General features: G+C 60.2%; 1 protein-coding gene across 2 annotated transcripts; it reads right to left on the bottom strand.

The window, feature by feature from the left end:
- Window positions 1–29208: 29208 nt before the first annotated feature.
- Window positions 29209–66948, bottom strand: OLFM1 (olfactomedin 1). 2 transcript variants are annotated; one of them, XM_043470145.1, is made up of 6 exons: window positions 66500–66948; window positions 52749–52898; window positions 47879–48034; window positions 45411–45630; window positions 38426–38532; window positions 29209–30918 (listed from the first exon to the last, which is right to left on the bottom strand). In XM_043470145.1, exons 1-6 carry the CDS (start codon window positions 66563–66565, stop codon window positions 30244–30246), a joined length of 1374 nt encoding a protein of 457 aa, XP_043326080.1. In that variant the 5' UTR covers window positions 66566–66948; the 3' UTR covers window positions 29209–30243. The 2 variants fall into 2 exon arrangements, with proteins under 2 accessions (XP_043326080.1, XP_043326079.1); XM_043470144.1 differs by lacking the exon at window positions 66500–66948 and adding an exon at window positions 54761–55063.
- Between the last annotated feature and the right edge of the window lie 2218 nt (window positions 66949–69166).

The raw sequence follows: 69166 nt of genomic DNA, 5'->3' as shown, positions 1-69166 counted from the left end.
CCTCAGCCCTCCCCCTCAGCCCTCTCCCCCTCAGTCCCCCTCAGTCCTTTCCCCTCAGCCCTCCTCGTCGCTACCGAATGGTGAATTGCGGGCGGCTGGGGCCGATAGTCAAAGATCGAGAGGAAGTAACTCTTGTCCCAGTCCTCCCCCTCAAGCCCTCGCCCCTCAGCCTCCCCCTCAGTCATCCCCCTCAGCCCTCCCCTCAGCCCCTCCCCTCAGTCCCCCCCTCAGTCCTCCCCCTCATCCCCCCTCCAGGTCCTTCCCCTCACGGCCTCCCCCTCACCCTCCCCGCTCAGCCCCTCCCACTCAGCCTTCCCCCTCAGGCCTGCCCCCTCCAGTCCCCCCTCAGTCCTCCCCTCACGGCGCTCTCCTCAGCCTCCCCTCAGCCCTCCCTCAGCCTTCCCCTCAGCCCTCCCCTCAGTCCTCCCCCTCAGCCTCCCCCTCAGATCGCCCGCCTCAGCCCTCCCACTCAGTCCTCCCCCTTCAGCCCCTCCCCTCACCTCCCTCAGTCCTCTCCCTCAGTCCTCCCCCTCACCCCCCCCTCAGTCCCCCCCTCAGTCCTCCCCCCAGTCCTCCCCTCAGTCCCCCCTCAGTCCTCGCCCCTCAAGCGCTCTCCCTCAGCCCCCCCTCAGCCCTCCCCTCAGCGCTCTCTCAGCCTCCCCTCAGCCCTCTCCCTCAGTCCTCCCCCTCAGCGCTCTCCTCAGCCCTCCCCCTCCGTCCTCCCCCTCAGCCACTCTCCCTCAGCCCTCCCCCTCAGCCCTCTCCCTCAGTGCTCTCCCTCAGTGCTCTCCCTTAGTCCTACCCCTCAGCCCTCCCCCTCAGCCCTCTCCGTCTCTTTTAAAAAAATATCTGTTTGGCTGTGCTGGGTCTTAGTTGCAGCATGTGGGACCTAGTTCCCTGACCAGGGATTGAACCCAGGCCCCTGCACTGGGAGAGCGGAGTCAGCACCACTGGACCACAGGGAAGTCCCTCCCCAGCCCTCTCGCAGGCTCAAGGCCCGAAGCCCTCAGAGGAGCTCTGTCTGAGGACAGGACACAGCCAGCCTAGGGGCCGTAGTCTTCTGCCCCAAGGCTCCGGTCTCCTGGGCCGGACGAGCAGCAGGAAGTGGCATTCCCAGACCTCGGGAGGCTCCACCCCTCCTCACACCTGCTTCTTACACGGCTCTGAGCACACGTGGCGTGGGGAGGACGACACGGCTCTGTGCACACGCGGCCTGGGGAGGGAGGACACGGCTCTGTGCACACGCGGCCTGGGGAGGATGACACGGCTCTGTGCACATGAGGCCTGGGGAGGGAGCACACGGCTCTGTGCTCAGGCGGCCTGGGGAGGATGACACGGCTCTGTGCACACGTGGCCTGGGGAGGATGACATGGCTCTGTGCTCAGGCGGCCTGGGGAGGGAGGACACGGCTCTGTGCTCACGTGGCCTGGGGAGGGAGGACACGGCTCTGTGCTCACGCGGCCTGGTGCTGGAGGGGCCGCTCAGCCTCCGGTTTCCCCACTTCTGTCCCTTGCTTCCACACAGGCAGGTCACAGACCTCCGTCATATTGCCCAGCTCAGGGACACCCTCCTCTTGAGGGGGACCATTTCCCCATTCCACATGTCAGCCTGGGTTTCAGAGTCAGAAACGATGGCCACGCCCCTCCTTTCAGGCTTGGCAGGTGGCTCTCAGATGGCCTCGGGGGCCAGCAAAGAAGCTGTCCTGCCCTGGCCCCAGGCAACCTCGTCTGCCCCACCAGCCTGCCCTGCCCGTCAAGCTGTGCTCCAGATGCACCAGAACACTGTTGGGAGAGTCGCGTTTCTAGTTAAGTTGTGAGATCTGTGTGTGTGTGTGTGTGTGTGTGTGTGTGTATGAAAGAGCCTGGTTAGTTTGGGGTTGGTTTCTTTTTTCGCACTTTCCGATTACCACCTTGGAAAACAAAATCAGAAACTGCTACAAGCCTATTATAGCAACACGGGTGTGATTTCAATGCATCAGCTATGAGTTCTGTGTTTGCATCCTGGCTCTGCTGCCCATTGACTCTGCAGCCTGGAGCTGGGGCTTATGCTTCCTGAGCCTCAGCCTTCTGATCTGTGAAATGGGGACGTGGTAATAGTGACTTCAGGGCAGTTGTGACAACTACACGGGATGAAGCATGGGGGTGTTCAGCACGGCCCTGGCACGGGTTTGTGCTTCTGAAGCAGCTGTTACTTGTGCTATTTTCATGAGGCATCTTGTTAGACAAAGAGAGAAAGAGGGAGGGGGTGGGAGGGAGGGAGGTAACACATCTCCAGCTTGGTGGCTCAGTGGTAAAGAACCCGCCTGCCAATGTAGGAGACTGGCTCGATCCCTGGGTCGGGGAAGTCCCCTGCAGGAAGAAATGGCTATCCGCTCCAGTATTCTTGCCTGGAGAATCCCATGGACAGAGGACCTGGGGGCTACAGTCCAAGGGGTCGCATAGAGTCAGACAACTGGGCACACGCGCAAGGAAGAGCCAAGCCCCCACCCTCCGTCTCAAGTCCAAGACTGGGCTTTAAGCAGGAGCTGAGCTCTGATCCTCTCAGGGAGTCAGTCTTGAAGGTTGCTTCCCTGAAGGTGGGAGCTGAGATCAGACGCCACAGGAGATTCTAGCACTTGCTTCGAGAGGCCTGAGGCGACTCTATGCCAGTGCTCCCCCAGGAGGCAAATTCCGGGCTTTGTCTGGGGTCTGGGGCTGTAGGAGCCGTGCCACTGATGGCCAGGCCGCCAGAGGGAGGTGTGGAGGCAGGCGGGCCGGGCAGATGCTGGGCTGCCCAGGGAGCGCCCGGCCCGAGATGGACGCCACGCTTCTCAGGGCTCCTGCCCGCCTCTCAAAGCCAGCATCCCCTCCTCCCAGGCACCTGCTGGCACCTGGCAAATTTCAAGGGATGAAGAGACCGATGCTTTCCCAGACAGACAGGGAAAGCCCCATCCGGGGAGGGGGTGGGAGACGCATGGCGTCTTGTGGGGTCTTGGCCAACAGGTAAAGAAGCACCGGCTGTGATGTGGGCAGGATGATGCAGCCACAACTGCGTGCAGGACCTCGTCCCCAAGGGCCTGTCCAGAGACCACCAGGACCTCCTACGACAGCCAGCAAGGGACGGAGCTGCCCAGAGTTGGGATTCCTTAACAACTCCACGGTGCGTGCTCCGTGCCCCGAACCACTTCACCAGGGTTAGACGCCTCCCTGCCAGCCCTCCTGGCTCATGTCCAGTTCTGTCTCGTGAGGGTGGAGCCAGCACTGCAGCTGGCCTCCTCAGCACCCCCCTCCCCTCCCTCCTTAGAAACCGTTTGTTTGGCACAACGGCATGCTTAGCTGTAGATGTTCCCAGCCGCACGTCCCAGAGGCCAGGGTGGCCCTTGAGACCCGCTACCCGTGTAAACTCAAGTCTGGCAGGTGGGGCTCCTGGAACTCTCCCTGTTTTCTTGATTGTAGGAGGCTGATTCAGACACATCCCTTTTGCCTTTACCCTTCTCCTTTCTTCCAGCCTAAAATGTGAATGAGGTCTGGGGCTGTGGCAGTCATTTTGTGACCAAGAGGCTGAGTGGGTCCCTGACGTCACCGTGGGGTACGGATGGCAGACCTCAGGTGGCGCTAGGGGAAAGAACCTTCCTGCAATGTAGGAGACACATGAGATGGGGGTTCGATCCCTGGGTCAGGAAGATTCCCTGGAGGAGGAAATGGCACCCCACTCCAGCATTCTTGCCTGGAAAATCCCATGGACATAAGAGCCTGGCGGGATATAGTCTATGGGGCTGCAAAGACTCGGGCATGACCGAGGGACTGAACACACACACGTGGGAGAGACGAAGAATCTGGATTTGGAGAAGTCGCTGCAGTCAGCCTTCTGTGATGTAGCTCAGTGTCAGCGTCTGGTCCCCACCTCACTGAACCTTTAGTGAAGGATCTATTGCTGCAAGCTTTCTTGGTCGGTGTGTTATGAAGCCTTGGGAAATGAGTTAAGACTGAACTGTTCCTCCTTCCGGTTACTTGGGCCGGTTCTTCTCGTAGATGGAAGAGTGAGACAGCCAATTTAGCTCTGGGCGGTGGAGTTGAGTATAGCCTGCAAGGGAACCCAGTCCCCTTCATGGAAACAGCAGATTCGATGTTTGGCCTGGACACTGAAGAGAAATCTCCGTATGTTCAGCTGGGAGCTGCCTGCATCAGGATCTCCTGGGGAGGCTGTTGGGGTTCTGGGCCCCCCAGACTCTCCTAGTCGGGACCCCTGGGGGCTGGAGGAGGGGGAGGAAGCACCTGCTTTTGGAACAAGCCCATCCCCTCCCCAGCTGAGTCCTTGCCCTTCCGCAGAGTTAGAGACCTTGAGCTGGTCCGATCTCTTCACTCATTTGGGAAACGCTGCTCTGGGGTCCCTCTGAGCCTCCCCTCTGTAGACAGGACCCCTCCCATCCCAGGGTGTCTCCTGTCTCAAGATTTCTCCAACCATCAAGGAAAGTACAAGCTCGGCCTGGAAGAAGCTGTCATTAACGACACTGAAGTACGGCCATTGCAGTCCTGGCCACTTGCAGCCGTCCACCTTCCCTCCCCTGGCCAGCTGCCGGTCCACACAGCCTTCCACCCTCCGTCCCCCGGCCAGCCACCGGCCCCCAGACCTCACTCGAAGCCCTGCTCCCTGTACCCTCCACTCTGCATGTGCATGTCTGTGTCCGTGTGAGCCAGCACACTGGCCCCTCCCTGGGCCCTCCTCACGGGCATGTGCACACATGTGTGTGTGGGGGGGGCACCCACATGTATGAGACCGCCCCCACCCCAGCCTTCCCCGGGCCCTCCTCACGGGCATGTGCACACGTGTGTATGAGACCCCCCCCAGCCTTCCCCGGGCCCTCCTCATGGGCATGTGCACACGTGTGTGCGTGTGTGTGTGTGGGCACACACATGTATGAGACCGCCCCCACCCCAGCCTTCCCCGGGCCCTCCTCATGGGCCCAGGCATGTGCACACGGGCATGTGCACACGTGTGTGTGTGTGTGTGTGCGCACGTGTACGAGAGCCCCCCAGCCCAGCCTTCCCCGGCCTGCGCACCTAAGCAGCGTGCTAGACGTGAAGTCGATTCAGGACACGCTTTCCTGGGCAGTTAGAGAGTCGTCCCGTGAATGTCACTGCTTCTCTTCCAGGTGTTTAGCCGGGAGCTGGAAACGTCACATCCCTTGTGCCTCAGGAGCCGCTCAGCAGCGCCGGGAGGCAGGGCCTTGCTGTCCCGCAGTCAGAGGCTGAGAAGAGGCTCGGGCTGCGGGTGGGCCTGCCTGCCTCCAGCTGGTGGGGGAGGGGCTGGGATTGAGCCGGGGGTCTCCTGACATCCCCCCCACGGTGGCGCTCCCCTGGGGCTGCACCCTCCAGCAGCCCCGCGCGGAGGGATTGGCTAAATGAGCAAACGCTGAGCCCCCAGCCTGGTGCTCGCAGGGGAGGGGTCGCTGCCCTCGGGGTCCCAGCTCCGGGGCTGCAGGCCTGGGGGGCAGAGGCGGTCGTGGGGACGTTCCTGCTGGCCGCCGTGGTGTCATCACCGCGGCTCCCCACGTCCCCACTCCCCTGGCTCCGCGGTTGGCACTTCCTGGGTCCCTGTGGGTGGCGGGGCCACGTGACAGCTTCCGACCGTGAGCTCCGAGCAGGAGGGGTGTGGCCCTTTCTGGCTGAGCATTCAGTCCCGGAGCAGGACCTTCCGGGGCCAGCCTGTGCCCACGGGGCGGCTTGGCCAGCCTGCCTCGTGTGTGGCCAGGGCCTGGGGCTGACCGCATGGGCCACGCAAGCCTGAGGGCCCTACACCTTCCTTTCTTCAGTGACAGAGGCTGTCCAGCTCTCCTGGTCGATCCAGGCGCTGGGGCCTCGACCCGTGGTCCCTCGTGAGGCTGCGGGTTGGACAAGTCTCGGAGGATGGGTTTGGGAACCCCAAACCTGCCATCTGAGGGAGAGGGTGCTGAACGCGGGGGTCTGGGGGGTCCCCCCACCTCTGCCCACTCATGGGCGTCTGCTGGTGCCGGGTGACTCCTGAGATGCGGGCTCTCCCCATGACCCATCCCCCTTCCGCCTGCCCCTCCCAGGCCTGCCCTGGATGCCAGGCCCCTCCCCACTGGCAGAGCTGCTCCGTGCCCGGTCCGGGGCCAGGTGGCAGGTGCACACGGGAGACATGAGGCCGGCCCAGCCAGCCCGGGCGGCTGTCACGTGGCCAGAGGACCAGCTGGCGTGGGGCCCAGGAGGCGGGGGGAGTTCATAGCTCTGATTCATGGCCCCGTCCATCCCAGGCCCCGGGCAGGTCTCAGGCCTGGAGGTGCAGCTGGCCTGGAGAGCGGTGTGGATGGGCTCCTCTCACCCCCAGAGCCGGCGTCTCCTTCTCCCCGACGGAGGCAGAGGTGAAGGTGTCTGCTCCGCATGGATCTTCGTGAGAGAGTGCCCTGGGCTGATGTAATTAAGCCCGTGCATCTGGTTGCCATAGCGTTTCTGCCAGCGCTGTGCCCATCAGCCGCAGAAGTGGGTCACACGTTCACCTCCTCCTCATTTGTGAACTTCTGTAAAATAAAGATAAATCCGATCCAAGCGTGCGCCCCGCTCGCGGCTGTGAACTCACCCCCCGGCTGCTTCCCGCGCCGCCTTAATGAGCCGCCGGCCTGGGCTGGGGGCCCTGCCCGCCCGCGTCACCTCTGGGCGCTGGGTCATCTCTGCTCCGAGGTCTGCGGGTGATTTCCGCAGTGGGGGCCCAGGCAGCAGCCACGGGCTGTCCTGGAGGGCCCAGGGAGATAGCGTCCAGCCGCCCAAGTGGTCTGCAGGCTGCCTTGCAATGAGTGGGCACTGCGGTGGGGAGACGCATCCTGCCTATAAACATCCACGCTGGACTTTCGCCAGCCTGGGGCGGGGGGCCCAGAAGGGTCCCCTGCTCTGTCGTCACACCTGGCCTGGGCTGGCCCGGAGCACAGCGCCCGTGTTTACAGGAAGCCTGCCTGCGCCAGACCCAGAGGACGCAGGGACGACCGGGCAGGGCGAGGGGCCTGGCGGAGGCACTAAAAATGGGGAGGAGAAGCACACTGTGCTGGGGGGATGCAGCCCCGAAGCTGTGCCCGCCCCGCCCGGGCCCCGTCCGTGGCCTCACTCACAGGGTCTGCAGCCGTCACTGAGTGAAGGGCCTCCAGCTGAGGTCCGGCCATCAGGTGGGACCAAACCCCGTGACAAGCGCCCTTGGAAGAGGAGGCCGGGGGACAGGAGGGCGTGTGAGGACGGAGCCTCCAGCCAGGGGACCCAGGGCGCCTGCGGCTGGAAGGATCCTTCTGGGGAGCCCCCAGGGAAGCATGGCCCTGCCCGCCGTGGTCCTGGACTCGGGAGCCCTGCCTGCCATAGTCCTGGACTCGGGGGCCCCGCCTGCCATGGTCCTGGACTCGGGGACCCCGCCTGCCATGGTCCTGGACTCGGGGACCTCGGGCCGGAGAGGACACAGCACTGCGGTCTTCAGTCGCCCACTGTGGGGACGGGTCCTGGCAGCCCAGGACAGTCACCCGCCCCGACACACATCGGGTGTGCCTCCCAGGAGCTGGCCTGGTGCCCGGGGCATCTCAGTGGGTCAGGAAGGGGCTGCCCAGAGCTGGGGCCAGGGTCTGGGAGGCCCACCGTTAAACTTCTTTTGTGTGTTTCTAGCACCTCTGACCCCTGAGGGAGCAAAGTGCCGGCCTGGGATTCACGAGACGGACGCAGAGTGTGAATCCGGGGAGCAGGCGATGGTGTGGCCTGCCCGCCGGGGGCCCTGGGTGTGCGGAGTCTGCAGCAGGAGGCCCCGGGGAAGCCCAGGCTCGGCCCTCTCCCGGGTGTCCCGGGCGAGATTCAGTGACAACATGGGGTGGCTGGGGGCCTGGCGGGGAGGCAGTGAGCGAGACCCCCCACCACGCTCCTGGGGGGTGATAAAGCTTATCATCCGAAGTGTGGGGTTGGGGGTGAATAAACAGATGAAGAATCGGGGAAGATCATGGTAGGAGCCTCTGGTGGAGAAGCAGACGGTCAGAGTGTATGATAGGGTGGGGGCGGGTGGTGTGTGGCCTCCCAGGAGGGACGTCAGCCTGGGATCTGATGACAGGAGACGGCCCCTCTGAATCTGGGGACTGAGATCCACCAGGGGAGGGCATTCCAGGAGGAGGAGTCCCCCCCCACCCACCGCCCCCAGGAGGGCGCTCTGATGGACAGAGCCGGCGGGCAGGAGGGAGCCGGGCAGGGCCGAGGGGCATCGGGGTGCCGGGCAGGGCCGGGGTGCATCGGGTGTGCTAAAGAAGGTGGGGGCGGGTGCAGCCTACTGTCGGGAGTGGAGGGCAGGGAGCAGAGGGAGGCAGTGGGGGACCCCCGGCTGCATCAGCTCAGGTCCAGGTGTGTAGGTGGAATTAGGGGGGACCCGCATGGATTTGGAGACTGCTTTGGGAACCGAGTGGACACCACTTCACATTGGCTGGAATCAGTGACCGGGAGAGGAGTCTCCACCCAGCACCTCCTGGGATGGTGGTCCGAGCAGCGGGGCGAGTGTGCTGGCTGGGGGGCTTTGGGAATGGAGACCCTGCGAAGCGCAGACAGCAGTGGGCAGCTGAGGTGAGGGTCTGCACTGAGGGGGAAAGCTGGGCTGGATGGGGTGGGCGCCCAGCAGACCTTAGCTGGTCCACCTCCCGACTCCCCACAGCTGGAGGGGGTGTAGCAGGAGGGGAGGTAGGCATGGAGCAACGCTCAGCCTGGAACCAGGGAGGCTCCAGAGAGGACAGAGGCCTCTGGGCCAGCCTATGGCTCGGGGACATGCTGGCTGGTCATGGGGGCCCAGCGGGAGGCAGAGACCCCTGCCCAGCGCCTCCAGGACCGCCCTCTGGGCCCCGGTTGGAGCCTGGGGACCTGAGGTGGATGAGCCACACTGCCAGCCCTCCGTGGCCCTGGAAACCGCCCTGCCCCTGGGATAGGAAGCTGCATCAGCCCGGGGTCCAGCTCCCGTCCACCCTTGCTCCCTGAGGCCCCAGCACTCTGCCTACTGCAGGCATGTTTTTGCCGCTGGCTGCCTCCCAGCCTGGTAGCAGGAAGGCTGGATTCCCTGTGAGTGACCTTGGGGAGCCATGGAGCTGATGTGGCAATTTGGGCTGGAAACACAAGTGAGTTTGTTTCCAGGGAGACACCCAGCACACCTCGTCTCGGGGCTCCTTGTGTGGGCGGGGCTGGGGGGCTCCTGAGAGACCCAGTCCAGGGTGAACTGTCTGCTGTCAGCACGCCTCCAGGCCGGCTCACTGGGGCCCGCCTGGCAGTGGGAGGCAAGGGCAACCACCTCCCCACCTCAAGTTGTGGGCCTCCCTGGACTCCTTGATCACCAGACAGGGTCTTCCCCTTGGTTGGACTGAAGAGGCTTTGTAGCAGCTCGGGCTGGATCTGGTGGAGTGAAAAATGCCCCTGCACCTGCCAGTCCATTCATGAGCTTCATCTGATGCCCTCTGGGTGCATAAGGCTGTGCCCAAAGGCGGGTGGGTGCTGAGGGGCGAGATGGACCCTGAGCACCTTCGTGGGAGGCCAGGGAGTGTCCATGGGGTAGCTGGGGGGTGGTTTGGGATGGACGGAGCAGGAGGCATGGGTGTGAGGTGGGGCCCAGGACAGGAGGCTGCTTGGCAGGGGTTGGGTCACGTCCCCCAGCTCCCTATGTGGCGTCCTTACCCTGGGACCAGACCGTGACCTCATCTGGAAACAGGGCCTTTGCAGCTGTAACTGCCTGTGGCATCTCCCTTCGTCCCCTTCCAGATTCCGGGCTCTGTGTGTGGGGCCTTGGCTGAGGCCAGATGCCAGTCCCAGCGGAGCTCAGCTTTACAGACTTGGAGGGGCGTCTGCAGGACAGCACAGTCCTCAGAGCTCCTGGTGAGGAGAGGCTGTGCTCCAGACGAGACCTGGGACCTAAACTCAACATCGCCAAGGACCAGCAGAGGGACAGCAAGCAAGACATGGCTCTTTGGTCCACCGTTTTCTCTTCTGCTAAAGACTGCCTTTCCTCCAGGAGACGATGGAGTCTAACACACCGATGAGAGTGAAAACACAGCTGCAAAATGATATGTGTGCGTGTGTGTGTGTGTATGTATTCAGTTGTGTCTGACTCTTTACAGCCCATGGACTATAGCCCGCCAGGTTCCTCTGTCCATGGGATTCTCCAAGCAAGAATAATGGAAAGGGTGGCCAGACCCTCCTCCAGGGGATCTTCCCAACCCAGGGATCAAACCCACGTCTCTTGTGTCTCCTGCATTGGAAGGCAGATTCTTTACCAACTGTGCCACCTGGGAAGCTCAAAATGAGATGCTACACTTAAATATAAAATACATGGTATGGCCATTGTTAAGAGAATCTAGGAACACACACGCACACACACGCACACACAGCGCACACACAGCGCACACACATGCACACACACACATATGCACATGCACACATACATGCACACTGACATGTGCGCACACATGCACAAGCACACATGTGCACACACACACACATGCACGTACACACACTCACACACACACGCACACACACACACTCACACGCACACACTCACACACACACACTGTGTTTCGTCCTTACTGCCACACCTTTCAGTGCCCTCATTGCCTCAAAGCCAGAGGGGCCCCTGCCAGTGACCCAAGCTGCACTCGCCGGACTGGGGCCTGATCCCACGGTGCTGGGCCTGTGTGACCAGGTGAACATTGTTTATCATCCCACAAAGTCCATTTCACTCAGGGATCTGCAGGGAAGGAGGTGGAAACATTGCTTTACTAACAAAGCAGACACAGATCTACTATGGGGTGGAATTTAAGCATCCTGCCATCTTGAGACAATGAGTCTTCAGAGCACTGCTGGACCAGGTCTGGCCACTTCGGGCCGCGTCCCTACACGCTGCATCCTCCCCCACCTGCAGCAGCTTTGATGACTAAGCCTGGCAGACCAAGCACCCCAGTCCTCAGTGGGGAAAACGTTTCCTGGCCTCTCTCACATGACAGATAGTCACGTGACTAAGTAACCACCACTGGGACAAATGAATGTGTCCTATGTCACCTCTAGAAACAGTCCCTAAAAGGCAGTGTGGTAAGTGCCCTGTGACTTCTTTATGACTCCTTTGTCCCATCCTCCATCCTGTTGACTAGAACAGAGATGTGATGGCTTGAGCTCAGGCTGCCATTTTGGGCCATGAAGACAAAGGCCACACCCTAGGGAAGGCAGACTGGATGCTGGAAAGGTCGGGGTCCTTGTAGCCGAGCTGCCAAACCATCCCTGGGTTGCCCAAGCATAGTCCTAATGGAGAGGCTCTCCCTGCAGTTGCCAGAACAAAGGCCCAGCAGTCAGAGCATGACATCGGGGGTGAGAATGGCTGGAGTGTGGGGAGAATGGGAGTGTGAGGGGCTGAGGCTGGGAGGTGGTCAGGGGCAGGCAGCAGGGGCTGAGGGTCTGTGCACCCAGCATCCTGATGGTCCTTCCTGCCTCCTCTCTGCAAACACACCCGTCCTCAGCAGGGGATTCCATGCTGGTCATCTGCACCTGTCTGTGAAGTCAGCAAAAGTCCTGGGATGATCCTCCCAAGCTGAGGGAGAGGGTCTGTCCCCTGGGGAAGGCCTCCAGACACCACCAAGGTGAAGTCTTTGAGGTGGGGGTGTCTTCCTGCCTGAACCCCATTGCTGGCAGGACCAGGGGAGCCCCAGGCACAAGGTCTGGGCAGAATCCTGGGCTCCAGGCTCCAGCGCAGCCCCTCAGGGATTACATGAGGTGCGCCCCACCTGATACCCCTCCCTGGTAGCTGGGCTGTGCGGGGACCCCTTTCCAGGCACAGAGGGGCTCTCAAGTCCCATGATGCTGTGGCTTGCCAGGCCCTCCCCCTGGGAGGTAGCAGAGGGCATCTCCTCTCATCCAGAGGAGGCCTGGTAGATAGGACCCGTGGGATCCGGGCTGGAGGCAGGGCTCTGGGTGGATCGTTCGCTCTCCAAGACCCTGGGTGCTGTGCTGATGAGATCCGGGTGGGAGGTGAGGCCTGGAAGACCAGGTGGGTCAAGGGAGCAGAGACCCAGCATCACCGTCTCTTCCTATCTGCCATGTGTCTGTTCTAGGTCCCCCTGCTGGACAGGGCTCTGGGAGGAGGGGCCCCACCCAGGGTCACTGTCTCATCCTGTCTGTTCCAGATAGAGGGGCTCAGTTCCTTCTGAGCTCATCTCCCCAGCAGTCTGTCCCACATAAGTGCCCGCAAGAATTTGCTAAGGGAGTCGACGCCGTCTCCTTTGCTCAGATCCGGACTCTAACCATCCCTGCCTGCCTCCTGCAACCTGGCCTCACCTGTGAATTCACTTCCTCCACTGGACACCAGTGTCCGCCAACGCACCCACCACGGTGTGGCTCAGCCGGCTGCCCCCGCCCCCCAGGCCATGTCAAGGCCAGACTGAAAGCTCTGAGGGTCAGACCTGCCCAAGGGTGCCCCCGGCAGGGAGCTGCCTCCTGGCTCAGACGTGGCTCCCTACGTGGGCTCAGGGGGAGGAGGGCGGGGTGGCCGCAGGAGGAGGGGCGGCGCTGGAAATCCCAGTCCTGTGTCCCCCGGGCCCCCCAGGACTCGCCAGGCCCCCTGAGTTTTCTCCTCCGTCTTCCTCTTCCCCTGGGGGAGGGGGACCCGGGCTCTTCCCTGCTGGGGGGGCTCACAGTCTGTTTTGAAAGGGGCCGCCCTGTGATCCCAGCCCCCTTTGGAGAGCTTGGCCAGGCCTGGGTAAGGTGGGGGCTGGCCATGGGGGTCACACCGCCTGGGCTGATTCGCGGTCCTCAGGGAGTCGCTTTCTGCCGGTGACGGGGGTTTTTTCCACTCCTCTGCGGCAGCCTCTTCCTCCCGGGCAGTAACTTAATTAGCGCTCTCTGTTTTCCAAACAGGCGAGCGTGACTCAGCACTTTGGCACCAGTCTAAATTTGTCGCTAACCCCCCAGGTGTCTTTTAGCCCAGGCCTGCGGGAAATTAGATCACGGGGTTAGAACAGGGATTAGTGGGTGATTTCCAGCGGCTTCTGGCTTCCTGGTCCCGCTTAGTTGGGTCTGATCTGTCTGCTGGTGGCTCTCAGCTGGGCGGGGCCCACAGACACCCGAGGCTCCTTCCCCTTCAGGAGCTCAGGCCCCAGCAGTTGCTGGAGTTCAAGAACAAGGCCGTCAGCTCCGGCGATCTGTCCACGAAGGCTCAGAACTGAAAGGCCATCGGAGCTTTCCGGGGGGTCCTTGGGGGCCGGGTCGGGGGTCAGGGGCCACCTTCTCTGCAACCACGTGGGCTGGGGGGCCAGTCACCTCTTTCTCCTCTTTTTCCTCTTTCTTCCCCCCACCTCTTTCTCCTCCTCATTGTCTCTTCTTTAACCCTGCCCCCCGTCTCCACCCCCACAAGCACCCTTGTTTCTCCATCTGTGCCAGGCCTGTCCTGGGGTCTGGGGACACTGCCGTGGAGGGGTGGCCGTGGCCCAGCCCTTGGGACCTTAGCAGGGGGGCATGGAGGAAGCCAGCTGCCGGCCAGGGTGCTGCGACCCGGGGGGAGGGGCTCTGGGCCCCGTGGGAAGGGTGGGTCCTCCCTCCCCACCCCGACCCCTGCACTGGGGGTCCTCGTGCAGCGGTCCTCGCGTGGGCGTCCCAGGGTGATGCAGCACAGGGCCGGTAGGAGGACGAGGGACCCCGGCACCCGGACGCCCCGGGGCCCCCCTTGCCCACCTCCCTTGCCCTCCCCAGGGCTCACCCCCTTTCTCTCTGGAAGCGCCTGCTCCCCACCAGGTGCGGGAGCAGCTGTGGCTCTGGCAGGTCCCCCGGGCGTCCCTTCCTGGGGAGTAGTCAGAGGGGTGTCCGGGCCGGGGGTGTTTCTGTGCCTCTGGACAGAGCCCCCCTTCCCTCCTCCACCCCTCACGGTCCATCTCTCTCTGCAACAGCCCCTGGACCTGTGTGGGCAGTGGGGACGGGCCGCAGGGGGCTGCACGAGCTGGCCGGAGCTGGTGTAACAATCTGTGCAAACTCAGTGCTTCAGTCACAGGACGCATGAGTCCTACATCCGGGAGGCTCTCGGGGACAGTCCGCTGCTCGACCCCCCCAGCTCTGGAGGTGCCTGCGGTCCTCGGCTCTGGCCCTTTCTCCATCTCTGGGCCGGTGGCATGTTCCTTCCTCGGCCGTGGCCTCTGTCCTCACGCCTTCTCTCCACCCTGACTTCTGTCCCCCTGCAGCAGGAACCCTGGCGATGACACTGGGCCCACGAGCATCATCCAGCATCACCTCCATCTCAAAGCCCTCCCCTCAGCCCTGAGTCCCTTTTCATACGCAGGTTACCTAGTCACAGGCCCTGGGTGTCAGGACGTGGGTCTCTGTGGGGGGAGGCTGTCATTCTGTCCCCCAGAGAGTCACCGCCTGACCGCCATCACCCCAGCTCCAGCTCGGCCTGGGAAAGGCACCCCTGGGCCCTGAACAACCCCCCTGGCAGAGGCTCGGTGGGGTCTGAGCCTCATTAGGGCCTGACGAGGCTGACCACCAGCGCTGATAAGCTGGAAGCACAGGGCTCCTTCATTACTGGCTGCAAAACCTAATTATGGATGTGGAATAAATTACGTGTTAACATGGAGATGAGTCCCCGCTTCTCCTGCCATCGTTAAGCAGCTAGATAATAAGGCCAGATGCTCAGAGATGGGAGACAGGCTGCCGACGGTGGAATCAGCACCGCCAGGCGGAGGTGAGCGAGGCAGAGGGCGCCTTTTCCCCCCTGGAGCGGGGCCCCGGGCCCTTCGCCCCACCAGGCCTCTCCGGTTCGGCTCTCTAGCTCTTCCCGGGGGGCCGCAGCCTCCCAGCAGGGCCCGGCTTCCTGCTGCCTTCCAGGCCTGTGCTCTGGGCCCTCTCCAGCTGGTTCCTCCTTTCCCTGGTCTGGGTCCTGGAGGAACAGCCGGAGTCCGCTGGCCTGTGTTCCTGCTACGGGGCCGTGGGGCGAGCTCCTCCCCAGCTTGTCCGCCAGGCCGGGCGGGGGGTGCCCCTGGTCCTGGCTCCCACTGGAGCACCTTTCGTCGGGATTTCAGGAGCCGCTGAACTTCCATTTTCTGCGGTGGAGACCAGGGCGGTGGTCTCAGGCTGCCTGCTTCACAGCCTTGCCCCGTCGGCCCTGGACCCGCCTCCTTGAGGACCTGGTGTGGCCCAGTCCCTGCTCACCATGCCTGGGGCTGCCCGCTACCCAGGGAGGTCCAGCCCCTTGGCAGGGGGCACCCTCGGATGGGAACCTGGAGCACGTCAGCGCGCTCGCCTGCACCCGGGGGGACATGGAGGCATCTGGCTCAGGGGTGGAGGGTGCTGGCTGAGGGAGGGCCACAGCTGGGGTCCGAGGACATCGCGTTCTGCCGGCCGACAGCCCAGCACCCACTGTGGGCCTGGCAGGCCCGCTGCCTGGTGTCCTTAAGAAAGCCCGAGTCCTCTCTGGAGGGGCCACCTTTGACTGCTTACCCGGAGTGTGAGTGCTGCGTTGGAGCCAGTCACTCCCAGCCCCTCCTTTGGGGATGAAGTGTGGAGGCGGGTGGTCTGCTAAAGCCATCCGTGGGGGTTTGTGGCATGCTTGAAGACGGACTGCCCTAGTGAGACACACACGTGCACACACACACACATTGTGTGCATACATGAACACACATGTGCATGCACACGTACGAACACACATACATGTGTACACATGAACACACACGCACACACTCATGAACACACACACATGCACACACATGAACACACACATGCACGCGCGCACACACGCATGCACATGGTGGCTGAGCTTGGCTCTGGCCGGGGTTGGGGTCCGACCCTCACAGCCCTGCCAGCCTGGGTGGGCCTCTCCACCATGGTGGTGCAGACAGGGGCCCAGAGGCTTTCTGAAGCCAGAGCAGCCTCTTCCAAGTGTGGTCCCGGATCCGACTTTATTTCAGCCGCTGTGGCGAGGACTGGTCCCTGTCACCCCCGTTTCCTGCTTCCCCAGAACCCAGGAAACTACATCTCCCAGCATCCCCTGCACTGGGGCTGGGGCCTCCGACTGACCGAGGGCGTGGGCACACCTTCCCCTCCTGAGAAGGCCCAGAGGCTCTCGAACGGAGGGAGGTGATCCTGGCTCCCTGTGGCAAGGAAGGGAGAGAAGGCGGGGAAACCTGGGCCCGTAGGCCACTGCCCTTCCTCATAAAGTGTCAGAAAGATCAATTCAGTCCATCGGTCGGGATGATGCCCTGGAGGAGGGAAGGGCAACCGACTCCAGGCTTCTTGCCTGGGAAATCCCGTGGACAGAGGAGCCGGGTGGGCTACAGTTCACGGGGTCGCGCAGAGTAAGACATGACTGAACACAAATACACGTTGGTCTGTCCTCGGGTTAGAGGCGCGGTTGCTTCACACGAGGGGTCCCGGTCCTGGAAATAATCGTCCAGGAGGTGGGTGGCTTCCTTGAAGCTGGAAAGGCCAGTGCTTCCCAGTCCCTGGGGCTCAGCCACAGGGGGCTCTCTCCTCTGCCTTTTAAAGACCCCATGTAGGCAGGTGCCTTTTGGAAAACCCAACTCCCTTCCCCAGGCTCTGTCCTCTGGCAGCCTTCGGGACATCTGGGCCGATTTCCCTGCCAATTTAGAGCTCAACCATTTACATCCCGAAAGGAGACCAGGCTCCAGTGTAGCTCATCTCCCTGATTTATAAAGTCAGCGGTTCGTGGAGCTCGCCGTGGCCAGTGTTTTATGTCACCCTTTTATACGCGCAATCCATTTTATGACTGAGGGGAGCGACAGGAAAGTGCATACTTCTTCCCGCGTCGCAAATCGACAAGCCCAGCATCTCAGTCGATAGAATCCTATTCTGCTGACTTTGAGACCAGGCTGAAAGGTCATCTCGGGGGGGTGTGCTCTGGCCGTGGGGAGCCGGGCGGGGCCGCCTGGAGCCGCGACGCTGATGTTGTATAAAAACGATCTGGCCCTGTACACAAGCAGATGGTCCCAGGGTGCGGCCGCGCCTCTCGGAGGAGGACCAGCGCCACCCAGACGGGCACTACAGCCTTCAGGTTCCCCCTTAATAAACCCAGTGGTGAGGCTGCCAGTGACTCAGATTTATACCCTCAGGGGCTGGGAGGGAGGCAGAGGTCACTGCCTTTACACACGTCTCCCTGACACCCTGCCTCGGCTTGCCTGCCGCCAGCGCCGGGAAGCTCAGCACTGGGAAAGCTCTCCTGACACCAGCTGACACCTACGCCCCACCCCCTCGGTGGCTCCGCCTCTGAAGGCTGAAGCAGTCCAGTCCTTCCACACTCAGAAGGGAGGAGGGTCCTGAGACCCGAGGCGGCCAGCCCAGCCCCTGCCTGACTCCCTGGGCCTGTGGCCTGTCAGCCGTGGCTCTCAGCTGCCTCCTTCAGGTCCACACCCCTCTCTCCTCTCCCCATCCTAGCCCTGGGTCTTGGTTCCCTTCCGCACACCCGATGTGACCCTTTCCCCCACTGGAACCCTTCCTGGTCCCCACGATCCTGCAGTGAAGACTTGGATCAGGGCCGGCTGTCCACAGCTCTGGGCGCACGAAGCAGGTGCCCACGGATGGAACCCCAGGACGTCAGAACGGAAGAGCCTAGCATCTTGTAGCTCAGAAAAGGAGTGAGGCTGGGAGAGCCACGGCCTAGCCTGGGCCCGGTGAGCCTGCCCGGGCTGGGGCGACCGGGCCCTCTGCTCCGGGTCCTGGGCACAGCCGTGTCTCCTGCTGCCCGGGGCTTCAGTGCCCGCACCACAGCTCTGCCCTCAGTTCCCGCAGGCGGTGCCCTGTCTCGGGGCAGACAGCAGCCGTAGCAGCTCAGCTGGAACGGGCGGTGGGTCGGGGTGGCTGTGCAGTGATGGGGTCGCGTTTTCCAAGGGCTCCATCCCGCTGCCCGGACGATTCGTCCGGAGGCACGTGGGTGAGGTCAGGACTGGGCCGCATGGGGGTGCGGGGGAGGGGTCGGAGACACAGTCTGGGGCCTGGGGGGTACGTGTGTGAGGGGCTCAGGACAGCCAGCTGGAAATCCTATTTGACCCATTCCCAGGTGATCTCCTGGGCACCTGTGACGTGCGGCCCTGACGCGAGGCTCGGAGCCTGGGAGGTGAGAGTGTCCGAAGGGCCTTTGTCCTCCTGGAGCGTGTGATCAAACGGGGGCCTGCAGAGCAGCACAGGCTGAACCTGAGGAAACAGCTTATGAGACGTGTTTTCCAGACAACCAGTTGCTTCTAATCAAATAGTGTTCCCCCGGCTCACTCCTAGGGCTTCCCTGGTGATGCAGTGGTAGAGAATCTGCCTGTCAATGCTGGAGACGTGGGTTTGATCCCTGGGTCAGGAAGATCCCCTGGAGAAGGAAATGGCGACCCATTCCAGTATTCTTGCCTGGAGAATCCCGTGGACAGAGGAGCCTGGTGGGCTACAGTCCACAGGGTCGAAAGAAACTTGGACATGACTGAGCGACTAAACGACAAGTTACCATTAACTTGGTCTCAGGATCAACCTTCAGAATCCTTCCAAATCGGGATCTATTTTCTGCTTCTCTATCTGTACACGTTGCCTCGGTTGGTTCTTCGTTTCCCTCGGTGGCTCCGAATAATTCACACCCTGTTACAAACTGCTTCTGGCTCTGACTGCTGGATGGCTGCAGCGGGCGAGTGGGGGAGGGGAGGTGGAGAGTGGGATGGAGCCTCCTCTCAAGGTCCCTGGGCGTCTGAGCGTTTACTGACTGAGCAGGACTGGAGGGGACATGACATGCCACCACAGCCCCTGGCGTAACTCAGGGCGTCCTGGGTCTGTCTCTTGCTCTTCGTGTTGGAGCCCAGCTTGGAGATCCGAGAAGCAGAAAGCGGATGTGCAGAGACGCCTGTCTGAGAGTCTTGAAAAATCATCGCCGGACGGACGTCCCCTGGTGCCCGAGCCCCTGCTCAACCAGGTGGGTGCGCCCCCAGGGGGTGCACCCCTCTCCTCGTTCAGTGCACACCCCCTGGAGGTTGGGAAGGATCAGCTCCATTGGGGTGGAGGAACGACTCCGCCCGGATCTTGACTTGCATTTGGGAAGCCCGTTCCCAAGGTGAGCAGTGCTGTCCTCTCCTGGATACTCATGTGTACTCGGAGCACAGAGATCCATCATTCAGCACCTACTGTGTGCAGGCTGGGAGCTCGGCCCTGAGGATGCCTGCAGGGGGGCACCCCCAGGCTCTCATCCGTGGAGGCAGGACACACAGACACCACAGCCGGCGTCGGATGGATGCACTCCAGCAGCGGGCTGACCGGCAGGTGGAGAAGCCCTTAGCTGGGTGAACATCGGGGCCAATGTTCCAGGTGGAGTGGACAGTCAGCGGGAGGGCGTGAGGCTTCAGCCGCGTGCCTAGGAGATGGCTGCCTGCAGACCGCTGCAGGGTACGCTGGAAACTGTCCTCTGTCCATCGCCTGCGGTCCGGATGGCTGCTCCACGAGCACGGGGTGGGGGTGGGGGTAGGGGGCGGCACACCATGCCGCCTGCTGGAGCTGCCCTGGCTGCTCCCACCTGAGCCGCCCAACCTGGGCCACGGGGACTGCGGCGATGCCCAGCTCAGGTCATGGGCTCACGGGCCGGCCCAGAACCCTGCACCCTGGGTTCCGAGGAGAGGCGGCCGGGCCAGCTGCCCCAGCGCCAGCCCCCTGGTCCTGGCAGCCCCACTACGTGGTCCCAGCCCCGGCCCCAGCGTCCACGCCCAGGGCCCTGTGTGCCTTCCCAGGCCTGGCGGCTCAGATGTCCCTCAGGGTGACCCAAGGGTGGGTCCTGTGGGGTCAGGGGTGTGGCCGCCTCCGCGCTGGAGCTGGGATTTGACCAGACCGCACGACCTCCAGCATCTACTGCCTGTTCGCTGCCCCCGGCTTCTCCCTTGGTGTGGTTTCTGTGGCCGTTTGGTTCCTTTGTGCAGATGGCTCCCGAGAGAGCCTGTGCCGGGGAGGAGAACAGGAGGAGCTGGGGCCTAAGAGCAGGACGGTTCTCTCCCAGCAAGTCGCCTTTCAGGTGACCTCAAGCCTGCATCTGTAGAACCACCAAGGACTGGAAGAGTCTACTTGAGTCTGCCTGTTATTGCATTGCCATGGGTGGACCCAGTGTCCAAGATTCAGAGCCTCCTGACACCTTCCGGAGCTGTCTCCGTCTCACCTCTGCTGGACCCAGAATGCCTTCCTCAAGGGCGTTTGCATGGGGCTCGGGCGGCAACTGAATTACAGGATCATCACCAGGGCGCTCACACCAGTCTTCTGAGACTAGCCGGTGCTAATGGACCACAAGCTAGCATCCAAGCAGCTTCTCCTCTGGGCATCACGTCTGAAGCTCCTCGATTTGCAGGCCTGGCCTGGAGCCGTTGAGCTGCAGGAAGGCTTGAAAGGAGCATCTCCTTTCTTGGCTCTTCCTGAGGAAATGTCAGCTCCTCTGAGTGTCCTAACGTCTTCTCTGTCAGGACCTGCCACCGCCAACATAGTCAAGACCCCGGCACCCATGCAGGTGAGACGAGCCCCGAGAGGAGAGCCTGTCTGGCTGTTTGCAGGAGGCAGTGGTGGGAGCCCTGGTCCTGGGGCAGCCCGGTGGTGGGCTGGGGCTGCTGCTGGCAAAGACCATGCTGTTCCGGAGGTCCTCGAGGGCCGCTGGTGGAGAAGGTGCTGGGGGTGGGGGAGGCTGGGGGGGCAGGGAGGTCCTCCAGGAATAGCCTGAGGCTCAGTAAGCAAAAATGAAACAGCGAAGAACGCTCCCAGCAACATCATCTTGGTGGCCTTATTTTCCGGCCCACACCGGGAAGGGACAGATCGGGAAGGAAATCACTGTTTTTTTTGGAGTCACGGCTGGAGCTGTCTCTGCTGTCATGGCCCTCTCTCCCCGGGGCTGGACTGGGAAATAAGAACCAGCTCGGGGTAAGGGGGCAGCATGCGCCCCCCCAGCAATCCTGGGACTCGGGCCCATGAGCAGAGAATGTGTGTGATCCCCCTGACCTCGCCAGGTACAGCTCTCCATTGGCAGGAGCCCGGAGCCCGATGCCCTCGCAGGTCAGCCACTGAGCAGCCGCGCTCACCTGTCCAGTCGTCCACTGGCCTGCGTGAGCTCGATGCCTTCCAGGAGGAGCACAGGGCTGAGGGGCCATCTGATGAGGATGTAGGTTTCCTGCGGAGGGGGGCGGGGTTGAGAGGGCTGCAGGCTCTTTGCCTCAAGGCGGGAGCCCCTGGTCTTCCCAAGTGAAGCCTGGTGCTTCCGCCAGCCCCAGCGGAGGGTCACAGACGCGGGGCCGCCGGCTCCGGAGCCGGGAGGTGCTCCCTCCACAGCCCCCCTGACCCGGGCCGCAGCCCAGGTCCTGTGACGTCACCGCCCGGCTGTGCCCTCCCTCCCGCTGGGAGGCCTGGACCAGGGCAGGTTGGGTGCTGTCTCCTGTGGAAGCAGTGAAGTGAAAATGGCAGTGAAAGTGTTAGTCGCTCAGTCGTGTCTGACTCTTTGCGACCCCACAGACTGTAGCCCTCCAGGCTCCTCTGTCCAGGGGATTCTCCAGGCAAGAATACTAGAGTGGGTTGCCATGCCCTTCTCTAGCGGGTCTTCCCGACCCAGGAATTGAACTCAGGTCTCTTGCATTGCGGGCGGATTCTTTACCATCTGAATCACCAAAGTGGAGTTGAAACCTTGAAGGAGCCGCCGAAGAGGCTTCGCAGGCCAGCCTGCTGACCTGCAGCTTATCTGAGACTGCTTGGAATTAGCTGGTGTGTGCAGGTGTGTTCAGGTGGGAGGCAGTGGGATGGAGGGCATACCACGGACAGGCCCCTGCACCCCGCCCCAGCCTCCCCTAGCGAGGAGGAGCAGAGATGATGCCAGCCTCTGCCTTCCTCGGCCGGGGCCCCGCCTCCCTCCGCTGCTTTGCTGGGTACCTGCTGCGCTGACTCACTGGCCCCTGGAGCTGGACTGCGGGGCGAGCCCGGATCCTCACGGGCTCCATTCTGGCACCTTCTGCTGCCTGCTGTGTGATGAATAAGCGTCTAGTGACTCACCAGCTGGAGGACAGGCCGTGTGTGCCTACGGCCAGCGAGGGTGGGGAGAGAAGAGAGCGGGACCCAGCGCCCCAGTTTCCACCTCCGATCAGCCCCCCGGGGTGGGCAGCCAGACTGCTGAGCAGAGGCGCCGCGTGGGGCCAGGGCTTTCCCAGGGACCCTCCGGAGGCCAGACCGTACCTTGTGTCCACATCCCAGCAGCGTCTCCAGATAGAGACGTTCTGTTTAGAACAACAAAGAAGAGCTTCACAGAGTTGCAGCATCCCTGAACCACTTTAATCTTTGCTGATCTGACAAAATCAGTGAAGGCAAAAAATCCCACTCAGATTGGATAGTTGTCCCTGGGGCGAGCCTTCACAAACATGGAGATTAGACGTCCTTGTACACAAACCTTCGGAAGAGCACTTTAAAAGGCAAGGGAATAAGTGTCCACGTCATAGAGCCCATGAATATTCACCTATAGGCAAATTTATGGAAATTTATGTAAATGGCCAAATTTCCAGTGACAGCATCAAACACAGACTCAGAAAGAGAAAAGCCAAGAAATGAGGCCTAAGTACACGGGGTCTTCAGCCTAGGGCTCAGCTGGGGGTGGGGGGGAAGCTGGGCCATTTAATAACTTGTGTTGGGACAGTTGGGAAGGCTTTTGGAAAAGGGCGAAAGTACGGATGTGAGAGTTGGATCATAAAGAAGGCGGAGTGCTGAAGAACTGATGCTTTTGAACTGTGGTGCTGGAGAAGACTCTCGAGAGTCGCTTTGACTGCAAGGAGATCAAAGCAGTCCCTCCTACAGGAAATAAACCCAGAACATTCATTGGAAGGACTGATGCTGAAGCTCCAATGCTTGGGCCACCTGATGCAAAGAGCCCACTCCTTGGAAAAGACCCTGATGCTGGGAAAGATTGAAGGCGGGAGAGAAGGGGTGGCAATGGATGAGATGCTTGGATGGCATCACCGATTCGATGGACATGAGTTTGAGCAAATTGTGAGACAGTGGAGGACAGAGGAGCCCGGCACGCTGCTGTCCACGGGGTCTCAAAGAGTAGGACAGAACTTAGCGACCAAACAACGACAACGGACCGTGGGCCTGGGGGGTCTTCCCTGGTGGCTCAGATGGTAAAGAACCGGCCTGCAATGCAAGAGACCCAGATCAGATCCCTGCGTCGGGAAGAACTCCTGGAGAAGAGAATGGCTGCCCACTCCAGGATTCTTGTGTGGTGAATCCCATGGACAGAGAAGCCTGGTGGGCTACGGTCTGTGGGGTTGCAAAGAGTCAGACACAACTGAGCGATTGAACACTTTGACTTCATTTTTGCAAAACTGGACCTGCCTTCACATAAACCCCGAAGGTACCCGCAGCAGAGGAAAGTGAGTCCATTTGTTATGATGGCCTTATGGTGACTCAGAGACAAAGGCTTCAGAAGGAAGAGTGATAATTCCAACTACACTTACAAAAACCCCACCATAACCCAAATCAAGGTTGACAAACCACATGATATTTGCAACCCCCTGAAACAGAAAGGCTGGCTTCCCACACATACAGAGAGCTCCCAACATTTGTGTAGAGAAAATTCTCAGCAGCCGAGTAGAAAAACAGTGGGCAAAAGATATGAACTGAGAGTTCCCAGATAAATTTTTAAAAAATATTTATTTGGCTGTGCCGGGTCTTAGTTATGGCGCGTGGGATCTAGTTCCCCGGCCAGGGACTGAACCCGGGCCCCTGCACTGACAGCGTGGAGTCTTGGCCCCTGGACCCCCAGGTCAATATTGCCAGTGGCCTTGACACAAGTGAGCGATGCCACCCTGACTCTTCATAAGAGAAGTGAAAACTCAAAGCGCTCAGAGACACCACGTCTGACCTCCCAGGCTGAAAGTCTCTGAACGGCTTCCCGAGCACCCCACGGGGAAACCTGCACTCTCGAGCTTTGCTGGGAGGAAGGCAGAGTGATGCGACCTCCGGGGAAGGGAATTCACCAACATCGGGCAGAAGAACAGAAGCGCTTGCCCTCAGATCCTTTATTCCAAAGACACATGTCACGCATGATATGCGATGTGATTTTACACAAGGTCATTTGCAGGGAATGGTTCTTAAGAACAGACTCTGAGAAACAGCCCACACACCCGCCTTGGGGTGTTGCAGACACACAGCTCGCGGCATCTGCAGGACGGGACACACACGTCAGTGAAGACGGGGAGTCGGCGTCCCCGTTGTCACCTCCAAGGAGACATGTGTGCCGACAGAGAGATGAAGAGTCAGACACAAGCGGGGCCTGCGCACCAACGCGTGCCTCGCTGCGCTGTTGGGGTCAAAGGACTCTATATCTCATTCTTACAGCCTGTGAACATAATCTCCAACAGTAGATTTTTTAAAGCCAAACCCTGCTTACAGGAGACCCTTTTAGGAACAACACAGCCACAGGAAATCAAACGGTGATGGTTCCCACGAGAGCCGCTCCTCAGGACCGCAGACCTGGGCCACCGACGAAGGGACAGCTTCCCTGCCGGTGAGCAGACCGCCTCCTCAACACCTGGAAGGTGCTGCTCGGCCTGGGCCGGCTGACGCAGGGCATCAGACGGATCACTCCGATTCGAGCTCCTGGACCGGGGACTTGGCCTCGCTCTTCCCAGGCCGGCAGCCCCCAGACCGCGCTGCTCTCAGGGGGATGTCTCCTGTGGTCCCAGGCTACTCCCACACAGGCGTTTGGACGAGGACTGGACCCCAGCCCCCTGCCTCCCATCCCAGCCTCTCGGGCCTGCCGCGGTCCATTTCCTTTGAGGCCGGAGAAACCGCTCGCTGCCCGTGGGCCTGGCCCAGCGGTGACCCAACCACCGCCCACCTTCTCCAGGGACCCCCAGGTCTTCTGACGCATCCCGTGCTGGCCTGAGCGGTGCTGTGACGGTGGGTGCCCTTCCGTGGGTCGGAAGCTCAGTCCTGGGCGACTTTGTATCTGAGGACAGGGAGCCTGGCGTCTCTCCTACACCTGGCGTGAGGGGTCAGCTGCACGTGACTGGCACGTGCCAGGAGCATCGTCAGCGCCTGGACGACAGGCATTCGCCGTCCGCCTGTGCCGCTGCGGCTGCTGACCTGCGACACCTCCCTGGAGGGAGTCAGGGCGGCGGGGCGCTCTGTGCCCCAGCGACACTGCGGGAACAGGTCTGTGGGTGGCTGGATATTTTCAGGAACTGATTTCATGATGCCGACCCTCACATTTCCTCATACCTAGAGAAGCACTAAATCCCTTCCTGGTGACACCAGCTCCTCGTGACGAACAGAAAAGCTTCTGTAAAATAAGCGCTTGACTGCGTTGACCTCTCCTTGTCACTGGACCCTTATCCTTTGGCCTCCCCCACGGCCTCTGTGGAGCAGTCTCTCAGGGCTCTCTGAGCTCCTGTCTCCCGGGCTGCAGGCCCCATTTTGCCCCCAATAAACCTTAACTTGCCACTCTCACATTATGTGTCTTTCTTAGTGGACAGAGGTCAAAGATATGCGGGGCAGCCAGTGTCAGCATCGGCTTCTAAGCAGTGTCTGGGCCCAACATTTACCACTTACAATCCGAAAATAGGATTAGGTTAGATGTTCCAATTAAAGACAAACACTACCCCCTACCCCGGCATGTTCAGCTACCTGAAGCACCGTCACCTTCTTTTCCCTTCTCCCAGGTGGAGCTTGGCCTCTGTCTGGAGACCCAGAGCTTCCCCCCAAAACCACGAGATGCCTCCTTCCTGGTCTCTTGCGAGAGCTTGGCCACCCTCATTGCTCGCCCCCTGGAAACTGCACGGGCATCATAACTCCGGGAGCCAGAGGTGAATTCCATGGGCAGCTGTGTGGGGTCGGCCATCACAGGCCTCCTTCAGGAAGAACTCTGTGGAAACCAGGAATATTCTAGGCCCCTCCAGCTGCACCCAGGACCAGGCGTCTCACGCTCTGGCCTCTGGTCCCCCCTGAAGAACTTCTGGGTTTTGATTCCGGGCCAAACTTTTAATAAAGAAAATTCATCTACAGATGTTCTGCCATCAGCCAATATATTCAGTTATTGGAACCCGGGAGATTTAGTGGCAAGCCAGTTGTTTTATTTGCTCTTTGGATGAAACCATTTTTCTTGCGTATTTAATATCCTGGAGGAATATTTTCCCTGGCAAACACTCAGAGGGGGACAGCAAATCCGTTCTGAAGCCATCAGGTCGTTATTCTGTCTCCTGGTGACTCAGAGCAGGTATTTGTGCATTTGTTGTCTCCTGCGTCATTAAGGAGAAATTAGGATGAGATCGGCTGGTAATTGCAGTTGTAATCACCTAACAATCCTGGCCTGATTGTCCCCGCGCAGACTCCCGCTGAGGAATAAAGTCGGTGGCCTCTTAGACTGTCTCACTGAAGTTGGGATTTTTCTGTGACGAGCCAACCCCAGGCTCTCTGGCAGAGGACTCTGTATGGCTCCCCCAGAGGTAACTTGCAAGGATGAATGGAGAAGGGCCTCCCACTTCTAAATGTTTTAATTGCAGCTCGTCCTCCGGTGGTGGAGGACTTCCAGCTAATGAGGCTCTAATTAAGCTTAGGCATTTTCTACCCACCCAACCTCGTCAGGGGTCAGGGCATCTGGTGAAGGAAACCCAGTCACGACAACAAGAAAGCAAGAAGGAATTTTTTGGATTATTTTGTCTTGGGCTTGATGAATAAAAAAACACCCCAATCTCACAAACATCAGGTTTCATTTTCTTGGGCTCCAAAATCAATGCAGACAGACTGCAGGCACAAAATTAAAAGACGCTTGCTCCTTGGAAGAAAAAATATGACAAAAGTAGACAGCATATTAAAAAATGCAGAGACATTACTTTGCTAGCAAGGGTCCGTCTAGTCAAAGCTATGGTTTTTCCAATAGTCACGTATGGATGTGAGAGTTAGACCATAAAGAAGGCTGAGCGCCCAAGAATTGATGTTTTTGAACTGTGGGGTTGGAGAAGAGTCTTGAGAGTTCCTTGGACTGCAAGGCGATCCAACTAGTCCATCCTAAAGGAAATCAGTCCTGAATACTCATTGGAAGGACTGATGTTGAAGCTGAAACTCCAGTACTTTGGCCACCTGATTCGAAGAGCTGACTCATTTGAAAAGACCCTGATGCTGGGAAAGATTGAAGGCAGGAGGAGAAGGGGGTGACAGAGGATGAGATGGCTGGATGGCATCACCGACTCAATGGACATGAGTTTGGGTGGACTCTGGGAGTTGGTGATGGACAGGGAGGCCTGGCGTGCTGTGGTTCCTGGGGCTGTGGGGAGTCAGGTGCAACTTCGCAACTAAACAGCAACAGCAAAGCTGACAGAGTGCGTTGGGTGTGAGGGACGCCCAGATGCTGGGAGGACAGGCAGCCAGACCACAGGACGGAGGCAGGACTTAAAGGAGCACGGGAGAAGCAATGCCTGTCTGGGGGATGGGGAGTGAGAAGCTTCTGGAAGGCGGAACCCTGAGTTGGGGAGGGGAGGACGGATGTGGGGGGCACAGGCGAGGGTGTTGGGGTGTACCTGGAGGAGACCTGCTGCGTGGGTCTCACGGGGGGTGCAGAGGGGGAGGCTGAAGGCTGTTGGGGTCGGAGGGAGCCTGAGCCAGGCATGAGGAGGCCTGTCCGCCCACAGTGCAGCGCGTGTTCGGGAGCCGAGGGCCCAGTGTGCGTGGAGATCTGGTCCCGGGGCAGGTGGGGGTGAAGCGGCTCCCGACCGTTCAAGGCTCCACCCCTCCCCCAGGCTGCCCTGCTGGCCAGCACCCCCACCCAACCCTGCACTTTTCCTGGGTCCTCTGAGTCCGTCTCTCCCCTCCCCGTGGTCCAGGGCCCACCCGATTTCTCAAGGGGGCGCTGACCGCGATCCAGGGAAACCCCAGGAGATCCCGCCAGCTGGTGAGCCTTGGCCTGCGGTCATGCCTTTCCTCCTTGGTGTGTCCCTCACCAGCAGGCTCAGGGGTCGAGCAGCAGGCCTCCGCCCTCCATCTCATCCCACCGTCTCCCAACCACGGGCCAGAGCCCAAGGGCATCACTGTGACCGGCAGGAGCTGGCCCCACACCCCCGCGGTCTCCTCGCCCAGCTGGCTCCCTGTCTCACCCTGGTGGCTCCAGACTCTGAGGGGCCCCGGGGACGGAGCTGGACGTTCTTGGACGTCCTCACGCCGACTCCGAGGGCATGTCAGCTCCTCCCCTCTCTGGTTCGGGTGCGGTGCCAGCTGGGCCCAGCTTGAGGGGGGCACTGGCTTCTCCCCAGGCCCACATCACTGGCCTGCCGTCCACCCTGCCAAGGAGGCCAGCGGCCTCGAGCAGAGCAGAGGGCAGGGCCGGGAGGGACGGCCACCCCCTGCCGTGACCGCCAGTGCTAAGGCCAGCCCCGAACTCTCTCTTGTGAGAGGGGAGTTACTTTGACCCGTGTCTCCTCTGGGGTTCCCAGGCGGCGCTAGTGTCAAGAACCCGCCTGCCAGTGCAGGAGACGTGAGACCTGGGTTTGATCCCTGGGTTGGGAAGATCCCCTGGAGGAGGGCATGGCAACCCCCTCCAGTGTTCTTGCCTGGAGCATCCCAGGGACAGAAGAGCTATAGTCCGTGGGGTCGCAGAGAGTCGGACATGTCTGAGGCGGCTGGGCACGCAGGCAGCACGTGCCTCCTCTGGCCATGCGAATCCCCGGGGCACTTCAGAACGGCCCTGTCCTGGGCAGACCTCAGGGTCCCCTCAGAAACGGGGCCCGGCTTGGCATCTATAGGCCTGGCCACGTGGCCTGGGCTCCCGTGACATGTGAGGGTCTCTGTCTCAGGGGAATCCAGGTGGGGCTGGCCGCTTGTCTCCTGGACCCCCCATCCTGCTCCTAGCGAGCCAACTGGCCAGAGAGGGCCTGGGTTCACCTTCGCCCACTTCTCAGCAGGGTCTTTGCAAATGCCACATCGGAAGTGGGTGCCCATCCCAAGCTCCTTCTAGTGGCGACTTGGAGGAGCCTGTCTGGATGGAGCAGGTGGACTCCCAGTGGGGTTGTCTTTGGACTGAGACTCACCCTAGGGGTGGGGACCTCCATGGCGATTCTCGAGTTCCGACCTTTGTGGGACCGGATGCCTAGGGACCCGGTGGGCCTTGTGTCCCGACCACACCCTGACCTCCTCCCCTGCGAAGGACACGTACTGGAACCCGGCCTCAAGGATCCGGAAGGCTTCGTCATTTTCAAAACCTTCCAAAATGACAAATGAAGCGAAAACATCTCCTAATATTTTTATTGTTCCTTAATCGGATAGTACAAAGTTTCCCTCTTTTTTACTTAAAAAATGTACTTTCCGCATACCGCTGCCCACAGGAGCATTTCTTTCCCTTTGGAAACCAGAGTTTCCCGAGAGGAGCCCTTCTCCGTGGTTACACTATTTAAGATAATTTAACGAGAAGAGGGTATTTCCTTTAATGATTATCAACCTTGATCATCTCTACTAGGGCGAACACTGATGTGTGTGTGTGTTTATTTTTTTTTCTTTTGAGAAACAAAAAACCATCCACTTATTAATCCAAACTACGGCATTGCATTTACGACATTCATGGCATCAACTAAAGAGATACTTCACCACCTCAAGGGAGCCACAGACAGACACCGCACAATGGAGCTAGGGGGACGAGGGTCCGACGCCGGGGCCTGCGCCTGTCCACGTACGTCGGCCGCCGCTCTGGGGGACTACACGTGGGTCCACGGGCTTCTCGGAGGCTCAGCACAGTTCGTCTAAGACACTACACATGGTTGAGGACGGCGGTGGTGATGAGATGCAGCTACACGAGCCTACGTCGCCCCTCTGTCGCCGAGCACAGCCCGGGCGGCGGTGGGGGCGCTTCAGTGAGACACAACACTCACGTCCATCGAGCTGACCACGATCTACGGACAAGTCCATGCGACCCTAACAGTAGGTTGTTCTCGGTGAGAGCCGGCCAACAGTCATCGCCTTGTGTCTTGAGTATATTGACCAGAAAGGGGGACCGGGGCAGGGGAACCGGGGAGCCCTGGGGCTGTGGTTCCAGCCGTCAATACGGGGGCTTCTTCCCACGTCGGGCGCCCTCCGGCTGGAGCTGGAGAAACCTGGGGGCAACGCCCCCCCACCCCGCCCCTCGCCCCCGAGACGCCGGAGTCCACGTTGCTGATGAGTTTTCAAAACGAGCCTTGTTCGTCTCACCCACGTTACCTTGGCAGCTGTCCCACAGGAGTTTCCAGGCGGGTGAGGATGTGGAGCCTGGGCCCCTGGGGACCGGGGGCGGGGACTACAGCTCGTCAGACCGGATGACGTGGAAGAGGGTGACGTTGTAGAGGATCTGGTGGCCATTGTTCCAGGCGTACAGGGCGCGGTCCTTGGGGTTGTAGTCCAGCATGGAGATGTGCGAGTACTTGTTCTGGAAGGGGATGTCGATGTACTCGTAGGTGGAGGCGTTGGTCTGGTAGGCGTAGTGGACCTTGGTGCCGCCCGAGTAGCCGTTGGTGACGTAGAGCGTGCCGCAGATGATGAAGGCCTCGCCAGCGCTGCGCTTGGGGTAGCTGGTGTTCCAGGTCTGCAGCACCTGCAGGGACACCGGGTCCAGCCTGCTGATGACGATGTTGCCGGCGTTCTGGTTGGTGGCGTAGACGGCCCACAGCCCGTTCTCGTCCACCATGAGGTCGATGTCCGAGTGGCCGCCCCAGGCGTAGTGGTACATGTTGTTGTAGCCCGCGTAGTCCAGGCTGCGCGTCTTGAGGATAGTCTCCGTCTTCAGGTCGAACCGGATGACGATGTGGCTCTGGAACTTGTTGAAGTAGATGGAACCATTGTAGACCACCTGCCCCGTACCGGACCAGGGGTGCGGGAGGCGGTGGGACGTGAAATTGTCCGTGGTCATGAAGTCCAGCATGGATTTGTACTCGCGGACGAAGCGGTTGTTGTGGTAGCCGTCCATGTACCAGACCTGCGGGGACAGCAGATCCGTCAGTGGTGCTGAAGGAGGGGTACCCCCCGCCCTGGGAAGGCACCCCCTCCCGGACTGGGGGGTCTGGTGACTCGGTGCCCAGGGCGGGAGTTGGAAGGACCCGGAGAGAGCAGCCTAAACAAGGTCACATACCTCCTCCACACCCACGGGGTCCTTTCCCAGGGGCCATCTCCCCATCAGGAAGGGAGCGTCCAGTCTGGAGAAAGGACACCGTGCGCATGGATGTGGGACCCACAGCCTGGCTGTGGGCATGGCCGGCAGGCACCCTCTGCTGTTCCCGCCAAGTGGGTGGCGGCAGAACCCTCTACAGACCCTCGAGAGTGTCCATCTGGGTGCCCCGTGGCTGTGGGTCAGCAGGCCACCTGCCTGCTCCCTGCTCTCCCAGGCGAGGGCGCACGGCAGCTGTTTCGTCTCATCAGGGAAGGCTGGCCTCCATCAGCGCGGGACGCCGCCCTCCACAGGACGCTGGGCCGAGGGCACGGCCGCCCAGGCCCGCACGAGGATGCGTGCTGGCAGCAGCAGCCAGTCGGTGAGGCTGACCACTCTCAAGGTCACCAGGAAGGGCGACGGTGGCTCCCTGGGGGCACGTGCGTCAGGCCTGTCCTTCCGTGCCGGCCCTCACAGCGGGCCAGGCTGACTCACCGGCCCGGCGGGGGGACGTCATTAATTTGGCAGAAGGGATGCTTCGCATATAGTCACGCCCAGTCCCAGGCAAGTGCCTCTCCCTGAGGAATCCGGGCTTCCCCGGGCTCTGAGCACAAACCAGCCATGACAGCAAACCCGACGAGGCCCAAGTCAGGGGTTACGAGGAAGAGCTCCCCCATCACTGCTTAAACGCCAGTTGACTCGAAAACTGTCTAGACTTCGTACAAAACGCTTTAGTCATTTTCAACCAATCTGGGAGCAAATTAGAAAGCAATGCAGTTAGTCAGAGGAAAATCTGCCAGGCTAACGCCATTCCCGGTGCATCTGTCTGGCAATAAGACAGCTGCTTTATCCGTCAAGGGCTCCGCTGGCTGCAGGAGAGATTAAGGATGTGGGAGCTTTCAGACGAGGTTTTACACATGCGTTAAAAATTTAAAAAAACAACAAAAAAATGCACCCTTGCTCCTGAGACGCCCATTCAATGCTTAGAGACAGATGTGCTCTCTGTTTTTAACAAGATTCAAATAAACAAAGAACTGGGTCTCATCTGGGGCTGTTCATTGTCCTTGGCCTCTGTCAGAGCAGCCCTCAGTGCTGAGGGCTGTGGATGAGAGGGGGCACGTGCGGGGCTGGGTGGGGTGTCAGAGAGGGCGCCAGAGGTACACAGGTGATGGGTGGGCGCGCCTCTCACACCGTGCCTCCTCTTGGTTACCTGTCGGATAGGGAGCTCACTGCTTCTCTCAAGACTGAGCTCAAGTGACAGCCCCCTCTGCCCCTTCTCCCGACCCCCCCATCACACCTCTTTGAATATGCTCCCTTCTCTGCTGCCCCCATGAGTAGTGGGGGACCTGGTTGGGTTCAAGCATCCCTGGACCTCCATCCTGTGGGCAGAGCTGGGTGAAGTCAGCATCCAAGTTTTAAGGATTTTTAAGCTATAAAGAAAGCTGAGTGTTAAGAATTGATGCTTTTGAACTGTGGTGTTGGAGAAGACTCTTGAGAGTCCCTTGAACTGCAAAGAGATCCAACCAGTCCTTCCTAAAGGAGATCAGTCCTGAGTGTTCATTGGAAGGACTGATGCTGAAGCTGAAACTCCAATACTTTGGCCACCTGATGCGAAGAACTGACTCATTAGAAAAGACCCTGATGTTGGGAAAGATTGAGGGCAGGAGGAGAAGGGGACGACAGAGGATGAGATGGTGGGATGGCATCACTGACTTGATGCACATGAGTCTGAGTAGACTCCGGGAGCTGGTGATGGACTGGGAGGCCTGGCATGCTGCAGTCCATGCGGTCGCAAAGAGTCGGACAAGACTGAGGACTGAACTGAACTGAAACTGCCCTTTCCTCGATCAGTTGGCACATTGGACACAGGGCCCAGCACTTGGCAAATGCAGTTGAGGGTGGGAGGGAAAATTAGTACAGGTGCTAGACGTTTGCCAACCAGCTCTCGGCCTGGAGGGCTGAAGCCACTATGAGCCCCTCTGTGCAGAAAGAGAAGCTCATCACCACCCCCAAAGGCCCCGATGACAGCAGGTGCCCCGCTCTGTGTTCACTCCAGCCTCACCTCAGATGCCTTGTCCTTTTCTGCCCATTCTGCGTCCCCGCCCATCCTGAGTCCCCACTCATCCTGTCCCCTCCGGGATGCTGCCCAGAACTGCTGAGGCCTGGAACCAGTGTCCTCCACCTGGATGGGGCCCCTGGGAGCTTTCACACCCAGAACAGCCACACAGACCTTGAGGGTGGAGCCGGGCACGGGCTGGTTACAGCCTCCAGGTGATTCTAACGTTTGGCGGGGTCCCCGAGACCACCCCTTCCAAGTGCCCAGTTTCGAGAGGCCCAGAGGGGAGGGTCTCACCCAGGGTCAAAGGTCAGTCCCCCACACCCGCTGCCCGCCTTTGCTGGGCCACTTCCTCCCAGACTCCCGCCCGCAGGGTGAACCACCGCCTCCTGGCAGGACGGCTCGGGCAGCCCTGGGGGCTGAGAGCCTCTGGTCCTCTGGGCGCTGGTGACCTCAGGCCACGCTCCACGCAAGCTGCAGCTCCCTGTGCGCGTTGTCCTGCGGGAAGGACGGTGGGGCCCGGGCTGAGGAGGGGAGAGCTGAGGGCACACGGGGGTGAGAAGCCAGGGCAACCCCAGCAAGGAGCACCCAGCGCAGCACTGCCGGCAGAAGGAAGGTCCCGGGCGAGTGGGGAGAGGAGCCCCCGGTGGGCCTGAGGCCAGCGCGCCCCCTTCCCCCAGAAGCTCCCCCATCCATGAGGGTCTTCTCACCAGAAAAGAGAAAACAAAGCAACCTGCGGATTCTTCCCCGGTGAACACCACGGCTAGAGCATAGATGCCACGTCTAGAGTGGAGGTGGTGACCAGCCCACTTAAAAGATGCTTACTCCTCAGAAGGAAAGCTATGACCAACCTAGGCAATACACTAAAAAAGCAGAGACATCACTTTGCCCAGGAAGGTCCGTCTAGTCAAAGCTATGGTTTTTCCAATAGTTATGTACGGATGTGAGAGTTGGGCCATAAAGAAAGCTGAAAGCCAAAAAATTGATGCTTTTGAACTGTGGTGCTAGAGAAGACTCTTGAGAGTCCCTTGGTTCTGCAAGGAGATCAAACCAGTCAATCCCAAAGGAAATCAATATTGAATATTCATTGGAAGGACTGATGCTGAAAGAGAAGCTCCAATACTTTAGCCACCTGATACAAAGAGCTGACTCACTGGAAAAGACTCTGATGCTGGGAAAGACTGAAGGCGGGAGGAGAAGGGGGTGACAGAGGACAAGATGGCTGGATGGCATCACCAACTCACTGGACATGAATTTGAGCAAACTCCAGGAGACGGTGACGGACAGGGAAGCCCGGCGTGCTGTAGTCCATGGGGTCACAAAGAGTCGGACGTGACTTAGTGACTGAACAACAACAACTCTTTTAGTTTTGATGCTTGATTCCCTTCAGACTGGTTGGTGTATAATTGTTTTGCTAATTAATGACAAGCACAATATCTTTTGGCATCTTAAACTGTTTTGAATTATTTCTATAACATTAACTTTTCAAGTAATTGTTTTGTTTCCATATCTTAATTTTAAATATTTTGAGATCAAGAATGATGTGTGTTTTCTTTCAGTTTCACTGATTGTGATGAATAAATTGACTAATTGATAAATATATTGCTAAAATGCGTAAAGGTAGTATTTAGATGGAAGGCAAGAGATCACATGAAAAGCTTATAGGAGGATACTAACCTGTGTGCATTTTTCTTTACATTTAGAACCACAAAAAATAAAAGGTCATGAAGCTTACTGGCTGTGACCATAGCTGAAAAAAATAAAAAGAAGTGTGTGGGCTGGTCACTGCTGAGAAAAAGGCTGCTTCCGGGCTGGAGGGAGGACCACCATCGCTCAGCACCCGCCTGGCGCTCAGTCAATCCGCTAACCTGGTTCTAACAGCTCAGCACAAAGGCCGGGGGGCAGGCAGCCCCCTCGAGGGCTCCTGGACAGGGCTCCCAAGGCAATTCCCCACCCCCACTGTTAGCCACAATCCCTCTTCTCTCACCCCTGTGGCCTCCTGCACTGACGCTGACATTGATTTATTTTTTTGGAGCGAGTTATTGGTCTCCTGTGTGTGTGTTTGCGTGTGTGTATGTGTGTGTGATCAAAATCAGACAGAGAAGGAAAAGATCAAAACACAACACAACAGTGCCCTCCAGATCAATGGCCAGACCCGGGGACGTGTCGCTGTGAGCCGGCGGCTGAGCTGAGCTTACGGCTTCAGCCAGGGCTGCCAACCGCCCAGCGTTCCGGAGGGGCCCCCAGGGTTCCCTGACAGGGAGCTGGTCCCCTCCCCAAGGAGTCGGCTTCCACCAAGGCCGCCCTCCCACCCTCCTGCTTGCCCTCCATCCATCACCAGGGCCCCCCTTCCTGGAGGGTAATCCAACTCATCAAGCAGAAAAGAGATATCTAATTTCCAAAAGCCTCGCTCACCACACTGACGGCTTTGCAAACTGATGTCTTCACGATAAGGGGGCTTCTAGGAGCCCGGATACTTGGTACCTGAGAAGATACTTTGACAAGCGCTCACTACAAAAAGAGCCAACTCAAGGGGAAAGACCCTGAGGCTGGGAAAGATTGAAGGCAGGAGGAGAAGGGGACGACAGAGGATGAGATGGCTAGATGGCATCACCGACTCAATGGACATGAGTTTGAACAAACTCGGGGAGATAGTGGAGGACAGAGGAGCCTGGCATGTTGTAGTCCATGGGGTCGAAAGAGTCGGACACGACTGAGCGACTGAGAGACTCAACACCACCACACACACAAAAAAAACGGACATTGACCTGGGGACTAAGAGGCACATCCGTGGTGTCAGCTGGGGTGGATTCCTCCAGACTGGGGTTCGTCCTCTGCAGCACCACGGTCATTGGTTCTGGCTCGTGGATCCCAACAGGTCTGCTGGGTCACAGGGTGTGTGTGACCCAGCAGGAGGTGGGGAGAGGGGGATGGAGGGGAGGGTGAGTTGGGAGACAGCCTGAACCTCAGAGGTTAATAAATGGTTAATAAAACCACTAACCAGCCTTTCCTAAGACCTTGGGCAACTCAAGGGAGGCTTCTGGCCCTGGTTTTCCCATCAGCAAACGGGAGACAAATGATCTCCGGCTGGAGGGCAGCTGCGGGGCTCAGCGAGGCCAGGCACAGGACCTCAGCTGAAGGCTGGGCACAGCTCTCGCTGCGTCTGGGAAACCAAATGCTTCCTCTCGCATTCCAACATGTACACACGACGTGCTCTGCCAGCCCCTGGCACACAGGGGCTCTCGGGGTCTGCCACCATCACCTTGTTTTCACATCGGCATTACTGATATTTTCACCCATATCTGTGACAAGAGCACACTCCTAACCAAATTCAGAACCAAAGTGGCATTTTCGGGGAGGCGGGGGAGGGGAAGAAGATGAAATTGAAGAATAGGGTAACATTCGGCCAATTAAATCGTTCACTGGTAATTAACTGGTAATTCATTGGCCAATTAAGCTGTTAGAAAACGTCCAAGCACCAGCTCCCTGTCACGACTCAGAAAATAAAATGAAAATGAACATCGCCCCCAGAATCCCCGACTCGGTCGTTTCCCATGTTTGCAGCCTGTAGCCGGCCCCGCCCCCCAGAGCCCCGCGCCTTTGCCCCCGGGGATGAGGTGTGGGAAGGGGCTGCTGGTGAGGTGGTGGGGAAGGTAGAGGTTGTTGCATAAAGAAGATGCGCAAGCCGCTAGGAGGCCGGAAATGGTCCCTCAGGCGTGGCACCGTGTAGATTCCCGACTGAAACAGAAGCCATCACGCCGTCTAAAGGGTGGGGCGGGGCCGGGGAGGTACAGATTATAAAGGGGCGGGGCCGGGGAGGTATAGAGTCTAAAGGGGCGGGGCCGGGGAGGTACAGCGTCTAAAGGGGGCGGGGCCGGGGAGGTACAGCGGTCTAAAGGGGCGGGCGGGGAGGTACAAAGCGCTAAAGGGGGGGGCCGGGGAGGTACAGCGTCTAAAGGGGCGGGGCCGGGAGGTACAGCGTAAAGGGGCGGGGCCGGGGAGGTAACGTCCTAAAGGGGAGGGGGCCGGGGAGGTACAGCGTCTAAAGGGGAGGGGGCCGGGGAAGTACAGAGTCTAAAGGGGCGGGGCTAGGGAGGTACACAGTCTAAAGGGGCGGGGCCGGGGAGGTACAGCGTCTAAAGGGGCGGGGCTGGGGAGGTACAGCGTCTAAAGGGGCGGGGCCGGGGGGGATACAGCGTCTAAAGGGGCGGGGCCGGGGAGGTACAGCGTCTAAAGGGGCGGGGCCGGGGAGGTATAGCGTCTAAAGGGGCGGGGCCTGGGAGGTACAGAGTCTGAAGGGGGCGGGGCCTGGGAGGTACAGAGTCTGAAGGGGCGGTGCCCGGGGGGTACAAAGACCAAGTCTCAAGACTCCTTTCCTTTAAAAATCCTCCAAACCTGGCTCAGAGGAACTCACATTTCTAACCTCCTTTCTCTGCCTGCGAAGACTTGAGTTTTTTTTTTAAGTGCTTCTTTTCTAAACGTCCTTCAGGCAAGGGGCTAGATAAGAGAGGCCCTGGGCTGCTGGATGGTTCACTCCGGGTGTCAGCGGTCACGCTGGTGGACCACCAAAGGACAGGAAAGCCACAGCGCCTCCCTTGCCCCGAGAACCGGAGCCCTGGGCGTGCGGAAGCTCCCTTTGGTGGAAGGCTCCCACAGGCTGTGGTCAGCGTCGCCATCCGGGCTGAGCCGGCCGGTGCCACCCTCCCAGCCAGCCCTCTGCTCCCCACACCCGGAAGGGACGCCAACCACAGAACTCGGCTGCCGCCCCCTCCCCATCCCCATCAAGACAGATGTGGCGCTTGCTCGCCTCTTTCCTTTTATGAGGTTTTTACCCAGGGGGAAGAGTCTAGGAAAAAAAGAGCACGGCTTTTTTCCTAAATCAAAAGAGAACATGAGTTGCTATCAGCCATGAAAGGAATGGCAAATGAAACACAAATGAGAAGTCATTAAAACAAGAAGGCCTGACCACTCTCTTCTCCAGCAGAGTGGAGGCAGGGCTGAGACTGTGGGAGGTTTCAGCCCAGAGGGCCCCCCTTGGCTCCCAGGGGCAGAACCATGCCTGGGGAGGGGGTCGCAGGCCTCCCCGCCCCACACCGTTCCTGCCACGGTCATCCTCACACAGGACCCGCCTTGCAGTCTTTGACTTGGGGTTAGCACAGGACCTCAGCAAGGGACCCGAGCCGCTCCCCAAAGCCCCTGGAACCCCCGCCCCCTTACCAAGGGGCACCAAACTTCGCTAATCCACAGACCCCCAGACCCAGGCCCGACGGAGGCGACACTTACCCTGTTATCACCTTCTGGGGCCAGGGGGTCGGTCATCCAGGAACCAAACCTGGAGCCGGAGGTCTTGATGGTCACAGGGTCACTTATGCCGGTCAGCTTGCCACACGCTGCAAGAGAAGGCCCAGTGCGGGAGGGTGAGTGCCTCGGCCCGACCCCCACGCCACCCCTCCCTCGGCTACGACCGGGTGCGCCTGCCCTGCTCTTGCCAGGACACTCCCAGCCCCAAAGGGCAGAGAGGACGTCCCCTCCCTAAGGCAGAGAGCAACTGAGGCCAGGGTGGGCGGGGAGAGGGAGATGCACCCCTAGGCCTCGGGCAGGGGTGTGATGCCAGAACTACATCTCTGGGGTGGGTGGGGTCGGCCTTGCTCAGGAGCCGTCCTCTCCGGGAAGCGGGGGCAGTAGCAGCCGCACCTCCTAAGGCTGTTGGAGAAAGTCTACCCAAGCCCGGGTGCCAAATGGAAGGTGCCGGACAGTCAGAACCAGACCGGAAGAAGGCTGCTCCTTTCCGCTGGAGGGCCTGTGAGCTTCCCCGGGCTTCCTACAGCCTGGAGGAGGCGCCCAGGGGCCAGGGGGCTGGAGTGAGGGTGAGGGCGCCCCGGGTGTGTCCTCGGCGCCCTCCTGTCACACAGATGGAGGCTGGAGGCTGACCGACCAGCTGGGACGTCCTCGGGGCCACCCTGCCGCTCGGGCAGGGCGGAGCTGAAAGCCTGCACTCCCAGGTGTCCAGCAGAAATCCCCCTCCTGCCACCTGGATGCCAACCTGAAGTTGGCGCACATGGCCCTGAAGTCTGCAGGAGAAAGTGAACGCAGCCGGCCTCACAAGGACAGAAGGTTCCTGAGCCACTGAAGCCCAGTGGCCCCTGGACACAGGCAGCGGCAGGCGCTGCCCGTGGGGTTGATGCCATCTGCAATGGCCTCTCTTTCCTGCAGGCCCGCTCGGCCTGCGCGTGTCCCCGGCTCTGCCCACTGTGCTACACTGCCGCCGTAATAGCAGATGCACAGGTCGGTCTGCCAAGCTCAGAGAACACCTGCGCGTTTTCAGATCGCCTGTGACTTAACCCGGGGGACTGTGGTTTAGCCGGGGGTCGTCCCACCAGGCGAGGTGGGCCCAGCCTTGGGAGCTGGCCCCAGGGAGAGGCCAACACCCACTGCTGCAGTGTCTGGGGTGCCTCCCACTTTCTCCCCAAACATAAAACGGGGTGAGTACATGCATAAGCATCACTGAACAAGACTGGAGAGATGACCCCCCTGCCCACCCCCGCCAGCACCCCGTCTCTGTATCCTGACAGCTTGCATCCGGGCATCGCAGAGGCTGTAGGCAGGGATCAGGGGCGACTGCAAGCAGAAGAAACGCGGCTTTACCCCCAAATTCCATCAAGTCACGAGGCCCTGCTCCCTGGGCTGCTGCCTCTGGCCCAGATTTGAGAAAGGAACTCAACTATTTTTACTCGTCCATCCCTTCCCAGGATCTATTTTGCCTGTTCCCCTTTCAGGAGGAGTTCCGAATTTGCCTTTTTAAATACTGTCCCCTCAGGGCCCCGGCCCTCGCTGGTGAAGCCCCGAAGGTCTGGAGTTCTCCCCACTGCTGAGCCAGGGATGGTGGTCCCATTGGCCCCTGGAAGAAGAAGTCTTAAGGCACCATGACCGACCCCAGGGCGTCATGGTTCTGCCCTGGGTGGGATGCCAGCTGGCACTTATCATGGCACACCTCCCAGCGAGATGTCCATCTTGCCAATGCTCTGCCCCACCGTCACCAGCCACACCCGGCCTGGGATGCGCTCCCCCGAAGGGGCGCACTCCCCGGAAGGGGACGGACAGCCATCCTTTACAACACACTCAGAGGGCGAGGAGGGCGGGTGGACTCCCAATGCAGCTTGGCCGCTGGCCCTGTTCTCCGCGCCCCCGGGACTATGCCTGGGCCGAGCCCCCAGAGGGACAGCCAGACACCCCCCCACACACACACACTTCTGTGCTCACCTACACTGATGCAGCTGCAGGGCCCGCCTCCTTCTGGACTGTACCCACCCTGCCTCCCGACCCAGGTGGGTCCCGCACACCCCCGGGCGTAGACCTGGGCATCTGGGTCCCAACAGGACACCCTGGGATGCCCGTCCCCCACAAGGCTCAGCCTGGAGCTGTCCAAAATGAATGAATGAATCGCCTCTCAGGAACTGAGAAGGATAACCGTGCGCCTGCCAGAGCACCCCTCCACCCCTGCTTTGCCACATGACCCGGCAGAGGGATGGGTGGGGGGCCATGAAGCCAGGCCGCTTCTGAGTGCGCCCTCCTTATCTGTCAGGAGGACACCCACCTCAGAGGCGGGCGTGGGGCGCGCACAGGAACCAGCGGGAGCTCCTGGGAGGATGCCCGTCACGAGTCACATGCCAGGGAAGGCCGCGGCCACAGGCTCACACTGAGACGGCGGCCGAGTCCAGGCGGGGGCCGCCCTGGGCGATCCTGCCGCGTTCAGTCCCCTCGTGGCTGTGGAGAGGGGGAGCTGGCGGTGGGGGAGCCGGCCTGCGGGGGAGCTGGCGGTGGGGGCATCCGCGACAGCCCCGCCCCACCCTGGGCCAAGGTCTCCCCCAGCCCCTCGGAGGGAGCCGGCCCGGGGCCCGCTCACCCAGCTCCTGGCTACGGGCTGACTCTGCTCTCCTCCGGGACTGCAGGCCGCCCGCCCTGCTTGAGTCAGGGAGTTATTTTTGGTTCTCCGTCCAGACTGGTTCTGCCAAGACCTGGGGAACTGACAGGATCTAAAAAAGCCCCACGGCAGAGCCGCGAGGCCGAGTCTTGGCACATTCAGCTCACGGAAGTGTCCCTCACCTGTCAGGAGGGCTCGGGCTTTGGGCGGGGGTGGGGGGCTGGGGAGGAGGCAGGCTCGGGAAGCCAGTCAGGGGCAGCAGGCGCGTCTCAGGAGGCCGGCACGGGGGCACAGCACCCCCAGCTGGGGCCCCTGAGAGCCCAGGATGGTCTCGGTGTGAGGGGTGGCCTGGTCACAGCAGCCCCTCTGCTGAAACCCTCGGGCGCCCGCTCTTCCTAGAAGGTCACTTCTGAACAAGTGCGCAGTCTCCGAGGGCGCGTGAGCAGGCCCAGGGCGCCGTGCCCACCCAGGAATCGGGCCAGAGGCCAGACTGAGGGGCTGATGGCCACGCAGCAAGCGGACCAAGTCCCCAGACCGCCCATCGGATCCGTCTCCCCTGGTCCCAGCTTTTATCCCGTCCAGACTGGGAAGAGTGGAGCGGGCAGAGCTGGCCACGCTGGGCGCTCAGACAGACAGGTCCCTGTGGACAGACGACCTGGGCGGGGCCGCCTCCCTGCACACGAGCCCCGAGGGGCCACCCGTCTCCCTTCCGCACCCAGCAGGGACGGGGTGCTGGGAGGCCTCTCACCATGGGCAATCCTGAGCACCCCCAGAAGGAAGCCGGTTGGAGGGGGGACACCAGCCTGCATGGACCCCACTGAGTTCACTGCTGTGAGCAGCACTTGAACTTGGGTTCCCTCCGTCCTCACCATTCTAGTCAGACCCCTGCAGACTGAGACACCCTGAACTCCCCTCTCAAAGCTGAATGTAAATCCACGTGTACTCTTTTATCCACTGTCCCTGGCTCTGTCCAGGCCCCTGGGGAGGAGGAATGGGCCCCTCTCTCTGTCTCCTTGACCTTTGACCTTGAGCGCTGGAGGCCCAGGACGGATGGTCTGACTGGGGGGGAAGTCCTAAAATTAGCTAGTTCTCTTATTTTGGGCTTCCCAGGTGGCGCTAGTGGTAAAGAGCCCACCTGCCAATGCAGGAGACATAAGAAACTCAGGTTCGATCCCTGGGTTAGGAAGATCCCCTGGATGAGGGCGTGGCAGCCCACTCCAGTCTTCTCGCTTGGAGAATCCCATGGACAGAGGAGCCTGGCAGGCTACAGTCCAAGGGGTCACAAACAGGTGGACACAACTGCGTGCACACACACGCACCTCTTGTCTTAGAGACAGGACAATTCTGGGGCTAACGGGACACGTGGATGAGTACGAGAGGCATTCCGCGCTGGCTCTGAGTCTCTGGCTACAGCTGGGTTAGCTGCTGCGGCATCTGACTGCAGGCTGTCCGGGCGGGGCGGCAGTGAAAGCTTGGGGGCGGGGCTGCCGGGCAGTCCTGCCTCCCCTGCCCGGGAACCAGAGGACTCCTGAGAGACGCTGAGGCCAGGGTCCAGTTCCCGAAATCAGAGTTTCTGATTCAAGTTCTGGCTGGGCCATTAGGAAAAACACACAATCCCATTGAGAGAAGGATTTAAAAATGGAAACAGAAAACCAATGGAACCAGCAGCCCTTGTTTTTTTTTTTCCCCCTGTGCGTGTTCTGGGCTCAGAAATTGTCAGCAACATCGATGTGAAAAGGAGAGACCTAATTAAGAGGACTTTGGGGAAACTGCAGGGAGACCCTGGTCCCCAGTCTCACAGCCGGAGGGTCACTGAGATGCTCTTCACTAGAGCAAGGGGCCTGCGGGCAGATTGAGACCCGGAACCAAAGGGCGAGGTGTGGGGGGGGGGTGCGGGGAGGGCAGGGGCCGGGGAAGAACTGCTGGCCCCCGAGACGCTGTCTCCAGGAGTCCTGCCCGCCCAGGACGGCATCGTGAGGGCGGCTGGCTTCCTTGTGCTATGCTCATCGGCTGCCTCCCAGCAAGGAAAACAGCCTGCTAAGATGGTACCTGCTTGTACCTAGCTGTACCTAAAATAAAGACTAAATGAAGTAGCCACAGAATATTAGTTGGGATTTAAGTAGCGAGCTTGAATGAGAACCTAGGATGTGGGGGAAGCAGCAGCTAAATCTGCGACCTGTGGTCTGTCCATCTACCCACCTCCCTGACTGCCATCTGCCTAGCTGTCTACCTGCCAACCACGTCTATCACTTACTACCTCCTCACCTGCCTATCTGTGCCTCCACCACCTCCTCCGCGCCAGGCACGGTCAGTCCGCGATGTGAACTCACACAGTGACCCCCAGGGCGCAGGGACCCCTCTGCTTTTGTTTTACGATGAAGAGGTGGCTGAAACCGGAAGCGGTCAGTGCCCTGGTTGAGCCACACGGCCCTTGCTGCTTTAGGACACCGCTGGGCGGGGTCCTCAGTTTGCTACCCTCCTGCATCGCCTGCCAAGTGTGGTTAAGGGCAGACCCCTCGTCACCCCCACCGCCACCAGCTCAGCAGGCCCCCCTCCGGGTCAAGGTCCTTCTGAAGAAGGAGTTACGCACAGAAGCGGCTGCACTCAGCGGTGGAGAGCAGGGCTCCGGGGGCCCGTGTCCTCTCTCCTCACTCCCCGAGGGCGGCCACGTGAAAGCCCCAAGATCTCTAGCCTGAAAACGAATTCACTGAGCTTCTAAAAATAGGCTGAGTTTGGAGAGGAAGGCCGCCTGCCTGGGCTGGGCAGCGTTCTCCTGCAAAGGCTCCTAGCGTCTCATCAGCGCTAACTTCTCTCTCTGAATTTCCACCTTGCTGCTTGATCGGTTAATTGGAAAATGTGGAGGTTTAATCTTGGTTTCTCCCTGGTCTACATGGTCTGTCTACCAGGGAATAAAAACAGTGCTGTCTGCAACGAGTAACAGGAGAGAGCCCTCAGGGGAGCATCTGGAGGGTCTGGAGAGCGGGACGGGAGCACGCGTCTTTACAGGCAGAAACCAAAGACGGTGTCTGCCAGAAGTCACCATGCAGCCCGTAACCACGGATAAGCCCGACATCCAGTAACATTGCAAACACTCCTGCTGACTCCTGGATGCTGATATGGGAGGGCGGGTGGAGACCGTCCAGCCCAGACCCATCCTGAAACTGTCCCAGGTCACCCAGCCCCGGACACAGCAGGACGTGGGCACGAGGCAGCACATGTGAAAAATGGTAGCACAGAATCCCTCATGTGATGCCGACAAGTGTACACATCACAACAGATTCCTTCCAAGGCTCCAACATCGCTCACCGCCCTCGCTGGGCCTGGGGGACTTTACCAGGGCACCTAGAACACCGTTAAAAATAACCCAGACATGGGAACCTGTTCAAACAAAAGGTTGGCTGACTCTGTCTCCTTGCCCTTTGAACGTTCTCTGTCTCCCACCTAATAGCACTGGGGATTTTTTTTTTAAGTACTTGTTCTTTTGGAATGTTTTAAGTTTAAAATAAGGCATTTGTAGTGTGCGGGGGGTGGGGGATGAAAAGAGACTCAAGTGAAAACACCAGCTAAAACCTAAAGAAACTTGTGCATAAAGCAGAATTACCCTAAGTTGCTCTAAAAAGTAAACAATAAGAAAATGAATAACCTTTGCATTAGAAAACAGTGAGTGAGAAGGGCCAGCCAATCTTTTCTAAGAAAACCTAAAAATGGAATTGGGATTTAAAATGTGCATTTTCAAAGTGGACTCCGACTTGGACATGTTAAGATTTGCTAAATTTACCAGAAAGTTGATGAGGTGATGGGTATCCACCACAGACAAGACTCAGAAGGAGCCCGGGGCCACCGGCTCCCAGCCCCGCCCCTCAGGTGCTAGAGGGACTCCCTTGCTTGTTATGAATGGCGAGCCTTCCGCCTTGACGTGATGGAATTTTCTGCATGGTTCGGTTTCTCAGGGAGCTTTGTCAGCCCTCTCCTGAAAGCTGGAGGGGATGAGATGTGCTTCCAGCTCTATGAAACTCCTGTCCTAAAAAGCCACCCAACACACACAGACACAAGCACACACGCACGCGTGCACACACACACACACACTCTTCATCTAACATCAATTTTCCAGATGTGCAACTCAGTGGGGTCTGTGAGCTGGCCTCTGCACGGGTTGGCCAAGGCCCTAGGACAGGCGCGGCCTACACTCCTCGGCTACCTGTCCAGGCAACCCTACCCAGGAGCCCTAATCCAGCCATCGCTCGGGAAGCCAGGCGGGCGCTGTCCGGTTCAGCACCACTCCCTGGGCCTGCGTGAGCCAGCGGCGGGTGGGCGATGCAGTGCCCGCCCGCGGGGTTCTGGGCCTACCTAGTTTTTGCATGCATGCACGGAGCCTTTCTTCAAGATTGGACACTCTGCTCTGCAGTTCATCGTAGTCATAGGCGCCAATTTCCTCTTGCAGCTCGTTAAGCACTGCCGTCAGATTCTGGACCTCCTCCTTAAACTGCAATACCAATTTGGCATCGGCCTTGTACTCCTCCAACACAGGTATCAAAGGCCTAAGTTCATCCATTTTCGCTTTTATCGCCTGCAAGGTTAAAATAAGCTGGGTTCAGTGCGATGCGTGCAAAAACTTCTAACACCCTGCCTTGGCCTGGCTTCTCCCTAGGTGAGGGAAAATGTCCACACTCCCGCTTTCTTTATAGATTGATTTATTCTGGTCCACAGAAGAGTATATTAAACAGTCTTCAGAACACCAACATATTTGGGAAAGGTCTTTATTGTCAGTTTAGAATGCAACATCTTAAGGTTACATGCTTTAAGTCACATACACAAAGTATCTCTTTTTTTGTTTGTTTTTGTTTTTTCAAAAAATGCATTGACAAGGGTTCAAACTATTCATGAAATGCATCTACAGTCACATGCAAAAGAGATCCTGGTTGTGTTCAAGGTTCCTTAGGGGCATGGTGCTAAGTAACGGGAAATAATTGTAAAAATGCAGGGTGCAAAAAAGCTCTCTGGCCCTCTGTCATGGTTACATGGGAGTGGACTGCTTCTTCAGTCTGCAGCATTGAAAAAACTCTTTTAAGTTAGCCCTGCAAGCAAGAAAATGAAAACTGTTGAAGAACTAGCTTACTAGCCTGCCTGAAACAGATAGCCATTAACAGACAAATATTTTAACCATCACTTAAAAAAAATCACGCTTCAAGACTAGAGTCAGTCCAGACAAACTGCTTTCACAGTCCTTTAGGTACCCTCACAGCAATTGCTGCTGCAAGAGTTCAAGGCAGTTGAAGTGTGCTCAGAAGCAAGGGTAGGCTGACGTCCCCCCCAGAGCCATAGGATTCAAGATTTGGGAACTAGGAGAGCATGCTTGCAAAGAGGAGCTAGCCCATGGATGCTGAAGACATCCCTAGAGGAATCTGAGACTACCCCGGGGAAGAGAGTGCTGGCCTTATGAGCAGAGACACAAGCTCTTTTGGGTCAGGCAGGTCAAAGTCTCTTTCCGAGATAATTCATGGTGACATGTCAGAAGCAAGGACAGGTCCACCTGAGTCCAGAAAGAGAGATCAGCTCATTTCTCCTCAACAGGATCAAGCTGCTATTATTTTATTTATCATATAGATTTATAACTTCATTAGCTTGCCATTTCGTCTATATAATGTATGGCTTTTACAAGCGAATTAGTTCTTGCTGCACGCAGGGAGAGCATCAAAGGAAAACATTAGCATAAAAAGGCCGGAAGACCCAGAGCGTCAGCAGTTTGCAGTCCAGCGGGGCTGTGTAATCTGACCCGTTCATTTACATCTGGGCTCAGTTTCTAATTAACATGCGTGTACGCCTTAATTAAGGTGCATATCATTTGTCAATGTAATGATTCTGAAGCTGAGTAAACTCTAGGTGTATATATACACATTTGTACATATGTATATATGATTTTAGGTGAAACCAACTCTGACTTTAATAGCGGAGTTATGTGGAGAAAAGAAAGACTAACCGGGAGGTTGATGCTGGTGTCTCTCTGCCTTCCCTGCAAATCTACAGCAAGCCCTGTTGCCGCTAAATTAGGTCAGATGTGAAGAACTGCCCTGAGCAATCCCTGCTCAGAAATGGCTCTAATCAATTAAGCTAATCCTTGGCTAATGTGATTCACCTGCAGCAGCTGTGGGTCGGGAAGGACAAATCGTGTCCCTTCCCAGCTAATCTGTGACTTGGCTGGAAAAGCTGGGGCCTGGGGTCCTGGCCTGGGAAGCTAATAGGTGTGAAAACCGCACCTCAACTCTGCCCCTTTCAAGGTGAATTTCCCCCAAACCAGGGCAAGGGCAGGTGGCCTCTCTACTTCCAAGGAAGGCTGCCGTTGGCAAGAAAAAGAGCAATCCTTGCTGGGATCCTCCCTGGCTTCAAACTGCTATTCTGGAGGGAGAGTGGGAGCAGGAGCTGGAATCACAGTCTCAGAGAAGGGGAGGGAAGAGGGGGGAGGGGGGAAAGGGGGGAGGGGAAAAAGGGGAGAGATGGGAAGGGAGAAAAGGGGAGGGGAGGAAGGGGAGGGAGGAAGGGGAGGGGAGAAAAGGGGGGGGGGAAGGGGGAGGGGAGAAAAGGGAGGGGAAAGGGGAGGGGAGGGAAGGAGGGGGGGGAGGGGAAGGGGAAAGGGAGAGGTGGGGGGGAGGGGAGCGGGGAGAAGGGGGAGGGGAGAGAAAGGGGAGGGGGAGGGGCAGAAGAGGGAGGAGGGGGAGGGGAGGGAGGGGGAGGGGAGAAAAGGGAGGGGAGAAGGGGGAGGGGAGGGAGAGGGAGGGAGGGGGAGGGGGGAGGGGAGGTGCAGGGGCCGCAGCACGTACCTTGAACTGCCTGGCCAGGTGCTGCTTGTGGCTCTCCTCCACCTGTCTGAACTTGGACTCCAGTCCTTTCATCTGGTTCTCCATCTTCTCCACGTACTGCAAGTCCCTTTGGGTCCTCCGGTCCAGGACCTCTATGGACTGAGACATGTTCTGCACCTGTCAAAAAGGCAACAAACAGGTTCAAGGACGAGCGTGCGCAGGTGCCCGGAGCTTGTATTTGCCTCCTACAGAGACAGCAGCTGGAGCCGGAGGCGGCCTGTGCGTGACTTAACTAGTTTGTCACCAGTATTGGGTTGTTATGAGCAAGAATCCCTCAACAGAGCAAATGGTCTGGTCAACATTTCCTCTGCCATCTTCCAGGACGTGTTCTTACAACCAGGGTGCAGGGACCTCTGGCTCCCTGTGGGTCAAAGCTCCAGGCACATGGCCTTGGGTGGCTTTTTCCTTCGGGGGGGACAGGCAGGCACAAATGCCAACAAACATGAACAGCATGGCTGGGCTCCTCTATCTCCGGGTACAGACCTCTCCCCCTAAACCTCAGGGCTGGGGGCACAAGCGCAGTGCTCGGGGGGCAGGGGACGGGCTCCCTACTTCCGCATCTCACACACCATCCGTCACACCCCACGGTATCATAGGCAGATGACTGCTCTGCAAACATGCACATTCAGAACATAGAGTCAGGAATCAATCACCCAGCAAGTGAAGAATCGCTGTTCCACATCTTTACAGGCAGATCTGAATTGATTCTAGCCTCAAGATGAAACTTTAATATTCAACAGGGTTCCAGAGAGCTTAAAAGAAAAACAGTTTTAGGGCAGCTACCTGGCAGCGCATTCTATTTTCAGGAAGCTGGCTTGCCCTTCTGTGCCCAGGCATTGAGGGTGGCGGGGAGGAGAAAAGAGGTGGGCCATTTTCTCAGAATCGAATCCAATCACTAGCGGGAAGATAACTCCATAATCGCAAATCTTCATTTCTGATTTTTTTTTTTGCTGAATTTGCAGATACCCTCCCTTTTGGGAACAAAATTGCTTTGGGTGTGAGGCTCAGCTTTGCCTGGTCAGTAACAGAAGAGATGATAGTGCAGTCCCCCCACCAAATAAAAGACCAAGAGGCTTCTCAGTTCGGAAAACTGATGCTGCTCAACTTGGCGCTGAAAAATGCCTGGGATTCTATGGTTTGTTACCTGAGAGTAATCCACATGAATTCGGTTTAAAATTTCAGGTTTATAACATATAGCATGTAGATGACTATGACTCCCTCTGACCCGTTCTCTTTAGATGCTTCAGGGGAAACTGAAATATATTTACTTTATTACGTCAGGTCTTCCTGTCCCCCATCCCTCCACAACGGTTTATTCTGTCTCTTTGAGTAACTGCAGACTTCTGGGACAATTTGAATTTCCTTTATCCTTCCAGGCCCCGCACAAATGCCACCTCCTCCAGGGAGGCTTCCTTGATGCACCGAGCCAGAAGTGGCCAAACACCAGCTGGAAGCAACATCACCTTGTTGGTGCAGCAGCCACACACGTCCCTGTCTCAACCGCCAGGAGGGAGGGGGACGGGCCTCGTTCACACGTGTTACCAGCACACAGGTCCAGCCCCTAAGGCACAACCACAGCAGAAGGAAGGAACAAAAACGCAGCTGCTGCAGTCAAGACCCTGCCCCCCTCCCTCCTGGGTGGACTGCTGGAGCCACAGCAGAACCCACGCGGCTGCTGACTAGACTCCGCTGGGCAGAACCGGCTGGGCCCTCGCTGGCATCAGCCTGGTCTTCTCAGGAGGCCACACACAGCCCTCCCGGCTGTTCAAACGCCAGAAGGATGCTGTTAATGAATCTGTGTGTTAAGTCGCTCAGTCATGTCTGACTCTTTGCGACCCCACGGACTATAGCCTGCAAGCTCTTCTGTCCATGGAATTCCCCAGGCAAGAACACTGGAGTGGATCGCCATTCCCTTCTCCAGAGGAACTTCCCAACCCAGGGATCGAACCTGGGTCTCCTGCATCACAGTCAGACTCTTTACCATCTGAGCTACAGGGAAGTCCTGTTTTAATGAATTTAAATGGTTTTAAATCAAATTTTAAATGTAGGAAACACATTTTAAAGATGCCAAGCTACTCACTTGCCCTATGGAGTCCCCCGCCCCCCTCCAGTCCTTTCCAGGCCTCCCTTTCCCTCCAATCAGAGCAGATAATCAAGCCCCAGGCGGCAGTCAGGCCCCTGGGTCTCAGACCCACAGCCTGGAGGCCCTGCGCTGAGCGAGTCCACCCTCCTCCTTGTGGGTGTGTCCCCAGAAGCCGACGGAGGAGTTCAAGGTCACACAGCTGCCAAGGGCACAGGGCAACTGTCCCCCGCCCCGCCGAAGGTGGCCACAGGTGCTGAGACAGGCAGGGCGGCGGCCACCCGAGCGGCAGACACCCCTGGCCTGGAGGGGACCCCGGTCACTAGTGTCTATGGCACGTTTCCTAGGCTTCAGGCGCTGGGCTGTGGATCGCATCTGATCTTTACAAAACCCCGGGAGGCCGGCGCTATCACAAGTCTCACTTTACTGAGGGGACCAAGGCTCAGAGAAGTTAGGTGACTTGGCGACTGTCGCACAGCAGACAGCCACCAGGCAAGGCCTGGACCGACTCCAGTGCCCACCCTTTCAAATTCTGGGCCTTGAGCTTCTTCCCAGAGAACAGAGCCTGAGGCTCTAATTCGGGGGGTGGGGGGCAGGGGGGGTTGCGTTCAGGAGACACTGGGGCCAGGCTCCTCCGAGACTGCGGGCCTCAGCAAAGCAGCAGCAAGGCTCGCCTTTCGGAAGCTCCTGGGGTGGGTTTTAACAGGACCCCAGGCTGGAGAAGCAGGCAAGCTGGGACCCCAGCCCCAGCGAGAGAACAGATGCTCAGAAGGAAAGGGGGTGGGAGGCCCCCCACACACCGAGGACGGCTTCTGCCCTAGAGCACAGTGCCCGCCAGGGTGTAAAATCGGGCTCTAAATTTTTCAGCAGTTGTGCCAGGCGGACACGGGCAGGAAGGCGCCCGAGGCCAGGGTTCCCGGGGGCTCCGCATGCTTTCTGGAGCTGAGCAGGCCTCCCAGGGCTCCAGGGCCGCCCGCCAGCCCCCGAGGCCCCTCCGAGCTCCACCCTCTCCTCCACAATCATGAATAATTAAAGGCCCAATTAGGCTCTGGTCTAGTTTGCTGGTAATAAATGTGTGTGGAACCAGTTACATGCATCTTTCTTTAATTCTTTCACAGTGATTTACTGGGGTGGCTGAAGATGGTGGAGCAGAGCACACGGGGTCCTTGAGGGGAGCCAGGCTCCACGGCCCCCTGCCTCGGGGCGGGGATGAGGCCCCTCCCAGCCCCTTTCAGAGGGTGAAGCTCCAGGAAGCCCCCACCCTGCCCTCCTGATTTCCAGAGAGAGCCTGCGCTGAGCTGGACAGACTGGGCGGGCTGCAGGGCCTCCAGTCCCCCCAAGGGGGGCCCGCCCCAGGGAGGCCCCCCGCCCCCCTCCTCCACAGCTCCTGCTGCTCAGCTGATGGGGGTCACGGCTTTCCTGGGGCGTGTGGCATACATGTGTGTATAAGTGAGCACTCGTATGTGATGTGTGTGTGATGTATGTACACATGTGTGTGAATTTGTGTGTGGTGCGTGTGTGTGTTTACATGTGATTGTGCATGGCGTGTAAGAAGGGGTGTGCCCTTGTGGGGTGTGCATGTGACCGTGTGTCTATGTACTTGTGTGTATGTGTGGGGTATGTGTGTATATGAGTGTGTTTATGAGTATCTGTGTGCATTTGCGTGTGGTGTCTGTGTGTATCTGTGTGCAGTTGTGCACACATGCATATGTGTCCTGCGTGCGTGTGGTGAGCGAGGGGTCCCGAGGTGCCACACGCCATCTCCCTGGGGAGGGTGGTGATGGAGCAGAAGGGCTGCCCTCTCCCCCGCCCCCAGGAGCTCCCGGGACACCCGGCGCTCAGGTTCTGAGACCCCAGGGCTCCCCTGTGGACTGTCCCGGGAGGCGGGATGGCCGTGATCCGGGGCACGGGCCTCCGTGGGGGGCAGGGGGGCTGGCTGGGTTCAGAGCTGGCACCCCTGCTCGCTGGCTGTCTACCTTGGGGTAGTCAGCCCGCCACCCTAGACCCAGATTCCATGTCTTGAAATGGGGTGAAAATCTCACCAGCTTCACCCAGCTCTTGCAAGGAGCAACTGAAAGAGCAGATTAGCCCGCACGTGCTGCTCCCAGGTGAGTCACAAAGGTGATGACTTAATCTGCGGGAAGGCATCCACAGGAGCGAATGCCTGGCCTGGCCAGCACTCAGTCCAACCACCCAGAGGCAGGGAAAAGCCCCCACTTCGGCCATGATCCCGGGAGCACGGGAGCGCTCCAGGTGTGGCTCGGGGACAGCTCTGGCCCCCTGGACCCCTGGCTGTGGGCGTGAGCCCTAGACGGCAGTGTGGGAGAGGGGAGAGAGGCCCGGATGCCCCCTCGCTCCGCCCCTGTGGCTCTGGGCGGAGGTACTGCCCCCACTCCGGGCAGCCCGGGGGAGTCTCCTCCCTCCCTCCCTCCCTCCATCCATTTCATCCATTCACCAATATTCCCAGCAGGCCGTGCCGGGGGAGAGCGAGGCCTCAGAGCTGGGACGCACCCTGCAGGCTTGCCACGCCTTGCAGCCAGCACGGGGCACACACACACACACACACACACACACACACACACACAGCCACGCACCCCCATTGACTCACACACACACAGCCATGCACCCTCATAGACTCACATGCAGACACACACACAGCCATGCACCCCCGCAGACTCACACACACACAGCCATGCACCCCCGCAGACTCACACACACACACACACACACGCGCGCGCCCCGCAGACTCACCTTCTCCAGCAGCTGCCTCAGCTGTCTCGTGCGGGCGTCCCGCGAGCACATGGCCTGCTGGGGGGCGACCACCGTGCAGATGCACCTGCCCTCACTGTCCTGGGCAGAGCTATATACCTGCCAGCTCTCCTCAGGGTTGGTGGGCAGCACCTGGGGGGCGGGGGGGGGAGAGAAAGTGAGACCACGGAGCATGACCATCACATCCAGCCCCCGGGAAAGGGCAGGAAAAAGGGGTCCAAAGACAGCCGCTGACCTTGGGGGGGGGAACCCAGATGGTCTCCCATCAGGATCCCCAGGGCTGGAAGGGAGTCTAACAGGCAAGGCTCTTTCAGACATATTTTTTAATTCAAGGGATTTTGAAACTTAGGGGGTGTTCAGAGTTTTGGCGTCTGACCCAGCTGACAGGTTCGGTGGAAGGGAGGGGTGAGCAGAGGCTGGGAGCTGGGTGAAGGAGCGAGCAGGGAAGCAAGCGGCTGGTTGACTCACAGCCGCACGTAATTCAGAAACAAGATCTCCTCCCGTAAGCAGAGCAGGGGCGGCTGGCGCAGTCGCGCTCCGCTGCTCCCGAAGCTGGGGAGGAACAGCCAGGATCCAGCTGCCTGTTAGCCCAGAGCTGGGATGACCCCAGGCCCTGGCTGCAACCGCGGCCCGCCTGGCAAAGGCCCCCGAGGGGACGCTGGGCTTCCAGCCCACGCAGGCTGCCGCCCACGAGCCGTTTGGCAGATGTCGCCAAGTTGCTGGTGACAGGCTCTGCCGGGGTCACACCCAGCCTCCGCCCCGAGGTGTGCCCCAGCCCCGTCACAACACCTGAGCCGCACACGGCTGCTGACACACGGACATGGTGTCACCTTGCAGCCCAGCTCAGGTGGTCCCGACCGCCAGGTGCCCGGGCGGATACGGCCGGCTGAAAACTCCCCCCTGAGCACAGAGCCTGCAGTCTGCCGTGTGGCCGCAGGTCACCTCCCTTCTATTTTTAGCGTGGGGATGGGGCGAAGTTGGGTGGATGGAGTCCAGGGTACAAATATTGCATTTCATTCATTTCCAGCCCCAGGGGCACAGGACCCCGAGGCAGGAACAAAGTCATCAGTAGGAAAAGGGCTGCATGCAGTCCTGGGGAGGGCAGGTGAGGTGAACGGGTGATGGTCAGAAGGGGTCACCGGGACAGCCCCTCGGAGCACGGCGCCCTTCACAGCCCAAGGAACGGCGCGGGAGAGGAGCGCGTGTCCTTCACCTCTCCTTTCCGCCGAGAGGGAGCCGGCCTGGGCGCGCCCCCTCCTCCGCCCGCCCCGCTCCCGCCACTCCCCGAGCCCGCCGCTCGCCCCCTCCCCCAGGGCACCGAGAAGGGACGAGAAGCGCCTGGGGAGGCAGGGCGGGAGGGGGCGCGGAAGGCAAGGCGCGAGTCCCGCGGCTGCGCCTCCCGGCCCGACCGGCCCCTTTGCACCCTCCGCCGCGGGGACCGGGGGCCTTCCGCCTGGGCTAGGGGGAAAGGCGCCTCGGGACTCCGAGGGCAGGAGCTCCTAGCCCGGCCGCCCGGCCGCCCGGGCCCCACTCCGGCCGGTCCAGTCCGGCTTTTGCCAAGTGGGCCGGGCTCAGCTCCGAGCCCAGACTGGACCCGCCGGACGGGGGCCACCGCGTCTCCCTCTGACTTGCTGAGTGACCTTGGACAAGTCCTCAAGACCCCTGCCTCAGTTTCCAAACCTTGTCAACAAGGGACGTATTAGTTGAATGTGGACTCCAAGCCTCTGAGTCCCGGGCAGGCTCCCGGGAGGCCCCCGCGAGGGGACCGGACCGAGGCGGGAAGCGCCACACAGAGGGGCCCGCGACCGGCGGAGTGGCCGAGGCTGCGGGCGCGGGGAGCAGGGTCGCCACCGCGGCGCGCGGAAGCCGCGCGGATCCCGCGCGTGGCCCTGCCCCTGCGCCCTGCTCCCAGCGCGGCGCCCTCTCGCCCGGGGCTGGGGAGCGGGAGGGAGCGGGAAGGAGGCCCCGGCAGGGCGGGCGGCGGGCGCACTTACGCCGGTGCTGCGGTCGAGCGTCCCGCCGCTGGCCGCCGAGAGCTTGGTGGTGTTGAGGCCCACCAGCGAGGGCAGCGTCTGGGACATCCAGTTGGTGATCATGGCCATGGTGCTGAGCACAACCCCGATCTTGAGCAGCGGCACCGACATCGCGCCGGGAACGCCTCCTGCGCCCGCGCCGCGCCGGCGCCGGCTCCGCGCCCCGGGCAGCCTTCAGGCGGCGGGCACCGCGGCGGGCAGGGGCGCCCGGCCGTGTCCCCGCGCCCCCTCCGCCCGCCGCCGCCCACCCGCCGCCGCCGCCCCGCGCGCCCCGGCCATGGCCGCGCCGCCCCGGGCGCCCGGGAGTGTGGCCGCCCCTCCGCTGCCCGCCGTCCGCTGCCGCCCGCCCGCCGCTGGGAAGGGCCGCCGGCTCGGGCTCCGGCTCCGGCTCTGAGTGCCGCGCGGGCTGCGCGCGGGGGCCGCGGCCAGGAGGCGGGGACACGGCCGGGCGGCGGCCGACGCAATCTGCCCAGGAAATGGGTGGATTTTTCCTCTCCACTCCGGCTCCCCGCCGCCCCCTGGCTGCTGGCAGCGAGGTCTGCAGAGCCCCGTCGACCGCGAGGAAAGACAGACCACCGCCCCCCAAGTCATCAAAATCCGCCCTCGAACACGGCGGCCTCGGCGCACGAGCTGGGCGGGCCGCCGCTCTCCCACCCTCAAGACCGCCGGCCAGCCAAGCCCCGGCACCGCTCTGAGACCCCACCTGCCCACCCACCCACCCAGCCAGGTCTCTCTTAGCCCCAGGAGCCCAGCAGAAACCCAGACAGCCGAACTCTTGGCTCCAAACACAGCTTGTGGTGGGGGGCTCCAGCTCCAGCGCTGGCGGAGGGGGCCAGGGGAAGCAGAGAGGCCCCTCTGGGAGTCCAGGGCAGCTGGGACCCGCAGGCCTTTGCTGGCAGCCCCGGCACCGCCCAGTGCGGGCTCCCGGGTCAGGCTGTGAGGGGTGTGGGCACGTGGCAGCTGGGCAGGAGCTGGGCGTGGGTTAGGGGCTCAGGCCTCTGAGCGGGGTTGCTAAAGCTGCCCCACCCGGGGTGAGTGTGGTCCAGGTGGTGGGGACCTGGTAGTCAAGGACCTGGGGGCCAGGGGCGCGTGTCCTCACTGGTTCCTCCTTGGGGTTGCGGGGTGGGGGGAGCTGGTGCCCCGGCAGAGGGGCAGGGGGGCCGGGCAGGCTGGCACAACTCCCCAGCCCTTGGCAGCATCTGAGCCAGGACATGTGAAATCCCCTCTGAAGCACAGGCATGATGGGGTCACACATCTTAACAGGACTTTAGAGTTTGCAGGCGGCTTCTGACGGAGAAGAAAGGCGCTCCCCCAGGCCCCCCAGCTAAGGGCAGCACCCCACGACACTGTCTGCGTGGAAATCAATCTCCCTTCCGGGCAGGCCAGAAGCGCAGACAGAGGCGGAAAGGTGCTGGCTTTCTGGGGCCACCGAGGAGGGACACCGCTTTCCTGGGCTCCATTCTCTGCTCCCAGGGACAGAGGACGCTAACAGCCAGGACGGCCCTGGCCTGAGCGCGGGTGCGAGACCCATGAGCCGAAGGGGCGCCTTAGGCTTGTTTTTCTGGTTAAAGCAGGGATCTGAGGCAGCCTTTGGGTGGCAGGCAGAGAATTTCAAGAGTTGGGGAAGGGCGCCATCTCCCAGTGCCGGCGGGTACTGCAGGCTCTGCAGGCGTTCGGGCTGCCCGCCCGGTGAGGGGGCGGCGGTCCCCCACGCCGGGCTCCTTTCTCCTTAAGTGAACGTTAAACACCAATTTAGGGCTTCGAGCTGTGCCGACCCAAATCATGCACACCCGCTTCCCGCTGCAGAAGGACACGCACCCCCGATTTTGTTGGGACCGCTGCAGATCCCACCCGAGGCTGGTGTCTGCAAAACCCTGACGCTAGCCATCGGGAAGCAGCAGATTCTTATCACCTCCTGTGTGCACGATGTGGGTGCAGTGAGCTGCAGGCCCCGGATCAGAGCCGGGACACGCGGTGCCGCCGGCTGTAATCTCCCAGTTCAGAAACAACACCAGCACGGCGGAGCAGACTCCCAGCACCGTGCAGGAACAAAAACCTCCCGACAACCAGCCAACCGACCAAGACAGGCGGCTCAGAGTGGTCGCTCCGTGTTCAGAGTCTGCGGCCGGACAGCCTGGGTGTGGGCAGCCTGGGTTCTCTGCCCCTGACTGGTTGTGAGACTTCAGCCAAGGTAATTAGCCCTCCCGTGCCTCAGTCTCCCCATCTGTAAGGGCATGACAGCAGGGTGTGCGAGGCTTCAGTGAGTCAGCGCAGGGGCAGGCATGGCAGCCAGTACCGGTACCCACCCTCGTCACGCTCGCTTTGCAGAAGACGCAGGGCGCTCCGAGGGGACCCTCAGTGGAGCAACTGACGCGTGGGCATGGGACCAAGCTGGGATTTGACGCCCCCAGACACCCCCGCCGCCTCTCCTAAGAGCTGCTTTTGGCTAAAGACCACCCACAGGAGATGCCGTTGGTACAGACATACGAATACGGAGGAAGTACTGCTGGATGTGAAAACAACTCCCAGCACCCAGGGCTGTTCTAGGAAGGTGAGCGCCAAACGTGCAGACACAGAGAATTAAAAAAAAAAAAACCTCTTCTGATCTTGAAGAACTTCTGATCTGATTTCATGGCAGTAGTGTCCCAGGGGATTTACAATGGGAACTCTAAATTAGAAGAGAGCCAGCCTGGCTGGGCTGTTCAGCGGAGGAAATGAAATCCAGGTCATTTGCACCGGTGGAGCCAAGTCCTGCTCCCAAGACCTGCTGGGACTAGACACCCCCAGGGCTGAGGGGCCAGCTCCCAGCTCCCCCACCAGAGGGCTGACAATTAGGGCCAGCCTGGAGACTTGAAACCCCCTTATCATATTTCTCCTGAGCCTGCAGTCCTGAAGGGGAGCCTGCATCCCCATAAGGCATGGCTGACAGGAGGCCTTTAAAAAGCTTGGGTTACTCACACCTGCTTGTCAAATGCGGGCTGCACCTTGGAATTCCTGCAACTCCCAGGGAACTAAGCTGATCCCCCGGAGCTCAGAGCATTGAGAGGGACAGGAGGAAAGCTGACTCACACCCACCGGACGCCCTTAAATCCTCGCCATCATCTCATCACTATAGAGAATCGAATAGACGCACTGTTCCCGCCTCCCCTCCCAGATGCAGTGTGTGGACAGCACTGGGGTGTGTGGTGGACACAGCCGGCTCCCCCAGCTGGGACCCCGTACCCCGCTGCTCTGACCCACACCTGTGCTTCTGTAACTGACGGCGTGTGGCTCTAACCACTGGGAGGTTCAAGGCAGGTCACTTCCATCTAATCCCCCACCCAAGTCCTCTCCAGTGTCCAGGATCTGTGATTCAGTAGGAGAGACGACTGCTTTTAACGCATTTGGAAAGGGTCATGTGAGAAGCCTCAGCAAGTGTAATTTGATTTAGAAACTACACAGCATTTCCAAAAGCACACTGTGGCTTGTTGAAGGATAGAGGCATATGGATTAAAGGCTCCATGGCACTGGCCAACACCGAGTGTTCTTTACAAGGAAACAAAACCCCAGTTCCCACACGGCTTTCCTTGGAGCCAGGGCTCACTTACATTCGCAGCCCTCAATAGCCATCTTTGGACTAACGGAACGGATACCGCACCCCAGACACCCTTACATTAAGTGAGTCACTCGCAGAATCCTTACAGATGCCCTCGGGATGGTGCCAAGGCAGCCCGGCTTTACAGAGGAGGTGTTTGGGGCTTAGAAAGATGACAAGACCTGCCCAAGGTCACGTGAGGAGCCCCTCTCCCAAGACCAGGCTCAAAGACACGGTCCACCTCCGCCCCTCAGATGTCACGGTGTTTGGGGCCATCTGAGACCACCAGCTGGGTGGCTGGTGAACCTGGTGAACAGCGGACATTTCCTGCTCACAGTTCTGGAGCCGGATGTCTGAGATCAAGGCTCCGCATGGTCACGGTCCAGTGTGGGCCCGCCTCCCTGCGTCCTCGCGTGGCGGGAGGGGTGAGGGGCTCTCTGGAGCTTGTCAGGAGGGGCCGATCCCATTCAGGAGGGCAGAGCAACTCCTGAAGTCCCCATCTCCTTGTGCCATCACCTCTGGGGGTGAGGATCTCAACATACGCAATGTGGTGGGCGGTGGGGGGGACACGGTCATTCAGACTGTAGCCCGAGCCACGTGAGGTCTCTCGAGGTGCAGGAGTACCGTGTCTTCGTGGCCACAGATACCTGCCAATTGTGCCATTCCGCGGGCATGACGCCCGCCATTCCTGCCAGAGCATGGCTGGGCTCCGGTCAGCTAAGCCCGAGGGAGGGCGGGGAGCTCTCCTCCCCTTCCCCGATCCCTGCGGGGCCTCGGGCTGGGTCATCTGTCCTCAAGCCAGCCCGTCCCAGCCTTGACCTTGGTGGGCTCCGTGCAGAGGCACCAGCAGATGGGAAACAAGGATTCCCGGGCCTCCCGGCTCTGCAGGCGGGGACCAGCATTACATAACCCTGGATGTGCCCTCCCACCTCGAGCCTGTCCTCCTTACGAGGGGCGGACGGCAGGTGGGGTCCCGATGCAGACAGAGTCCCCCCAACGACCGCGGGGCGAGGGAGCGGGTCAGGGAGGCGCCTCTGATCACCTCCCTTCCACGGACAGGAAACAGGCCCACCGGGCTCGTGGACACTTACGGGGGCGGGGCCAGCCTCCCGCGCTCCAAGGCAGACCCCAGAGGACAGAGTGCAGGCCTATCTGCTGCTTAAGAACATCCGTATTTCCGTCAGCTATTTGCGTGTGGCTGGGGGTGGGGGCGTGGAGGAGGGGGAGAGAGAGAGAAGGGGAGAGAGATGAGAGAAAGGGGGAGGGAAGGGAGGGGACAGCGGGGTGGCAGAGCCTCCCTGCCTTCGTCCTTCCTTCCTCGGAGCTCTGGGGGCGGGAGGACCTGGCCTTCTGCTGCTGGAGGAGGCCACCCTCCCAGCAGCCGTGGGAGACCCCCATGGGGGACCACCACGGACCGTCCTTCCTCCGCTGCCTGCTCAAGCCTGCGTTCCGTCTCTACCGTCAGGACACACAGCTTCAGACCCCAAGACGGGGGCCGGCCGCCTCCCCAAGGGCGAGCGCCCTGCCGCCGCGGGGCTGTCCCGGGAGGCGCCCCCCGACTGCCGCCCCATCTGCCCGCAGAGCTGGCCACCCACAGCCTCTGCTCCCGCTCGGGAAAGTCCCACACTCCTTACAGCCCCGTCGCCTCAGACCATCCGCCCAGACGGGGACGGGAAGCCACGGCCCCACCCTGTCTGAGGCACCCCAGCAGAAGTGGTGCCTGGTCCCGGGAGAGGCCCCGAGAGGGACGGGGGTGCTCAGAGGGCGCCCGGGGTCGGGGCTGGGCTCCGGGGCCGTGGATGCCTCTGAGTCCTCCTTCCCAGGCAAGGGGCCCCGTCACACCTAGTGGAGGGCGGTCTGGCTTCTGTCAAGTAAGTAACTGACCCTGGCGTGAATTAGGTGATGTCATGAAGACGTCTGAGAGGCAACCCTGGGGTCTGGGCTGGGAACGCAGGAAACACCCCGGAATGTAACACTCGCTTGGAGCAGAGGACTCCGTGCAGGCGGATTCCAGAGGCTTCCACGCGTGGCCACTCCCGGGAGCACACGCTCCGCTCTGCACCCCTCACCGGCATCTCAGCCTGACCACAGTCCCTGCCAGTGGAGCCCGGATTTGGCCTCAGAAATCGCAGCCCCTCTGCTGATGGGTGGAGTTGGCCTGAGAAGTCCCTCGAGCTGTCTACGGGGGGACTCAGCCAGCGCCCCCTCCCCAGGGGCCACGTGCCACTGACCCCACCCGTGCAGAGTCGCAGGCGAGATTCAGGGGCTGCTGGGGTGGGGCGGGGCGGGGTGGAGCGGGGCCACGCCCGCCCATCTCAGAGCCGAAGTGTTTACAATCCTAACCCTAACCCTAACCCTTTCTCGGGGTCCCGCTGTGCTGTCAGAAATGTAAGCGGCACACGGAGTGAAGAGTTGGGTCATCTGTAATGTTTACGGTCACACCTCTGTTCTTTCTTTGACCTTCAGTCCCTCAAAGCGTCACGTGAAGCCAGTGGGGGTGACCTTCCCAGAGCCCCCGTGAGGGCTGGGTGCGCCTGGGGACGTCTGCGCTGGGAGGTCTAAGCTCCCGGAGGGTGTGCTCACTATGCTACGTGACCGAACGCCCTAGACGAGCATCTCCAAGGTGAGAGCTCCCCCGAGACAGAGCCTGGGGCTTTGGCAGCTCCCCCCTCTGCCCTGACCTCCTCGGCTGAGATGCTTCTTACTCAGCCCCCCTCACTGGCGTCTGCTTTTAAACGCTGTGGGCTGAACGTCAGGAACATGCAGGCCAAGACTCCCCTGCTAAGGCCTGGGCAAGGAGACGGGGGAGGCCGCGTCTTCTAGACGTTGCCATTGCCCACTGTCACCAGGCATTTGTCCTGGGGTTTAACTGGGTGCAGGAGAAGGGGGGCCCTGTTAGCAAGGAGGAGCCCGCGTCCTGCGGATGTGCTGTGAAAGTGAAAAGTGAAAGTCGCTCACTCGTGTCCGACTCTTTGTGACCCCATGGACCACACAGTCCATGGAATTCTCCAGGCCAGAATACTGGACTGGGCAGCCTTTCCCTTCTCCAGGGGATCTTCCCAGCCCAGGGATTGAGCCCAGGTCTCCCGCATTACAGGCAGATTCTTTACCAGCTGAGCCACCGGGGAAGTGCTGTCTTCCCCTCAAATTACAGATCGTGCCAAACGTAACAAACGGTGTAACGGGGTGTAGGGGGCGGTTCGGAGATTCAGAGGGGACGTCGGCTAGAAGGGCTGTGTCCTACTTCTTGCTTCCGGGAGCTCAGTCCCTGGGCAGATGCTCGCAGACTCGGGCGGTGCAGAGCTGCCTGCGTGAAGCCTCCCCCTGGGCAGGAGAGAGCCGAGGTGATGACCAGTGCTCCCTCGAAGGCGCCCTCCCCGTCCCGGGATGAAGGGCTTGCCGGCTCTCTCCAGATCAGGGGCAGGAAGCAGCTGACCCCCAGGGGCCCCCCTTCACAAAGCTCCAGGTCCAGAGCGGGCTGAGCACTGGGCCACACAGTCAGAGCCCCAGCCAAACCCTCTTCCAAAGGCCACGCGAGCTGGCGTGACGGCCCCCGGCGGCCCCTTCCTTCCTGGCTCTCAGCGATGCTATCTTTGTGTTTCTCTCTCAACAAGAACACGAACTTGGGTGTCAGGCAGGCCTGGGCTGCATCCAGGGTCTGTCACTTCCGTGCTGGGCCACTGGGCAGGTGACTTACCACCCACCACCTGGCCTCGGCCTCCTCGTCTGGAGACTGAGGACAGGAGCCCAGGGTGCTGGGGTGGCTTCTATCTGACCCAGATTAGGCTCCCGTGGTGGGGAGGGGCCGACACTCGGGGACACACAGAAATACTAACCCTCATGGTTGGTTTCCTCCGTAGTGCCTAAGCGCCTGGCCAAGTTTCTGATGTGCAGTCATCTGAGAACGTGAAGACCTGCACCTCCTGGTGCAGTTTCTCCCCCGTTATCCGAGCCGCCGTGGGAGGGGCCTCAGGCTGCTGCTCTGGGGGTGAAGAGTGTCTGAGGGGCGCCCCCAGAGCCGAGACCAGCCCCTGTCCCCACTGCCCCGCCTGCAGTCACGTGCATCTAATTCAGTTTAGCCAGTAATTAGTTTTGTATGACTTTACACCAGGTGTTAATACTGATTACAGGGCCCGATAACTCTGGTAGTAAATACAACCCAAGGCAGAACAGCACCTTTCTTTCAACCGGGGAGGCTAGAGGCGGTGGGACGAGGGGCACGTTGCTTTCAGAGAGGAAAGCACCCTGGTCCACTCCCTGGACCACTAACACCCCAGCACCAGTGGACCAAAGAGCCGGGGGAGGCGAGGGCCCGGGGCGGACGGACAGGACGTCAGTGGGATCACTGAGCCCCCGCTCCGATTCAAGCAGGTGACAGAATCCATGCTTCTGTCTGAACGGACACTTTATTCTTATTTGGTTTGTTCAGGGCGGTGGGTTGGGGTCTCCGCTCTGGCTGAATCTGAGGGGACGAGAACAGGTTTGAAGAGAGAGGGTGCTGAGGGGTCGGCTCCAGGCCGGCCCCGCTGTGACACCTGCCTGTCGGCTCACGGACCCATCCCCCACCCCACCCCCAGGGACCACTCACACCTCTTCTCGGACGCTGAGACCTGTACGCAGCTCCCCAGGCTCCGGACAAGCATCACCAGTCACTCCCTAAAGCCTGGGGCCCCGAGGGCCCGGGGGCCCTGTGCTCCCTCACAGCTGGAAGCCCCACCCCAAGGGGCTGGGGTCGGGGTCTGTCATTCCAAAAGGCCACGCCCGGCCTGGGGACGAATGAAAAGGGGTCCACTTCACCCCTGAGATAAAGCTAATCCCTCGACGCCCCTTTGCTGAGCGCCGAGGTTCTGGGCCCTCCTGCGTGCTGTGGCCTGCGTGTGCAGCCCCCGCCTGCCCACCTGTTCCTCCCCATCTTCCTGCCCCGGCTCGGCAGGTGCAAATGGCGCCCCTTCCCCAAAGCACCCTCGGCTCCCTCCACTCCGATCCCAGAGTCCTCGGGCCTCTCGAACAAGCCGGCGCGGCAGCGTCTCAGTCCCCCCACTAAGCACCGTGGCCTGCGTGCCAGACGGCCAGGCCTGGACTCAGCATCGCCAACCCAGGTGTGCTGGAGTTGAGCCTGACCAGCTGGTATCTGAGAGCTGTGTTGGCAGGAAAGGAGGGCAGGGCCGGAGTGGGGTTGGCAGGGGGGACCAGGCTTCATGCTCTTCCTTTTAAAAGGGTGCACACTCAGGCTGAAGCTCAGAGCCCTTCTCAAGGTCACCAGGGTGCCTGGTGGGGCCAGGAGCGGAGGGGCAGCTGGGCCCAGGGTCACTGTCAAGAGCTGCCATCCCCTTTCGGGCCATCTCACACAGGGGGCCACGTGCTTCTTGCAAGGGAAGGTGAGCTGGGCTGGGGTGGGCAGGGCGCCTCCTCCGAGACGCAGGTCCAGTTCTGCTTTCTGCTGGGAAGCTCTGATGGTGCTTCTCCAGGAGCTGGAGACGCCAGCCTCTTCCTAAAAACTACAGCATGGGACCCAGTCAAGCGTCTTTCCGTCTGGGGACAGTTCATCTGGGCCCACGAGCCTGGCGCGTAGTAGGCCATCGATCACTCGCTGGCGTTTGAGTGGCTCATCGTAAGCCCGCTGTTGGGAGAACAGATGGCCCGGCCATGTGCGCTCCCCCCGCCCCCCGCCCGTCTGCCTGAATCCTTCAAGCGGCGCCCGTGAAGCGCAGGTGACACCCTCACGGTTCTGACTTGTTCCCATTCGGACAGGCCCTAATCCACAAACACAGCGGCCCTGGAACCTTGTGTCCACGTTCTTTGGAAGGGCCCTGAGACAGAGGGTGGGGCTGTGGAGTCAGCTTACTTGAAGCGGGAGAGGAAGAGGGTGGGGGGAGATGGAGCCCACCCAGGCCTGTCACCCCTGCCCTGCCCTCCTTGTCCCGAAGCCCAGAGGTGATTCACTCATCACACGTGGAGGGACCATCACTCCAGGTGGTGTGGCTTCCCAGAGTCGGATCCCTTTGGGATCAAGAAAGCAAGGGTCTTGGGTAGGGGTGGCCCCAGGAGCTCTCAGATTCACAGCAGCCCTGTACCTGTAACCCCCCAAACCCAGGCCCCGCCTTAGAGGTCTGACAAAGGAGAGGCGCCTGGCCTGACCCCAGAGAAGCCCCCTGGGTGGGACCAGGGCAGCCGGGATCTCTGGAGCCGGTGGCTAAGCCAGCCACCCTCTGACTGCTTCACAGACGTGGACCAGTTAGAGCGATCTCTGCCAGTTGGCTCGACTCTAAAATCCCACTACCATTAGGGATACTAGGCTTCCGATGGAAGATTCTCAGAGCACAGACTCAGGCAGGCCGGGAGGGTAGGGCCCTGCCTCTCGGCTGTGTAGAGGGAGGCGTTCCCTTGAGGGATCCTACAGTTCCCTTTGCGAACAGGAACCTTTCAAAGAAAACAACATCATTTCCATTCCCGGCCCAGGGGGCCTCGGGGAGCTGACCAGGGTCCTGAAGGGATGGTGTGGCTGCCGCTGTGAGTGCAGGGGCTGGCCACACTCGGACGTCCAGCGCCGACAGCGTGAACGGGCGAGGGCTCGCACCACCCAGACAAAGCTTCCAACCCAAGCTAGACCAAAAGTTTCTTCCAAGAACAGGGGATCTTTAAAAAGACAGAGAAGTGAACCTCTGGAGGAGGGCTGGGAATGGAGACTCAGGGAGCCTGGAGGTGAGGAGGTCAGTAGGGCTTGGAGGGCCCGAGGGTGGTCACGTCCAGGGCACCCAGACCCGCCGTCTCCTCCCCGAGATGTCTGAATCAGGCCCATGCCTCCTGGCTCCTTTTTACCGTGTGTGCCCGTGTGTGCGGAGTGGGAGCGTGTGTGAGCGTGGGCACGTGCATTCATACAGTGTCCACTCACACAGCCCGAGTCTGCCCCTCGGCCAGGCCTTCCCCGCAGCCAAGAAAACTCTCCCGGAGACGGGCGGGCCCTCTCCAGGGGGCCCGGCTGATTGCCTGCGTGGCACCAGCAGGGTCTCCCAGCACAGTGGGACGACAGACCCTCCTGGGCTGGGGCTGGGGCCGCACGCACTTCCCGCAGAGCCAGGCAGCCGGCAAGCGCTTCCCGGCGAACACAAGGGACGCTTATTCCAGAGCCTTCTCTCCTGTGATCCACCTCTCACCCTCTCTCCTCTCTTTTGTTTCCTTTTATTCTGGGAGGGAGGGAGGTGCAGAGGGAGTGGGGAAGAGAGGAGGGCTGGGGGCAGCTGGCGCCTGGGGCCAAGCTCCTGGGAGCACCCCCCCCCCCCACCTCCCAGACTCGCAGCTGCAGAGGGCATCTCCCGGCTCAGACCGTGGCACAGAGGCGCCGTGGAGAGGGCATTTTAATGTCACTCTGAGCGGCCTGGCTCCCGAAGCTGGCAGCCTCTTGCCAACACCCTGGTGCCAAAGCGACACCCCAGCCCGGCGCACCAGCCCCGCCGGCTCTCAAATGCATTTTAAAATGGAGAATACCAGCCGGAGACAGGCTCGCTACTGATACATTGTTCAGGGGTGGCAAGTCCACTTAAAATGCCCAGCGGTCCCCACACACGCTCGCCACTCGCTTCATGCCGCGCATGTGGCCACAGCCTCCCCCCCCAAACCTCCACATGGAAACCACAAGGCACCCCAGCCTCAGACACGCGGCCTGCCCTCCCGGGTCTGGTCTCCCCCGCACCATGCCCACCGCCAGCTCGGAGCCCCAAGGGCAGCAACTGTAGCCAGGGGCAGGGATGCAGGGGCGGGAGTTGGGTCACATCCACCTCCGAGCGCGCCGGCGGCTCCGACCGCCTGCTCGGTCTTCCTCCGGGATGACAATGGGCGCCAAACGGCCCCCTCCGCCGCCCTTTGAACTTCTCAGTAGGGAGTGGGCAGCCAGGGCGTCCAGGAGGAAGGGCTCGGGGCTGACGGTCCTGGGGGACAGAGCAGCAGTCTGGGGTCAGCCTGCACCCCTTCCTGCATCCCAGGTGCAGCTGGTCCCCTCCCCAACCCCGCGGCCGCGCGCCCGGGCCGGGGGGCGCCGGGCTGTGCGGAGCGGCTCCCCGACTTTGCCCGGCCCGGGGCCGGGCGGGCGACTCGCACGCAGGGAGGAAAATGGCGTTGGATGCACGTACTTGGGTGAGTTCGGTGCCCATCAGGATGAGGAACAGGAGGCTGAGGAGCTTCCGGGCCGGTTGCATGTCTCGCGGCCGCCTCCGACGTCCTGGCGTGCGGGGAGCCCTGGGTGCTTGGCGGCCGGCGGCTGCGTGGACGCGGACGCGCTCCCGGTCTGCGGGCTCCGCGGCGGCGCCCGGCCGTGTCCCCGCGCCTTCAGCACCCGGAGCAGGCGGCGCGCGGGGTCTGCTGCGCGGAGCCTCCGCTCTGCATCTCCGGCGCGTCGACCGGCTCCGCGGTCGCCGGGCGGGGCGGGCCGCCCCTCCGCCCCTCCGCCCCTCCTCGGCCCCTCCTCCTGACGGCCCCGCGCCCGCAGAGCTCGGGCGCGCGGCTGGGCGGCCCGGGTGCCAAAAGTTTGCGGGGAAGGGGCGGGGGCGGGGAGGCGCAGGGGGGACCCGCGCGCCACGCTCACGCGCGGTGGTGGGGAGGGCGGCGGCGGGGAAGCCGGGACAGGATGTGACATCAAGCAGGCGGGGGAAATTTAACTGGGAGGGAAAACTCCATCCTGGCTGGCCGGGCGGCGTGGCTCCAGGCCCCTGGCCTCTGGGATCCGGGCCCCCCTGCCCTCAAAGAGTGAACGCAGAGCAGGGAGGGGCGCAGACCGAGGATGGAAAGGCTGGCCATCTCCCGGAGGTGTCCTTGGAGGCCACGCTTGGGTGAGATAAACTGAGGCTGCGAGCCGGGAGGGGTGATGGGGGAGAGCTGAGGGGGATGGACCCAGAGCTGGAAAGCAGGTCACCGGTGCTCCTCGCAGGTCTCCTTCTGTCCTCTGGGGTGCCTAGCAAGAGAGCCGAGAGGGAGCAGATGTCGCCTGCAGGGGCTTCTGCCCCAGGTGGGCCTCTTGGGTGAGGGTCTGTGCTTGTGTTCCTGGTTCATGTGCATACATGGGCGTGTGCGTCTGCACTGGGTGTGTGCACGTGTGTTCAGATGGAAACAGACCCAACTCTGCCTACCCGGGATGCCTTCGCTGAACCAGGCGCCTAGGAGAGTTCGGTGGGCCGGCAGACCCCGAGCCCGGCCCGCTGTCTTACCCAGAGGCCTGGACTTGCCCCTCCAGCTGTGAGGCGATGCGCTTTCTTCCTTGCCCCTCCCTGTGTGAGCCCCACACTCTCCTTTCGCGGGCATTCCCAGCCCAGATCCAAGCCTTAGACCCCACAGTCTCCATTATATGCCCCATTTGAGGGGAGAAGTCCTTAGGCACCACTGTTTTCTGAGCAGCTACGCTGGTAATAGGTGTTAAGAAACCTCCCTCTTATCTGTTTCTCAGTGTTTAGTCTTCGGAAAGTAAACTCTGTGAAGGAAACATCTAACAGCTGATAATCACAATGCAGGCGTAAGGGGTGGGGTGGTCCAGGCCTCTTCCATCACAGGTGGGGAAGCTGGAGCCGGGGGGCGTAACCCACATGGGATCTCCAGAGCAGGAGGCCCCAGAGCAAGGCTGCTGATGTCTTTCAGCCACTCCGTCGTGTCCATCTTTTTGCGACCCCACGCACTGCAACACGCTAGGCTCCCCTGTCCTTCACTCTCTCTTGAGTTGGCTCAGACTCACGTCCACTGAGTCAGCGATGCTATCTCACATCTCATCCTCCATCGTCCCCTTCTCCTCCTGCCCTCAGTCTTTCCCAGCATCAGGGTCTTCTCCAATGAGTTGACTCTTCACGTCAGGTGGCCAAAGTATTGGAGCTTCAGCTTCAGCATCAGTCCTTCCAATGAGTATTCAGAGTTGATCTCCTTTAGGATGGACTGGTTTGATCTTGCAGTCCACAGGACTCTTTAAGAGTCTTCTCCAGCACCACAGTTTGAAAGTATCCACTCCTTAGTGCTCAGCCCTCTCTATGGTCCCACTCTCACATCCGTATCTGACTCCTGGAAAAACCACAGCTTTGACTACATGGACCTTTGTCTGCAAGGTCATGTTGCAAATCAAGGCATGCGTGCGTGCCACGTTGCTTCACTTATGTCTGACTCTTTGTGACTCCATGGACTGTAGCCCACCAGGTTCCTCTGTCCATGGAATTCTCTAAGCAAGAATACTGGAGTGGAAATATATATTTTACTATATTCAATCTTTACAGTTAAAATGATAATGTGATATACCAAAACCATTGGATTGTATACTCTAAGTGGGTGAATTGTATGGTTTGTGAATTTTATCTTAAGAAAGTTGTTTTAAAAAGTTACACAGACTCATTATTTTTATTGCTTGTGAAGTTAACATACAAAGAAGAACTAGCAGGAGAGACAAAAGCCCGCTGCCCAGAACAGGCGGTGTTGGGGCCAGGTGGGGGTGATGGAGATGGTTTCCTGGGCGTGCAGAGGAAGACCCGGGAAGAAGTGTTGGGTCTTGTCCCCTAAAACCAAATCTGACTTCTGGCCGTGGGGGTCACCCTTCCGTGCCCACCTGTTCTTCGGGGGCATCAATGAGGCGGTCCCTGCCTGCCAGCTGCGAACAGTGAGGGAGCTGCAGCCGCAGGAAATGGCCAGGAAGTGCCAGGCACACAGGCTGGAGGCCGAGGACAGATGAGCAGAGCTGATGTCACCCCCACGCGCTTTGCAACCTGGAAATCCTAGCTTGTCCTTGAACCCGACAGAGGCTGGGAAGACGAAGTCAAACTCAAATGTCGCTA

The sequence above is a fragment of the Cervus canadensis genome, chromosome 5 (assembly GCF_019320065.1).
Source record: "Cervus canadensis isolate Bull #8, Minnesota chromosome 5, ASM1932006v1, whole genome shotgun sequence".
Lineage (NCBI taxonomy): Eukaryota > Metazoa > Chordata > Mammalia > Artiodactyla > Cervidae > Cervus > Cervus canadensis.
Note: the sequence above shows the minus strand (reverse complement) of the source record. Positions and strands in the feature narration are given on the sequence as shown.

Excerpts from the sequence above, each read along its gene's own strand:
- OLFM1 (XM_043470144.1), bottom strand. The coding sequence starts at position 54,910 with ATGTCGGTGCCGCTGCTCAAGATCGGGGTTGTGCTCAGCACCATGGCC. Across the intron at positions 52,899-54,760 it reads CGCTCGACCGCAGCACCGGC|GTGCTGCCCACCAACCCTGA; the intron begins GTAAGTGCGCCC and ends CCCGCCCCCCAG. Across the intron at positions 30,919-38,425 it reads CCCCAGAAGGTGATAACAGG|GTCTGGTACATGGACGGCTA; the intron begins GTAAGTGTCGCC and ends CTGTCCCCGCAG.